Source organism: Gracilinanus agilis, chromosome 3 (genome assembly GCF_016433145.1).
Source record: "Gracilinanus agilis isolate LMUSP501 chromosome 3, AgileGrace, whole genome shotgun sequence".
In the NCBI taxonomy this organism is placed as follows: Eukaryota; Metazoa; Chordata; class Mammalia; order Didelphimorphia; family Didelphidae; genus Gracilinanus; species Gracilinanus agilis.
In genome coordinates this window covers 369,742,310-369,814,398 of record NC_058132.1, presented here as the reverse complement: position 1 = coordinate 369,814,398, position 72,089 = coordinate 369,742,310, and the positions used below count along the sequence as shown (strand labels likewise).

Below are 72,089 nucleotides of genomic sequence, written 5' to 3'. Positions count from 1 at the left end.
TCTTTTGTTGATTCAATTTAAAAGGTAGACAAAGATAGTTAATCCTGTCTTCAGTTTAGTGAGGTATGAAATAGGGGTACTTAAGTTAATGTTAACCAAAGTATCAACTCCAACTAGGCAAAGAGAATAAAGGATTTCCTTTTCACAAGTGTAAACTCAGAATAGTCAAAGAATTCCCTTTTACATATCTTAGAATTAATACTATATATAAAAAAATTAAAAAGCTTTTGTACAAACAAAACCAATCTAAACCAAGATTAGAAGGGAACCCATAAACTGGGGGAAATTTTTTTTATAAGAAATTACTCTGGTAAAGGTTTCATTTCTCAAATTTATAAAAAACTAAGTCAAACTTATAAGAATTTAAGTCATTCCCCCATTGACAAATGGTCAAAGGATAAGAACAAGCAATTTACAAAAGAAGAAATCAAATTTATATTTTATTAATAATCACATAAAAATGTTCCAAATCACTTTTGATTAGCAAAATGCAAATTAAAACAACTGTGAGGTACCACCTCATACCTATCAAATTGGCCAATATGACAGTAAAGGAAAATAATAAATGTTGGAGGGGATACAGGCAAAATTGGAACACTTAATGTATTGTTGGCAGAGTTGTGAACTGATCCAAACCATTTTGGAGGGCAATTTCAAATTATGCCCAAAGGGCTATAAAACAATGCATACTCTTTGATCCTATAATATTATTACTGGGTCTTTATCCCAAAGAGTTCATAAAAAAGGTTTAAGGACCTTCTTGTACAAAAATATTTAGAGCTGCTCTTTTTGTGGTGGTAAAGAATTGGAAATTGAGGGGATGTCCATCAGTTGAGAGATGGCTGAACAAATTGTGGTATATCATGATGATTGTGCTGTAAAAAATGATAAGATGTCTAAAGAAAAAGCTGGAATTTCACAGGAAGGGACTTGTTTTGAAGTTACACCTTCCTTCAAGATGGATACCCTGGCTTCCCTTCAAGCCCAGAGTATGTTGGTTCTTTCCCTCTTCTTCCCTCTCTTACTAATTAACTGACAAAGTAACTAACAGGTTTGTTTAAACACAAAAGGGTTTATTGTCTTTAAGGATGATTTGTCAAGAAAAGTGGATTGAGGAAGCCCTAACAGTTGTTTAAAGAAACCTCAGGTGGGGGAAGGGAGGCAGAGATGGGGTCTGAGCAAGGTCCTGCCTTAGCTCAGCTCTCAAGGTGCTCTTGAAATATAAAGGGAATAAAATGATGACTAACTTCTCTAGATAAAATACTGCCAATTTATAGTTAAACCCCTCACAGATTTGAACTACTCTCTAATTTACTCTCCTTATTCACTCCACAGACATTTAAGGTAAGGGAAGGAAGGTAGGAAATGAGGTAGGGTATGGAGATACAACGGGTTTGTCTAAATTAACAATTCTTAAATAAATATTCCAAAACTAGGCTAAATTTCAATTCTACAGATAGGCAAGGAAGCAGCTCAACTGGTCCGACTCTATCCACGAGATTCCCAAACCAACTGCCCTCTCTCCCTCAAGATTCTAAACTCCCTACCCTTTGACCCAGCCATACCATTGCTGGGTTTGTGCCCCAAAGAGATCATAGATAAACAGACCTGTACAAAAATATTTATAGCTGCGCTTTTTGTGGTGGCAAAAAATTGGAAAAGGAGGGTATGTCCTTCAATTGGGGAATGGCTGAACAAACTATGGTATATGCGAGTGATGGAATACTATTGTGCTAAAAGGAATAATAAACTGGAGGAGTTCCAGGCGAACTGGAGAGACCTCCGGGAACTGATGCAGAGCGAAAGGAGCAGAGCCAAAAGAACATTGTACACAGAGACTGACATACTGTGGTAAAATTGAATGTAATGGGCTTCTGTACCAGCAGCAATGCAATGACCCAGGACAATTCTGAGGGATTTATGGTAAAGAATGCTACCCACATTCAGAGAAGGACTGCAGGAGAGGAAACATATAAGAAAAGCAACTGCTTGAACGCATGGGTCGGGGTGGACATGATTAGGGATGTGGACTCAAAACTACCACACCAATGCAACCACCAACAATCTGGAAATTGGTCTTGATCAAGGACACATGACAAAACCAGTGGAAATGTGCGTCGGCCATGGGTGGGGGGAGTGCGGGGGGTGAAGGGGAAAGTAGGAGCATGAAACGTAACCATGTTAAAAAATGATTATTAATAAATGTTTAAAAAAAAAAGATTCTAAACTCCTAACTGATTTCAGAACTCAGCCAAAGCTTGAAAAAAACTGTCATGACCCCCTCTCTCTGTACTACAATTCCCCCCCACCATGCCAGTGCAGCTCTACCAATAATGTATTAGTGGGCTTTCCTTTTCAAAGCTTCTCCAACAACTGTTTTTTTTTTTTTTACTGTCTTTACCAATCTGCTGAATGTGAACTAGAACCTTAGAGTTGTCTTAATTTGCATTTCTCTTATTAGTGATTTGAAGGCTTTTTTTTTTCATGTAGTTTTTAATAATTTGCATTACTTTTGAAAACTGTCAGTTGATAGCTTTTAACCTTTTATCCGTCAAGATGGTCCTTATTCTTACATATGTTGATCAGTCAATAAACATGTATTAAGTGTCAACTGTGTGCCAGGCACTGTGCTAAGTATTGGAGATATAAAAAAAAGTAAACAATCCTCTCCCTGAAGGAGCTCCCAATCTAATAGAGACTACAAATAAATAAATATGTACAAATACGCTATATAATAGGTAAATAGGAAGTAATTAATAGAGGAAAGGCACTATAATTAGGAATGATTGGGGCAAGTTTCCTGTATATGAGATTTTAGTTGACACTTGAAGGAAGCCAGGATGCAGAGAGGAGGGCTAGCATTCTAGCCAAAGAAGATGCCTGAGTTGAGATGGAGTACTTTGTTCATTGAACAACCAGAAGGCCAATGTCATTTGAATGAAGAATTATGTGGCAGGGGTGTGGGGCGTAGCAAGTGGAAGTGAGGTAAAGTGCAAGAAGACTACAAAGGCAAGGATGTCCAGGATATGAAGGGATTTGAATGCCAAACCAAGAGTTTTGTGTTTGATCCAGGATGTGACAGGGAGCCAATGGAGTTTATTGAATAAACTAGTTGGATCTACTTTAAGAAAATCACTTTGGTGGTTAAATGGAGAATGGACTGGAATTGGGAGAGATTTGTGGCAAGCAGACCAAACAACATGTTATTATTTTTTTGGTAAAGATATTTTATTTTACTAATTACATATAATAATAATTTTCCATATACATTTTCTGAAGTTATATGATCCAAATTCTATCCCTCCCTCCCACCCCTTCCCCCTTCCTGAAGATCATAAGCAATTTGATATGAATTATTTAATGTTAAGATTAAAAATGATAAAGACTGATATAATAATAGAAATTAGTAGTTTAATTAAAGCCATGGCCATGTTGGTAAAATATATATATGACCTTGCCTATCTTTTAATTTTACCGCTGGAGCCCATCTTGTCCCTCTGGTACGCCAGCCAGCCACTCTGCAAAACCCAGAAAGAGACTTTCTCTAGGCCCTCCTCCGAATTTAAATTGCCCCATACGTGGGGATGCTGGATGTCCCCATGCCTTAAACTGGAAACCGGAAACCCATAGGGATCACGGGAAATGTAGTCTCAAAGTCCCCATGTGTCCATAGGGAGTCTGCTAGACACTTCCCTGAATTTAAAACAAACATTTCCCCCTGAGATCTGGCAAAAAAAAAGGTTGGCCCTTTTTCTTCCCTGGATCTGTAAACATAGACAACTTCTAAATTTTAGGAATTTGAGGGATAAAAGAAATGGATAAACAAGTGGATAAAACTAGCCGCACTGACAAAAAACCAATTTGGGGGCAGTCCCCTATTGGTATAACAGTGTACAATTAGAACAAATTGCAGTCAGCTGTTTAACTCCCCATAGTTAAATCAATTGCACCCCAAAGTTCAATTTTGATCTTCATGGTCCAGTGAAGGGTCTTTAGGCATCTTTTTTTGGTGCCTTCACCAAACAGGACCGTTGTCTGGATTCTGGGGAGATGGCAAAATCCTTATCCTGAAATTATTCTCAAAAAAATTTAAACTTAATATTATAGATTATAAAACATACATTTTCTTCTAAGAATCATACATTTCCCCCTGAAATTACTCCTAAAAGAGTTAAATATACAAATATTTTTACATTTTTGAATTTTTTTAAAAAACTTAACACACATCCCCCTGAGGAAAATTCTAAACACACCTTTTTTCCTGAAAAGGGTTCCTCAGGTCAGCTAAGGATGAGTGGCTGAGTCAGGGGGGTTGTATGAAGTCAATTGGCAAAATAAAAAGAAGAAAATTCAAGAAAAAAGAAGAAAAAATTAAGAGTAAAAGTTAAAAGATCTCTTGTAAAATTACAATTTAAATCTCAAGGCATGGAAACTTCCAAAGTTCTATACAATTACCAAGAAGAATAAAACTTAAAAGACATGTGCTCTTATAAATGTTCATAGATGGTATATATAACCGCATTGTTTTTGATACAGTAAGCTTTAAGTAAATTAGGAAATATAATAAAATCATAAGCAGAAACTTCATTAGCTTAAAATGATTCAGTGCAACAGAAAAATCAATGAAATAAGCAAGATTAATTCACAAAACTAATTAGCAAAATACAGTAAGATACAGTCTCTTTAAAACTCTGAGTTCTGAGGTTTTAAAAGTTAAGGGGTTTTTTAAGTTCAAAGTTCTAAGCAGGTATGGGGTGAATTTCTTCCCCTGATGTTCAGTTCTTAATCACAAGAAAGTTTAAATAGGCCATGCGCCCAATGAAGAGTAATCACTAGTTCAAGGTTCAGATGCTAGCGTCCACATGGGGTGGGGTCGTGGGCTCGGGGCTAGAGAAAAGCTTAGGTCAGTTTTGTAGAAAATACCCATGTGGAGAGCTTGTGGGCAGGGGTTTCCCCATGGAGGGCAAGAATGGTCTTTCAGGTTAAACGTCCTCTATATAAGAGAGTAGGGAGAAAGGGGGATACTTCCCAAATTTTTAGCAGCAGAGCTGAAGCTGAAATGGGGCGGCGTTCGTCAAGTCAGGGCTGGGGTCGCTCCTCAGAAATCTCAGGATTCAGTGAGGCAGGATCAAGAGAAGAGGTCTGCTCCAGTGAGCTGGGAATTCAACAGAGATCAGAGCAGACAGGAACATGAGGCAGTGGTCTGTACTGGCGGGCTCGAGATTCAGGATTAGGCAGAGAACAGAAGCGGAGGAAGGGAAGCCAGGTCAGGACCCAGGACGATCAGCGTCAGAGGCAGCAGGAAACCCAGCAGTTCATCAATGTCCGTAAGGGCCACCAGGCCCGGGGCATTGAGCAAAATAATTCGTAGCCCAGTGGCAATTAAAACCATTGTCCCTCTTCCCTAAAAGGCAGCCTAGAGGCTGGGGAAAATAGGGAGAGGACTGGGCGAGGAAAAGATTGTTTCTGAGACTCTCGGTCACTTCCCTGAATTTAAAACAAACAATATGTAATATCATGCAAACATATTTCCATATTGTTCATTTTTTGTAAGAGAATAATCACATAAAACCAAGACCTCAAAATAAAAATCCAAATAAACTAAAGTGAAAAATAGAATGCTTTGATCTGCATTCTGACTCCAACAATTCTTTCTCTAGAGATGGATGACATTCTTTGTCATAAGACCTTCAGATTTTTCCCAGATCATTGTATTACTGAGAGTAGCTAAGTCTTTCACAGTTGATCATTCCACAGTATTGCTGTTACTGTGTACAATATTTTCCTGGTTCTGCTTATTTCATTCTGAATCAGTTCATGTAGGTCTTTCTGGCTCTCTCTGAAATCATCCTGTTCATCATTTCTTATAACACAACAGTATTCCATCACCAACATGTACCACAATTTGTTCAGCCATTCTCCAATTGATGGTCATCCCATCAATTCCCAATTCTTTGCCATCACAAAAAGAGCTGCTATGAATATTTTTGTACAAATAGGCCCTTTCCCCTTTTTTATGATTTCTTTGGGATACGGACCTAGTGGTGGTATTAACAGATCAAAGGGTATGCACTGTTTTATGATTGTTTGGGTATAGTTTCAAAGTGCTTTCCAGAAATAAGATCAGCTCACAACTCCACCAACAGTGTATCACTGGGGGCAGCTAGGTAGCACAGTGACTTGAAAGCCAGGCCTGGAGACTAGAGGTCCTAGGTTCAGATCTGGCCTCAGACATTTCCTAGCTGTGTGATCCAGGGCAAGTCACTTAACCCTCATTATCTAGCCCTTACCACTCTTCTGCCTTGGAATCAATACTATGTACAAGACAAGGATTTAAAGAAAAAAAAAACTGCATCACTGTCTCAATTTTGCCACATCACCTCCAATATTTATCACATTCCTTTACTGTCATATTAGCCAATCTGAGTTATTTTAATTTGTATTCATCTAACAAGAGAAATTTAGAATATTTTTATATGATTATTGATAGCTTTGAATTCTTCTTCTGAAAACTGCTTGTTCATATCCTTTGATCATTTGTCAACTGGGGAATGGCTTGTATTCTTATAAATTTCACTTAGTTCTCTGTCTTAAATGTGAGAAATTAGACCTTTATCAAAGAAATTTGTTGTAAAATTTAACCCGTCTGTTGTTTTCTTTCTAATCTTGGTTATATTGGTTTTGTTTGTAAAAAAACTTAATATAGTCAAAATTATTTATTTTACATCTTGCAATGTTCTCTATCTCTTATTTGGTCATAAATTCTTCCCTTTTCCATAGATCTGATAGGTAACCTATTCTATGTTCCTCTAATGTACTTACAGCATCATCCTTTATATATAAATTAACCTATGTTGAACTTATCTTGGTGTAGGACAGTGATGGAGAACCTTTTAGAGATAGCATGCTGTGCTCCCTGCCTCCCAGAGACTACATGCCTTGCCCTGCCTCTCCCAGACCAAGTGCTGCATGCTCCCCTCCCCTCTTTACCCCACAGAGGGGAGGAAGAAAGAGCCCACATTGGGCTGCTGGGCAGAGGGATGAAGTGAGGGATTTCCTCAGCACATGCAGAGAGTGGGAGGGGAGTGGCCAGATTGCTCTGCTCCCCTCCAACTCTGGCCTGGGAGCTGCCTACAGAAGGGAAGGTGATATGAAAAAATATACTCAGGTGTGGTGGAGAGGGGGAAGAGAACTGCTCTGCCCAAGTCCCTCTGCCTTTCTAGTAACAAACTCTGTGCCCACAGAGAACATTCTATATGTCCTCTGGCATACATGCCATAGGCTCACTATCACAGGTGTAGGGGGTCAGATATTGGTCTATACATAGTTTCTGCCATACTGTTTTTCAGTTTTCCCAGAAGTTTTTGTCAAATAGTGAGCTTTTATTCCAAAAGCTTGGATCTTTGGGTTTATCAAACAGTAGATTGCCTTTATACCCCTAATTATTCCATTGAGCCATTATATTTCTTAGCTAGTATCAGACTGTTTTGATGATTATTGTTTTATAGTACAGTCTGAAATCTGGTATTGCTAGGCACTATCCTTTACATTTTTAAAAAATTCCCTTGATATTCTTAATCTTTTCTTATTCCAGATGTTATTTCTTCTAGTTCTATAGATTTTTGGTAGTTTGATTGGTATACTACTGAATAATTAGATTAATTTAGGTAGAATTGTCATTTTAATTATATTAGCTTTGCTTACCCATGAGCAATTGGTTTTTTCCTATCATTTATTTTTTTTTTGTTTTGTTTTGTTTTGAACCCTTAACTTCTGTGTATTGGCTCCTTGGTGGAAGAGTGGTAAGGGTGGGCAATGGGGGTCAAGTGACTTGCCCAGGGTCACACAGCTGGGAAGTGTCTTGAGGCTGGATTTGAAACTAGGACCTCCCGTCTCTAGGCCTGACTCTCAATCCACTGAGCTACCCAGCTGCCCCCTTTCCTATTATTTAGATCTGAATTTATTTGTGTGAAAAAACACATTTGTAACTGTGTTCATTTAATTCCTGTGTTTGTCTTGGCAAGTTGATTCCCAAGTATTTGATATTGTGTAATTATTTTAAATGTAATTTCTCTTTTTATGTCATGTTGCTGGACTATTGGTAATACATAGAAATGATGATGTGGGCTTTTTTTGCATCCTGCAACCAACTAGAGTATTATTACAGTAGTACAGATATGAGAAGATAAGGATCTGCACTAGGGTGGTACAAATATCAAAAGAGACAAAGTGGACATATTTGAGAGATGTTGCAAAGATAAAAAGAGACCTTGGCAATAGATTGGCCTTTGAGTGAGAAGTAATAAGACTAATATTAATATTATGAACCTAGAGGGATATTGATGCCTTTGACAATAGAGAAGTTGGGAAGGGGGTAGGTTTAGGGAAAAGATAATGAGTTTAGTTTTGGACATGTTGAATTAAGATGTCTATAGGTTGTTCATCCTTCATTTCAAAGCAGACTAATGACATCTTGGTGTGATGTCTTGACAAACCAGTGAACTGGATTGGATTTAAATGAGGCAGTGTTCATGGTACAAAATTATCAGCCTCATTCTCTCTTCCAGAATCATTGAAATACAGTGGCAAGACAAAAGTCAGGATGAATCACCTTGGTTTCTTTGATATCTGGCAAAGAGGTAGGCACTCCATAGTTCAGGCTTCCTTCATGGCCATTGGAACAAATTGTTCTGATCCACCCATTCTGTCAGAAGGATAGTCTTCTCTTCACTATGCTTGGAGTAGACATCCTTCTAACACATCAATGGCTTGCCAGTCACTCTTAATATGGTTTAGCCCATCTGCCTAGAAGGGTTTACTAGTGTTTGTCTTTGGCCATGCTATAGCTTCTTGGAGCCACAAGTGAGATTGGTGAAATGCTGCAGAGAGTCAGGTGGAATGAGGCCTGAGAAAAAATGTCTTTATATTTGGTAATTAAGAAATCATTTTTGATAACCAGAGAGAAATTTCAGTGATACTGAGGTCAGACTCTGGATTTCAATGGGCTAATTAGAGAGAAAAAGGATAGAACATGGAGAGTCCTATTTTAGATGGTCTTAAGATATTTAGCCACTAGAGATAAAAGAGGGTATGTGCTGATAGAAGTGGGATTCAGGTGAGAGTTTTTTGAGGATAGAGGAAACAAGGGCATTTTTTAGGTAGAAGGAATGGAGCCAGTAGATGGGGGAAGATCAAAGATAAATGTGAGGATGACAAAGAAGGCAGTCTGTTGGAGGAGATGGGATAGAGATGAATCAGTTATGCCCATAAAGAGTAGGGACATCTCTTCTTGTGAGACATTGGTGAGGGAAAAGAGTGGCAGAAGGCATCTGTTGGACTGTGGACATCTTGCTACCAAGATACTAAGTGGAAGATGTGAGTTGCATGTACCTAGAAGGAGGAGAGGTTATTGAGTGATGGAGGTAGAGAGAATTTGGAAGCAGTTGTGGAGTGCAAGGAGCATTGTAATTCCTTCACCTCAATGAGTGAGTCAAAGGGAATGAGTGAAAATGAAGTCAGTATAAGGGTGTGAAGGGAGGCTATGTTATCAGGGGGACGTAGACCTCTATGACTGATAGAAGATGGAAGAGGGAGGTAGAAGAAAAAATTTAATTAGAAGACAAGTTTGTCACCTGAGGTATAAGCAGTCCAGAGAATATGGTGGAAAGGTTGGTAGCCTCTGGTTGGTTCTTTGGAGTAGAAGGTTGAGGGGATGTGGATAAAGTGGGGAATGGGAAATGGGGTTTGGATAATGACCTACAGAGATTTAGAATCACTGGGCTATTAGGGTATGATCAGATATGTTAATCATTAATATCACTAAGTCCTCTTCTCCAAGTATGCTAGAGATCAGGAGGGAGCATGAGATGGAAGGCACTTAGATTGAAGGTCCTTGCTTCTCCTCTCTCCTCTGAAGGCTGGTGATCCGGCAGGAATCAATAGAGTTTAAGATTGAGATTCTGCTCCTAGCTGACTTTCCTTTTCCTGCCCCATCTCCCATCAGATCTACCCATCAAAATTTCATTATCTCTTTTATTGGCTATATCACACTACTATTAATTTATAATTCACAAAAACCTACAAAAAACTTTAAGTCAACTAGCATTTATTAAGCCCCCTACTAATCTAATGTTAGGGATACAAATAAAGGCCAAAAATAGTCTTTGCTTTCAAGGTGCTCACAGTCTCATGTGGGGAAATAAGATGAAAACAGATATATACAAACAAGATATTGGAAGACAAATTGGAGATACTTTCACAGAGAAGACATGGAAGTTAAAGAGGACTGAAAAATTGTTCTTACAGAAGACAGGATTTTACCTGAGACTTGAAGTAAATCAAAGAAACCAGGAGGGAGAGATGAGGAGAAAGAGTTCCAGGAAAAGGGGTCAGCCAGTGAAAAAGGCTGGAGCCTTTGGACATATAGGGTTTATGATGTCTTTGAGACATTCATCAAGAAGAAATGTGAGGGGCAGCTGGGTAGCTCAGTGGATTGAGAGCCAGGCCTAGAGACGGGAGGTCCTAGGTTAAAATCTGGCCTCAGACACTTCCCAGCTGTGTGACCCTGGGCAAGTCACTTGACCCCCATTGCCTACCCTTACCACTCTTCTGCCTTGGAGCCAATACACAGTATTGACTCCAAGATGGAAGTTAAGGGTTTTTAAATTAAAAAAGAAGAAGAAGAAGAAGAAGAAGAAACGTGAGAGTCTGGAGGTCACCAGAGGTTAGAGCTGGGAAAAGCTGAGAATCACTTGCATTGGTGAATGAATTATCATTTCATCACATGAATCTATGGGAATTGAGATTACCAAGCAAAATAATATGAAGGAGAAGAATCAGTCAACAAATATAAAAAGCTGAAAAGCAGTGGGGAGGGGAGACAAAGCATGATGAAGTCCAGGTAAGCAGTCAAGTAGGAAATGATGAGGTATCCACCTGGCCCTGCTCCTTAAGGAGAGGATCTGATAAGAACTCACCACCCTCTCCAATCAGAGGGAGGAAGGGGCTCCATGAGGCATTAGGGATACTAAGGACATCTACCAAGGACAGAGTGTTGAAGGACACCCAGTCATCCAATGAGATTCAGATGAAAATTCTATCACACAGCTCAGCCCGCAAAGTTCACAAAAGACAAACCCCTTTCCTTAGAGTAATGGGTAGACACAAGTAGCAAGAATAGGGAGAATGGGATGAATAGTTCTAGGTGGGACTAGGAATCTCAGCTCTTTCCTCCCCTCCCTGCACCATAGAAGGTATCACTCAACAGATATGTATTTTGTGTCTTTTTTGTGTTTGTATTTTTCAGTTCATTTTCTGGAAGTAAAACATTCACAAGTTATTTTTTAAATATTAATTCTATAGTTATATATGTTCTCTTAGTTCGACTTGTTTCACTTTACTTCACGTAGATATTTCCAAGTTTAAAAAAATTAACCTCATCGTTTCTTATGATTGTAAGAGGGGAATTTAGATATTTATTTAAGGTATGGTGGTTGCCAGGAATTAGTTTGATTCCATATTTAAAATAGACCCAAGTCAGAATGCCTTTTATAGAAGTTTATTTACAATTAGGAAGGTTGAAGGTAGAGAAATAGAGATAGAGAAACTCTAGTCCGGACTGGGTGAGAGTTTAGAGGTTAATTAAATGAGGCTACTAGCCACAAGGCCTTTGACAATTAGAGAGGCAAAGAAGCCTCCTTGAGAGTAGACTCTAGAAACGCCAAGGGAGGAGAAAGGAAGTCAGCCTAACTTAACCACATGACAATTCAGAGGGAAGCCATCTGAGGTCTCAGCAGAGATCCTTCCACACCAAGTTCAAAATGCCAACCCCCTCCACAGGAAGTTACCCGTCACTTCCTGCGTCCGCCTCTAATTTCAAGTGGACAAATGGCAGCCTCAACACTGTTTTGGACTGCCCAAAGGGCAGTACCTTTTTCTTGATTTGTTACTTATTGTCACGTGTGGATAACTAATCTCTTCCCCACTAAGTTGGGTGGGATGACATTATTTCTGGTGGCCAGAGTCTTAACAATGAATGAGGATGAGCTAATTCTATTTACACATGATGCAGTAATATTCTATCATAATCACATACCACAATTTGTTTAGCCATTCCCCAATTGATGGACATCCCTCACTTTCTAATTCCTTGACACCATAAAGAGAGCTGCTAAAAATAATTTAAAACATACAGATTCTTTCCTTTATCCCCAGAACTCCTTGAGAAACAGACCCAGCTGGGCCTCAGGGTATACAGAGTTTATAACTCTGGGTTTAATTCCAAATTGCTCTCCAAAATGGCTGTATCAGTTCGCAGTTCCACTAACCATATATGTGTCACCATTTTTCTACATCCCCTCCAATATTTGTCATTTTGCCCTTTTATCATTTTGGCTAATCTGATAGATGGTGAGATAGCTCAGAATTGTTTTGGTTTGCATTTCCCTAATCAGTAGTGACTTAGGGCATTTTTTCATATACTTATATATGGCTTTGATTTCTTCATCCAAAAACTGTTCCTATCTTTTGCCCATTTGTCAACTGGGGGATGGCTCTTGTTCTTATAAATTTGACAAAGTTCTCTATATTTATTAGATATGAGAACTCTAAGATGCTGTCTCAAATTCATCCCTTCCCCAATTTTCTGCTTTCCTTTTAATCTTGGCTACATTAGTTTTATTTGTACAGAAACTTTTTAATCAAAATTATCCATTTTACATCTCCCAATAGTCTCATCTCTTATTTACTCATAAATTCTTCTTCTAATCATAATTCCTGATAGGTAGTATTCTACCTGTTCTTCTAATTTGCTAATGATATCTCCTTTTATATCTATGTGTGGCTCTATTTTTTTTTAAATCCTTACCTTTTATCTTAGAACCAATACTATTGGTTCTAAGGGAGAAGAATAGTAAGGGCTAGGTAATGGGGGTTAAGTGACTTGCCCAGGGTCACACAGCTAGGAAGTATCTGAGGCCAGATTTGAACCTAGGGCCTCCAATCTCTAGGCCTGACTCTCAATTCACTGAGCTACCCAGCTGCCTCCTATGGCTGTATTTTCAAAGATGCTGTGTCAATTGGCTCTGAATGCCTGCATATCCTGGACTATTTAGTCAGTCAGTAAACATTTATTCAGTATTAACCATGTGCCAGGCACTGTGCTAAGCACTGAGGATGCAAAGAAAAACAAGATAGTCCTTGTATTCAAAGAACTCGCAATCTAAAGGGGAAAGATAACACTTAAACAGTTGTCAGTACCCAGAAGTGGGGTGTGTATAATTTAAGTCTTGAAGCCAGGTGGGAAAGGATAAAGTAGTTGAAGGGAGACTTGGGGAGAGGCTAGGGGCTCCTTAAGTAGAGCATCTGGCAGGAGCTCTCTGATGTCCAACTTCTCCAATCAGAAGGAAGGACAAGCCCAAAGGTAGGGGGTGGTACACCAAGGAGGTATGGGGTTTCAGTGTTAATATATGATGATATTCCTTCTTGCAAGAAGATGAGACCATGGGGGAAGTCCAAGGGAGCTGTCAGGTAGGAAGGGATTACTCTGTGCTTCCTTACAGCCTACTAACCTGGACTTTCCTTGGCTTTCATGTTTGTCTTCCCAATTTCCAAGAGTAGTTCTGACTCCTAGAGTCTTGGCCACATGTGCATCTAGTGACCTGTTTGCCTTTCTTATGTAGCAAATCAGTCCTAAGAACTTGTCATAAATAACTTGGGAATGAACCTTCACACTTATGGCAAAGTTAATTTTAATTTAAATACATCATCCACTCAAAAGATTGAAACCTCTTTGAAAGCGCTGAAGGAATGAAAAAAAAAAATTATTAAGCTCTTACTATGAGCCATACACCATACTCAGTGCTAAGGATATAAATGAGGTGGATAGGTCCTGATCTTGGAGTCCTGAGATTTGAGTTTGAGTTCCCACACATCTCTTTCTAGCCATGACACCTTGGACAAAACACTCTTGGCCCCAGTTTTCATATCTCTAAAGACAGAATATAATACTCATACAATCTGCTTCTTAGAATTGTTGTACAGAACATGCAGTTTAAATTTTAAGGCACTATATTAATGCGAGCTCTTATTTCATCTTTATAAATATGGTATGCAGCTAATGTTCACTGCACTGGATGACATAGCACAATTTTTTAAAGTGTCCTAGAAGACATTTTTGTCTCAGAAGATTGGTCTGGATGAGTTATAGATTTAAGAATGTATCAGTGACCTAGAGATGGGAGGTCCTAGGTTCAAATCCGGCCTTAAGACACTTCTCAGCTGTGTGACCCTGGGCAAATCACTTGACCCCCATTGCCCACCCTTACCACTTTTCCACCAAGGAGCCAATACACAGAAGTTAAGGGTTAAAAAAAAATATATCAGTGACCTAGCATCCATTACAAATTAAATTATTGTGTCTGAACCTTAACCTCCTTGCCTGAGAGCATTGGTTCTCCTTTCTTCATTTTTTGCTTCACAAGGCATTTGTATACATATGCAACAAAAATTTTTAGGCATAAGGACCAAATTCTAGCCTCTCCTTTATGAACTGGGGTGGATGGAAATACAAGAGGTCAATCTCTACAAAAGTTGAAGGTGGCTTAGGTAAGACTTATAAGCAATTATCTTTCTGAGACACCTCAGTTATGTCATATCAACTGTGTAAATGAAATTAATTCTAGCCCATTCATAGTCAAAAATCTACTTACCCTACGCATTTAGATTATATCATCCCCACCTCCCTCTTACATTTATTGGCAACCACGTTGCGGTCTCGACCTTCCTCAATCTTTTGAAATTTTCTTGAATTCTTCTTTACTTTATAACTATCCCCTAAGTCAGCCTTCTCACAGTTCGTTTTGGAACTACGAGATATAAAGCTGCCAGACTGGTGAGATCAAATCGGGCCCTAAAAAAATTCAGCTGGGAGGTTGTTTCCTTGCCTTAGGGAATAAATAACCCAATTAGCTGATCTTTAGTTTCACCTGAAATAAAAATCCCATTTTTTTTTTTTAGTTGCCTTACTAGGCCTAGCAGACTGCTTTGTCTCTTAGTTAGGCCGCTAGGCCAGGGACACACCTGAATAAGGTTTAAAAAAGCCCCGTTCCTCACAAAAGCAGAAGGTACTAAACTCAGCATATTAGTAGGGTTTTTTTTAGGGAGAATAAATTTTTAGGCTACAATTAGGCCTTAGCCTTGTTTTCTATTTTATTTCAAAACTACACGTGGTGGCTCTAGTCTTAAAGTCTTAGGCAGAAACTAAGCCTGGTGGGGACAGATAGAATTAAGCCACCCTTTTTGCAAAAAAAAGCAGAAGGCACATAGTTTTAGCAGTTTTAGCCTCAAGGGAAAGGAGGAGAAAAGTTCCTTTAGATTTTGAAAGACACTCCCGATTGCCCCAGGCTAGAAACTCTGACTACCCCCAGAACCTAATCTTTAGAATTTAGACTCAGGCTATAGTCTTTGTAAGTCTTAAATCCAAAAACAATAGAACTTTAACCCAACCCTTAGGAAGGAAGTACCTACTCATTAGTGGCATCTACTGATAAGAGTAAGTTATAAGCAGATTTATCAATTTTTCTGGAACAAAATGTGGTGGTTCCAAACCATTAATGATTTAGTGAACACCGGAGTTCAGTATTTCAATAACATGCTCAAACCTATGGAAGCGACTTTTTTAGCCAGTCAGTAACCCCACAGAATACATTACAAGGGACATTTCTCACACTGTATTTAAGTGTGATGGCAATGCCTGTAGGGGTAGTGATTTATCTTTACTTCTCAATAAGGAAGACAAGCAAGTTGGAGAGGAATGTAGAGCAACTGATGGCTTATATAAAAAACCATGCTAAGCATTTAAAAAAGAGGAAACAGTTGAGAAAGAAATTCCAACAAAAGAGAGAATTATTCCTCCATACTTCCTCACTTGAGGATTCCTATGAAAGCGCTCCTGACAGGCCCCCCCCTCAACCAGTACCGCCCCATCCTCAGCCCATCCCGCCCCCTCCGCAACCAATCCAACCCACCCCTCAGCCCCTTCTACAGACAGTCCCAGCTGCTGCTGCAGCCCCCACCCTCTCTGCTGCTACTCAGAGAGAGACAGGAACTCAAGATAATGCAGTGCTATTTCCTTTACGAGAAGTACCCACTTTTAATACTGAAAGAGACTTGGTGTCTGTAAGACACTTTACTCCTTTCAGCCCTGAGGATTTAGCTGGATTTAAAAAAAATATGCCCACTTTTGAAAAAGAACCATTTATAGTTTTAAGAAAATTAAGCAATATATTCCAAACTTATGAACCTAGCTGGCAGGACTTTGAAAATGTTTTAGATGAACTTCTGACAGTTGGTGAGAAAGAGAGGATCATTGCTTGGGCCAATCATAATAAAGGTAAAGATGTACCTAACAGGCCTCTCAAGGATCCAAAATGGAATTACAATTCTGCAGCAGATATTAAAAAATTGCATGATGGCAGGGCAGCATTATTGATAACCATAAAAACCTGTGTTGACACACAAGACACCTGGGCAAAATTCGAGGGAACTAAACAGCATACCGATGAAACTCCCTCCCATTATATGGACAGGCTAATTGAGGTTGCAGAAATATATCTGGGCCTTGATTTAGCCATGGAACAGGATATTAAACATATACGTAGACAATTTGTAAAAAATTCCTGTAAAGTAGTCAAAGACTATTTTAAAACTAACTGCCCAACCTCGGAAACTATGAACCTTGGGGAATTGAGGAAAGTAGCATCCTATGTTGTTAGAGGCCAAGCACAAGAACATGGGGATGATACTGACTCAATGGATACTTTAAAAGCAGAAATCAAAATGCTAAAAGAAAAACTAAAAAATAAAGGAGAGATTGTAGCCCCTCTCCAAGAATCTAACTATCAGTCTGTAATCTGTCATTTCTGTACAAGGAAGGGCCATAAGATGATGGACTGTAGAAATCTCTCAAGATTAATCAGAAATAATACCCAACTGAAAGATAACTATAGGAATAACAGGAATAGGAATAACAATAATAATAATGATAATTCCAGGAATAGTAATTTTAGGCATGATAGAAATGCTAGAAATAAATCCCGAAATGATAACTCATTCCAAATGACCCCACAATGGTATATCTTAAGTGGAGCTTGCCCCTGAATTAATTAGGGTGCTAATGCCCCTCAAGGGGGGGCCCATGGAGCCCAAGCATCTTTATGAAGGTGCGTGGGGTGGGGGGAAGGCTTTGGAATCAAAAAGGGAAACCTTTGACTTTCCAGACCCTGATGTTTTAATGCCTACTATCCCCATACAGTGCCCCCAAATAATAAAGAACCTCACGTAACCCTAAAAGTGGGAAATTCATATTACGATTGTTTGCTGGGCACTGGAGCTTCAAGATCAGTACCAGTGAGCAAGCCAGACGTAAACTGTAATTCTATTGGCTCTCTAAATGTAGTAGGGGGTATCAGGAACACCTCAAAAGGTCCCAAAACTTTCTCCTCGTATGGTAAATCTCAGACCTTTATCAATCGAACACTCCTTTCTTTTAATGCCTGGATCCCCCCCAAATTTACTGGGAAGGGATCTATTATGTAAACTTAAAGCCACAATAATTTACAATCCAGATGGTTCTGTCACTGGAATTGCCGGAGGACTCTTTAAACTTGCTCCCTGTACTTCTTTCAGAACAGCAGGAAGTAAAGGAGCCTCCCACTTTTGAAATCCCAGATGATATCTCAGAGTCTCTATGGGCCACATCTTCTACTGGTGTAGGCCTACTTAAATCAGCTGTTCCTGTTCAGATTAGAACAAGAGGAGGACCAGCTCCCTCCATTCCTCAGTACCGCTTATGAAAAAGAAGCCATTGAGGGAATCACCCCAGTGATAAATTCACTAATTGAGCAAGAAATAATAATCCGATGCAAGTCAGAATATAATACACCTATTCTACCTGTTAAGAAGCCAAAATTAGGCCCAGATGGAAAACCCCAATATCAATTTGTTCAAGATTTAAGAGCTATAAACAATCATGTTATAAAGAGACCCTGTGGTTTCAAATCCAAACACAATTATTTCTTCTATTCCCAGTTCAGCCACTTACTTTACGGTCATGGACCTGTGCTCAGCCTTTTTCTCAATTCCTATTCATGAGAATTCCAGACATATATTTGCCTTTACCTGGAATAATTCTCAGTGGTACTTGGCGTGTCTTCCCCAGGGATATTGTGAAAGTTCATCCATTTTTGCACAGATTTTGAGCCAAGATACAGATAATATAACATTTAAGAATAGTAAATTAATTAAATATGCGGATGACTTGCTCCTAGCTTCACCAGATGCTAAAACATGCCAAGAGGATAGTAAACATCTTCTTTTAGAATTACATAAAAGAGGACATAAGATACCAAAAGGAAAAGTTCAGTGGCGTCTCCCCAGAGTAGAATATTTGGGGTTCATCTTGACAGTGGGTGCACGATATATATCCCCTAAGCGCATTGAAAATATTAAAAAATTGAGCGATCCTACCACTAAAAAACACTTAAGAGCAATCTTAGGAGCAACAGGTTTTTGCAGACAGTGGATCCCTTGCTATGGGGAAATTACTAAACCCCTTATAGCACTAACAAAAGATTCGGTCCCTGAACCACTTAAATTAGAGCCAGAGCACAAGTTAGCTCTATCGAATTTAAAACAAGCTATCCTATCTGCTCCTGCTCTAGGCATCCCAGATTATAACAAGCCATTTACCTTATATGTACATGAGCATAGAGGAGTAGCTTCAGGCGTTTTAACCCAAACTTTGGGACCTTACCAACATCCAATTGCTTATTATTCAACTCAGCTGGACCCAATAGCTGCTCTCCAACTACCCAAAGCCCTAGCTGTAGTTCATTGCTCTGCCCATACAGGTGGCACTGATCCTGTCTCTAGGGGAAATGACCGGACAGATACTGCTGCAAAGCTAGCAGCTATAGAAGGCCTGAATTAATTTTAACATTAACAACCAATGATGATTTAAATTTATCACTTTCCTATGACGAGAAGGAAGTAACAAAATGGAAGCAGAAATTTAAAGCTAAACAGATAAATGGAGTACGGATGTCCTCTGAAGGAAAACCCCTGCTCCCTAGAAACTTTTATTGCCAAATTTGCCAATCTATTCATAAAAATGGTCATTTTGGTACCCAGGGCATCGTGGACTCTATTAAGAGAGTATGGATAGCTCCTGGCATAACCACTATAGCCTCTAAAATGTGTGCAGCTTGCCCTACCTGCCAAGCATATAACCAACAAGCTTTTCATGGCAAGGCTTTTGGTGGGCGTCCATTGGCATACATACCTTTTAAGCACCTACAAATTGATTTTATAACAATGCCAAAGGCTGGACAATATAAATTCTGTCTAGTCATAGTGGATCAACTGACCAGATGGCCGGAAGCATTTCCTACTGCCCGAGCCACATCGGCCTTTGTTGCCAAGGTGCTTTTAAAAGAAATCATTCCTCATTTTGGTCTGCCTGCACATATTGACTCAGACAGGGGGAGTCACTTTACTGATTCAATTTTATCTGAAATATATTCCTGTTTGGGGATAACTCCCAAATTCCATGTACCATATCACCCCCAGAGATCAGGCCAAGTTGAAAGGATGAACAGAGAACTTAAAACCATGATAGGCAAATTATATACTGAGACACACCTAAAATGGTCTGAAATTCTCCCTCCAGCTCTATTTTATCTTAGAAGCAGGCCCAGGGGAGATCTACATATTTCACCATATGAGACGCTTTTTGGACATCTCCCTATACAGGTTAAGCCTTTTTCTCCTGCATATACATCACTATTAGGAGGAGGTACTTCTATTGCTTCCTATATACAGGAATTGCAACACAAACTGCGTGAACTCCATGAATCTGGAACTGCAGTACAAGCATGACCAATAGACTTTTCACTTCATGACCTGAACCCAGGAGACAAAGTGTATATAAAGAACTTCCAGCACACTGGGGCAACCCAGCCTTCATGGGATGGCCCATTTGAAATTTTATTAACTACCCCAACAGCTATAAAAATTGGAGAAAAGGACTCTTGGATTCATTGCTCACATGTGAAGAAAGCATCTTCTATTGAACCTGATTGACTGTTTCCTGTTACCTGCATCAGAGATAACAGTTCATAGACTAATGGATGCTAATTTTGGAATCACATTGGTTTATCTTGATTCTTTCCCTCAATTTATTTTAATTTTCTTATTTTCCTATTATCTTTTAATAGAATAATTAATTTTTTTTCTTTTTCTCATTTCAAGTACATATAGTCACTTAATTTTTTATTATTTTGCAATGCTATAATTTTAATATATATGTATTTGCTATAATATTACTGCTTATTCACAAGGCCTTAGACTTTGGGAACTTGCCATATATTACTATGGGACTGTGATTAATGATTCTGTCTGATTCCAGGAGAAGGGAACACAAGAGCCGTTCATAGTGCTAAGAAAGCACAAGGTCATGGAGACTGACCAACCAATCCCAATGGGATTGATGAGAATATTTGCATAGTGCCAAGGAGCACTAGGTCAAAGAGATCATATAAATACAGGTGGGATTAAGGTAGTCCCACGCTAACACTAAGGACTTGAACTCAGTGTAAGAATCGAAGTTGTGATGCTTAACATATGTTAAGACGTAGGACTCTTCAAACTACACTGCCAGTCAGGTACTGCAGGTTGGCTATCATCTGGCTCACCCATATATTCCTGAGAATGAAGAGAATGACAGACACTTCCCTTGCATATGAATCTGGTCTTTTTTTCTCTCTTATAGAATGGCAACTTCCTGTAGTCTTGGCTGCAAATGGATAAGTGCAGTATTAATACATTATGTCCTACAGACTAGTAGGATGGAAATTATATTAATTGGACCCTAATACAAGGGCCTGTTATGAATTTATTTTCATTTAAAAATTTCATATACATAGCTTTTGATATTTGATTCTTATTTTAATATTTTCCTTTTCCAAAGTTTCAATTTTCTTCTATTTGATTTTTTTATACTTTTGTTTTTTCTTTTGAATTTACTCATACAACCCCATAACTCAACCATATACCCACGTCAGGGGGGATTGTATTTTTATAAAATCCAAGATTTAATTGTATTTTTATTATATCCAAGATTTAATTTTTTGATTTTTGTTCGAGAAAATTTCTCAGAGAAAGAAACTTGCTAATTCTTTAATCCAGGGAATGAACTGTTTGCAGAGACATGCCTGAAGAATCTACATTTAATCAAGAGATCCAGAATGAACTTTGGGTTGCAATTGATTGAACTGATGAGTTTGTTGCATCAAGCGATCCAGAATACTTTGGGTACAACTGATTGGACTGATGGATCTTGAACAGCTACTTTAAATGTACATGTTATACCAATAGGGGACTGCCCCCAATTGGTTTCTTGTCAATGTGCTTAGCAAAACATTGGTTTTGCCTTCTTTCTTTTCCATTTCCCCTCTTACCTCTAATTATTGTAGTTAGAAGACCTTCGTGGGTATAAGATGATTATGTAAAATGATCACTTGGGGTGACTAGGCACCCAATATGATCATCAGGGGGGATTGTGTAAATGAAATTAACTCTAGCCCATTCATAGTCAAAAATCTACTTACCCTAGGCATCTAGATTATATTATCCCCACCTCCCCTCAGGGGAAGTGGGGATAATTTAATCACAAGTGACAATCTAGATTATATCATCCCCACCTCCCTCAAAAAGGGAGTGGAGATAAGTTAACCACACTGACAATAAGTATCAAATCAAGAACAAGGGACTGCCCTTTGGGCAGTCCTAATCAGTGTAGAGGCTGCCATTGGTCTACTTGAATTAGAGGTGGCCCACAGGAAATGACAAGAGACGCTATCTCTTTAAATACGTGGGTTACAACCTGGTAAAGTTAGTTCAGGAGTGGAAGGAGTTCAGGAGTTCAGGACTTCAGGAGTTCTGGCTTGGACTTGGGGCTGAAGGTGCTCGGCTGAGACCTCAGAATGCTTCTACTCCAAATTGTCACGTGGGTAAGTTAGGATGACTTCCTTGGCCAACCTTGGCGTTTCCAAACTCTGCCTTAAGTAGGCTTATAGCCTCTCTGATTTCTAAAGTCTTGTGGCTTGTAACCTAGTTTAATTAGGCTTTTAAGCCTCTCTCTCTGTCCAGGTCTCTCCAGGCCTGGACTGGCCTCTCCCTCTCTCTATTTACCTACCTTTTACCTTCCGAATTGTAAATAAACTACCTTAAACTGGATGCTGACTTGGGTCTATTTTAATTATGGAATCAATCTGAATGGTTGATTCCTGGCGGCCACATTTTAAATACATATTTATGAAATACCTAAAATCTCCCTCTTATACAACTTTAATCCTATTAACCTACACAAATAAGGCTTTTCTTTCTTTCTAGGAAGGGGAAAGTAAACCATGAAAATTATCCACTCATTTTCAAATGCAGAAATACAATGGCCAAATAGGATTTTATATGTGCATGTTACTGATTCTGCTCTAATAAATTCATAATCTTTTTTCTTTCAAACAGATTTCTTACAAAAAGATTCAAGATAAGGCTGCTTATTAACATTATTTTATACAAGAAACATTTTCATTAAACTTTTGCTGATGTTTTAAAGAAAATAGGGTTTATTTAAAGAGGATATTTTAAGATTTAAAGACAAATAAGGGTTGTTTAAAATAGGTTTTCTAGATTCTACTTAGTTCACTAACAGAAGGAAAAGTCTACAAGGGTTACTTTTTCTGGAGAATTTTTTTAAAAACTTCTATTCTGTGGCATTTTGTTCTATATTTAACTCCACATTTAACAGTCTTTATCTAAGAAACATCATTTTAAGTTTATTCAAGCCCTCATTTAAGAAAGACATGAAAATGATACTATTTGGGGGGAGAAAAAATTACTTTTCTTGTTTCCCTCATGTGACTAGCTATTTCTTATCACATTAATTGTTTAATAATTATGGGTTCAAGATGAAATAATTTGTCCCATAGCAACATGAAAATATCTTAAACATTCAAATGTCTTTAAACATTTGCTTCTATGCTTAATAACCAACTTGTGTTCATTTAAATGCATTTCTCAAGCTAAAAATTATTTACACATTACATTTGATTTGGAAGTAATATTAAATTTAATTCGATTTAGTTAGGGTTGTAGCCAGAATTTATGGCCATATGGTCCCAGTATTCCCTAAAGGACTAATAAAAGATTTATCAAGAAACAAAACTATTTTTTTTTGCCCCAGTAAAAAAACTATCAACTTAATTATAGATAAAATGTTATCTAGAAAAAGAAAAAATATTTGCCTTATAGAAAGCACCGTTAGCTTTAAAATATAATGACAAGCCTCTGTGCGACTTCAAAGCTTTTAAACAAGATTCAACGGCTGGTTTTATTTACATATTTATGACATACATTAATGGTCTATTTGTCTTACAACTCAGTAAATCCAATACTATAAACAAGAGTATGTGTGAACAAAAATGACAGTTCCAAATTTTAGTCAAGTTGAAACAAATTTTCATAAGACCTAAAAAAAAGCCCTAATCACCCCTCCCAACCCCCCCCAAACAAGCAGCCTTTTAAAAATGGACTATTTTTAAATTTTTTCCCTAAAATTGAATTTGTCAGCCATATAGCTATTACAAGATTGGAAAATTTGCAAAAGCAAACATCATATATGCAAATCTGACGCATGCATGGCTAACAGATTTTACTCCTTGCCCTTAAAGTCATGTTAAAGGCAATCTGAAATAAATATCTTGGTAATGTGTATACATCAAGGCACATCCTTTTCTTGTGCTTTAGGAACAATTCACCTGTAATTTCTTTAAAAAAAAAAAAACTTTCTTTGTGCATTTTACAATTGTTCCAAACACTTAAAAGTTGAATTTTAATACTTATATCTTAAATAGTAGTTTCTTAGGTGGAGTTACCAAGGGCCTCCCCATGGTGATTTTGGAAAGATGGGAGGCTGGTCAACACGACTACAGATGTGGACATTTAAAAAAATATACACATTTGGATAAATGTAATTTTTAGCTTCCATGTAATCTATTTTTTATTGAATTCATTTTCAACAATCAGGTGAGTTACAAATGACTTTTTATTAAGATTAGTATACTGTAGTGAGGGCTGCAAAGAATTTTCGTTATTACTGAACTTGACTATTATGCAGTATTCTTGTAACTTGTTGCATGTGTTGGTAGCTATTCTATTTCCAAATTGATCCAGTTTTTAAACTAATTAAGCAATTAAACATGATACAATGGCTGAAAACACCAAACCTAGTTTTGACTTGTTCATGCAAAAGAACAAGATTTTCCATTTATTGTGCCTAAAGTTAACATGGAAGGATTTTCCTCATCAACAATGTTCAATTTCAACAATAACAAAGCTCTCCACCCTCAGGGTCAACTTCCTTGCCTTGAAGAGATGATAGAATAAGGCATTATTTTACTGGACATACAAAGCAATTTCATGGCATTAAAAAAAACTGAACTAACTAGTCAGTCATAGATTGCCTACATAGTCAAGTGCAAACTTGATTTATAACCATGTGGCTCAATAAGTGCTTTAAAATGAAAGAGTCCTTGACTTGGAAGAGATTGAATTTCAACAGTAAGTCACAAATCACAGATTTTAAAGACATTAAAAGCCAATATTGTTAGTATCTGAATTTTCTTTTCAATCTGTAAATAGGGCAAGTCAAATCACAAAATTTTGCCTCTATATTTTTGATGATAAAAGGACAGACAGCTTAGTGGAGAAATATCCTTTTAAGCTCCAAATATACATCAAAATAAAGTGAAAACAGGACTGCAACTGTACAGTTCTAAGTACAGTCTTTTATAAAAATTAATCCATTAAAATTATACCATGATAAACAATTAATAGAAAGATTTGTTTCAAATTTCTCTATACTAGATGACTAAAAACTGGATATTTTTACTGGGACAAAGAGAGAAAGAGAAAGAAAGAAAAAAGGAAGAGAGAGAGAGAGAGAGAGAGAGAGAGAGAGAGACAGAGACAGAGACAGAGAGACAGAGAGAAGTTTCTGACAGAACCTGTGTAAGCTGGACAGATGGTTTAGCAATGCAGATAGTGTGTCATCAAGCAGCAAAACCTTGAAATAGGGACTCTGTGAGCTATAAGTCATATATTGTAAATATGTGCAAGTTTATGGCACAGGAAGGGTCATCATCACCAAAGTTTCTTTTAGCTCCATTACTGCACTCACTCTGGTTCTGAAACATGCGCCACTTCAACTTCCACTGTTTCAATAGCTTCTGTTACTTCAGATATCTTCTGTCCTTGCTGTTGTGCCAATACATAATTAACTACTTGCATAATACTTTGGTCAGAAAGAGTTGACACCGATGCACACTCCTCGGTAGCTGCAACAGCTTCAATAGCTTCAATGGTTTCTCCGGTCACTACAACAGTCTCAATTTCTTGAGGACCACTGCTTTCTTGTTCTTGCATGCCTGAGGTTAAAATGCTGAAGGCATGCTCCACTTGAGTTCCCTGGTTATGGAACTGAAGGGTATCTTTCTCCAGCATAATCTTACAAGGCACATAATCCCTGTGGAATTTGGTCATGTGTTTCCGGAGTGTCCGAGCATCGATATAAGCTTCATTGCATACAGGACAGACATAGGGCCGTTCACCTGTGTGTGTTCTTACATGGCGTTTCAAGGAACGTGCATCAGCCCAAGCAACCCCACACGTTAAGCATTCAAATGGCTTAACTCCTATAGGAAGAAAAAAAATAATATGATAGCAGGAAATTATTTTAATTTTAATGTTTACTTAACACGCCAATATTTTAAGATTTTGGAACATAACTTGCTTTACAGTAGCTGATAGACTGAAAATATTAGAACAATAAAGATTATATTCCATGTTTTGGGGAGAAAACATGTGTGATTTCTCTCTTCAATCTATATCTTACACATAACATAATTTTAAAAAGGCATGCGAGTATATGGAGATGGATCATTTTTAATATTAATAGTGTTCTATGCCTGAGGAAGAAAGTCCCCACAAGAGTTTCTTCAAGATTAAGAGAATAATTGTGGTGTCGGAGGCAAATTGGGAAGCTGTTAACGTTAGGGGATAGCTCTGTAGTGGAGACAAACACCAAAACTGTGCAGGACCCTGAACTGTGGTCCCGATACTTCTCTAGCAGGGCAAATTTCAGACCAAGTAAACCTACATAATTAACCCAACTGATGACACAAGCAGTTCCATCAAGGATCTGGAGAAAAATATTGCTGAATAGCAAAGAATTGCTGAACCCAATTAGGAGTGGAAGAAATAGAAAGGGAAAATAGAATACTTCTTACATGTAAGAGTTAAAGGTTTTTAATCATTTAGTCAATTCTGGAATATGTTTTTTTATAAACCAAATGGTTGAATAAACAGTTTTTCTCAACTACTGTGTGTAAACATTTTAAAATTATAATACTTGTAATCCTAGAATATGCAATTTAGTTAGATTTTAAGGTGATCTTTTTTTGTATTTTTTGCATATGGTAACTTTGACTATACAACATAAAATGTGCAGGTATTAATAGTAACACTTTTATTCTGATTACTTTTGTTTACAATTTTCAATTTCTCTTAGTACATTTTTTGTCAAGTCATTAGTTTTGTTATTTCTCTCTGTAAAGATGACTCCTAGATTAGCACTAACTAGATAGCTCATCAGCACCTCAGACTCAGAATGACCAAAACAAGTCATCGATTACCTCTTTATATCCTTTTCCTTTGGCTTTTTCAGTTGATGGCACCATCATTCTTTTCCAGGTTTGCAATTCTGGAGTTTTTACTTCGATCCTACCTCCTGCTCCTCCCTCACTGCCCCTGATCCAATCAGTTACCAACCCTTATTGATTCTACCTCCACGTACTGCTTCAAATATGTTACATTCTTTCCATTCATTTATTACTCTTTTTTAGCCCCTCATAGCCTGCCATTTCCTGCTCAAAAATCATCAATGGCTCCCTACTCTTTTTAGGATAAAACACAAACACCTCAGCCGGTGTCATTTAAAGCTCTATACAATGTGGGTACAACTTACTTTTTCAGATTTATTTCATGTTGCTCCTCCACCCCACTTTAATGAACTGTTTTAGCCAAAGTGGTAAACTAGTTAGTTGATCCTACAAGTCAGCATTCTATCTCCCATCTCCATGCCTTTGCACATGCTGTTTCCTGCTTTTAAGATTCATTTTCCATTCACCTTCACCTCTTAGAACCCTCAGGGTCCTGCAAGGCCCAGCCTATGTGCCCCTTCCTGCTCAAACGAAATCTGAGGCTTCCTGATAAGCACTTCCCCAGTGCTGAGTTCTCTTTCCTCCTTTAATCTGCTCTGAATTTACTCTGTGTACGAACTGTCTATTCCTAATAGAGTATAAACTCCTATATATTTTGTCTTTTTAACTCCCACCCCACTCCCGTCCCCGTCCCCCATCACAGTGGTACTTGTTATAAACAAGTATAGTAAAAGTCTTTTATGCCTGAAGACTGAGGAAAATGCTGTGTATAGTAGTAAAACTATAAACTGAGGGAAATTACCTAGATTTTTGCTTATATTTTATATCAATATTTTAAAAGATATCAAACACTGCACAGTGACCATGATATTCTTTTTTTTTTTTAACCCTTACCTTCCATCTTGGATCAATATTGTGTATTGGTTCCAAAGCAGAAGAGCAGTAAGGGCTAGGCAATGGGGGGTTAAGTGACTTGCCCAGGGTCACACAGCTGGGAAGTGTCTGAGGCCAGATTTGAACCTAGGACCTCCCATCTCTAGGCCTGGCTCTCAATCCACTGAGCTACCCAGCTGTCCCCTCATGTTATTCTCACTGTAAGAAACCACAACCTTCTTAATGCCTTGGTTCCTCTATTGACTCTGTGAAGGTTGGTTCAAGAAAAAGATGAAAAGTAGTAGCTAGGTGACTCAGAGGACAGAAGATCAGACCTGAAGATATGTATGGGGGAAGAAGGGGGTAGGAAAAGGAGGGCAGGGTTCAAATCTAGCCTCAGACACTTCCTAGCTACGTGACCCTGGGCAAGTCATTTGACCTGAATTGCCTAGCTGTTACCTTCTTCTACCTTGGAACCAATACTTAGGATTGATTCTTTTATTTTTTTAATGATCCTTACCTTTTGTCTTAAAATGGTATCAGTTCATACAAGTATTCCCAGGTTTTTTCTGAAACCATCTCCTTCATCATTTCTTATAACATTTGATCACAACCATACACCACAATTTGTTTAGCCATTCCCCAATTGATGGGCAATTTCTAATTTTTTTGCTACTACAAAAAGTCCTGCTTTTAATATTTTTTGTACATGTAGGTCCTTTTCTTTTTCCTTTGATTTCTCTGGGAAACAGATCTAATAGTGGTATTGCTATTATAAGCACAGTTTTATAGCCCTTTGGGCATAGTTCTAAATTGTTCTCTACAATGGCTGGAACAGTTTAGAACAGCACCAACCTATCAATGTACCTATTTTTCCTAATCTCTCATGGGATCCATAATTTTCTTTTTTTGTCACATCAGATTAATTTGCTAAGTATAAGGTGGCACCTCAGAATTTTAATTTAAGTACTTTTTATTACTTTCTAAGCCAACAACAGAGCTCTTGATAAGTAAGAACAAATTATATAAACTCGGTGAATAATCAACAGAGGAAACTTCACAAATAGGTAGTTAGGCCAAGAAGAACAGTTACCTCTCAAATATTTCATATATAGGGACCAAAGGATGGGAGGCAACATAGAGAAAAATATAAGCTAGACTTTTCCATAACCTGCTTACTAGGAGGCTCTGAAATTTCCAGATGTGAAACCTTTCCCTAGACCTGTAGGTAAAGGAATTCTAGGGTTAGTCAAACTGCCTAAGCCTCTAAGATGTACCTGAATTTATCAATGGAACTTTCCTGTGGTATAGGAAGATTTAGGTAGTTAATGGCTTTTTAGATCTCAAAAGTCTTCTCTACTCACCCTTTCCCCTATCCATCTATCTGAAGAAAATAAAAGTATCATCTTCCAATCAAATCTCCAAACCATACAACAGCATTTGAAATATCACATTTTGGAAGTTACTGTGCTTTGAACTTAATTCTGTTCCCTAAACTTCTATGGATACTGCATTCACTTATGAAAGAAGCTACAGATACAAGGAGGAAGTGAATTCCCCTTGGGATACCACTGTTCTTGATATGGAATTACATCTTTCATGGATAAGTTCTCTCCTTACAATTTATTATTACCTGGAGATACTGAGGGCACATTGAATTACCATTTTCTGAAGTCACATTATCACATGTGTACTTTCTTCCTCTGTTTAGTGGGGAATATTGTCTTCCATTTTAACAAAATTTAGCTAAATGAGTTTCATTATATACTGAGATGCTTATGCTTTTATCAAATTTATTTGAATAGGATTCTATTTGTAACAAAGATGTTCAAATTGTACAGTGAGAAACCCTGCTCTCTCCCCTCTTAAGCTAGATAGAGGGAGAGATTAGAGATGCTAGAGGCAAAAAGCCCCTTCCCTCAGAGGTTGCTTCCTTTATCTCCTCACTGACCAACTCCTGTTTTACCAGCTTCCTGCCAGAAAGCAGTTCCTACTTCCTCCCCTCAGTGTCCTGGTCTCTTTGGTAACAAAATCTTCAGCTCTGGCTCACTGCTCACTGAACCTGTCAGTTCTCTGATCCACTGAGAAACCCTACTCTCCCCTTTTAAGCTAGGCAAAGAAGAAACTAAGAAAATCCCTTTAACCAACAGGTAAGTTCTAGGGTCATGGCATTAGTCATTTCCAATAGGAAAGGGATGGAGCCAGTGGGTACATAAGTAATAATAATAGAAAGGTAGAAAATGAGGAGAAAATCAGTTCCAAAATGGCATCCCCTCCACCTTAACACATTTAGGCATATACAACCCACCTTCATGGTTGTTCATGTGTCTTCTATATTCCCGCAGCTGAGTGAATTTTCTTCCACACTGCTCACACACACGTTCCAGATTTTGTTTTGCTCTTCCTTTCTTCCCATGAGTAGCTTTCTTTACATGTCTTCTATATAAGGCCTTTTCATAGAACTCCTTTCCACATACATTGCACCTAAAATATGATACATTATTTTACCCAATAGATAAGAAAAGCCCTAAGAATCAAACCTGGAAGTACTATTTCATATCTTAATTTGGATCAGGACTTTCCCAAGCTCACTCACCTATAAGGCTCTGTAACAGAATGAGACTTTACATGGGAATACCAATCTTTCTTCCAACTATAGCACTTTTCACAAAACTGGCACTGGAATGGCTTCACACCAAGATGTTTGTTCATGTGCTGGCGGAGATCTCGAGCTTCAAAGAAACTTTTTTCACATCTGTAATAAGGACATTTGATCACCAAACTGAATCATATTCTTATTTAAAACAAGTTTTTATTTTTTATTGATGTCTTTTGTTTTTATATCACATTTGGTTTTTGATAGGTCTGCCTTCCTTACCCTACATGCCATCCTTTGTAACAAAGATTTACAAAGAAAAGGAAAAAAGCAGTTCAGCAAAATCAACTAACATATTAATCATGTCTAACAGTACATGTGACACTTTATAGCGATAGTTCCCATACTCTGCAATTAAATGATTGATGGAAGTGTATTATCTCATTTTTCCTCTGGGTCCAAACTCATTATACTGTAACTATACAGTGCAAGACAAGTTTTTATAAACTTAATAAAAAGCTTATGGAAACACCATCAAAAGGTGATAAATTCAAACAAAGGAATTTTACGTTTAAATTTTGATCAAATAACCCAACAGAACATACTGTGTTGAAACTAATTGAATGTTTTATATTCTAAACACTTACTGAGTACACCGATAACCTCGAACCTCAGGCTTTGGCTGATGTTTCTTTAGGTGTTTGCTGAGTCCAGAGCCCCTATGAAAAGACTTTCCACAGATTGAGCAAAGGTATTTTGACTCTCCTGTTAAAATATAAAACCTGTCAAGTTTGAAATTCAGGTTCTTTACCAATAGTATTTTTTCTAGAAGTCTTATATATTCTGAATTTAGGAACCAAAAAAAAAAAAAAAGTTACCTAAAACCCTAAACTTCACTATTTAAAAGTGTTTTAAAACTATATGTCAATTTTAATAACACTAACAAATCTTTATTTTTAGTAGCTACTTTATGAATGTGATAAAGTTGTTAAAATTTAAATAGTCACTTTTTACCAGTAAAAGTTAGTATCTAAGGAATTGGGTCTGTATTGTTTATAGGAGGACAACTATAAATTGAGTTTTAAAACAAGTTACAAATTATAGTTTTTAAAAAGAAAGACATTCCTATAAAACTTTTCACTAATGCTGCCGCCACCCTTTTATTTCAAAGTGCATTGTTTAAAATGGTATGTGTGGATAACAAAAAAATACTGTATAGTTAATGTAAAAATGTATTATCAATAGGGGTATCTAGGTAGTTCAGTGGATTGAAAGTCAGGACTAGGAGGTCCTGGGTTCAAACCTGGCTTCAAACACTTCCTAGCTGTGTGACCCTGGGCAAGTCACTTAACTCTCATTGCCTAGCCCATACCACTCTTCTGTGTTGGAACCAATACACAGTATTGATTGTAAGACATAAGGTTAAGGGTTAAAAAAAAAAGTATTATCAATGCTTTACCTCCAACTTGCAGACTATGAAGTTATAGTAAGGAATTCCCATTAGTATATCACATAATAAAGAAGCAAATATGTGTGTGTGTGTGTATTTTGTTGACAAAATGACAGATTTTGCAATTATATATTATTTAAATTTCTGTAATCTGATTAATAAAATAATTTTAAGTACTACTGAATTCATAGCAACTTTTTGTCAGTATATATTTTCTTTTTTTTAAAACTGTTACCTTCCATCTTGGAATCAATACTCTAAAGCAGAAGAGTGGTAAGGGTGGGCAATTGGGGTTAAGTGACTTGCCCAGTGTCACACAGCTAGGAAGTGTCTGAGGCCAGATTTGAACCTAGGACCTCCTGTCTCTAGGCCTGGTTCTCAATCCACTGAGATATATATAAAAATATAAAATTTTCTCAATTAATAGTTGTCCCTTGCTACAGCCCAGTTCACTTATCATGGCTTCACTGTATTGTAGGTTTTTAAAAAATATATCTAATTCTGTATCACAGAGTTTTGCAGATGAATACCATACTGTACACAATGGAAATGCAGTATTCCACTACCACTTGCGCAAGTTTGCAGATGGGAATGAAAGGTGACCAACCACAGCACTGTGGTCTGTATCCTGGGCTCTGATTGGCTCAGTGTTTATAAGAATGTGGGAAAGGTAATAAGAGTGTAGAAAAGGATTATAGGGGAGTGGGAAGGGTTTATAAACCCTTAAAAATAGATATAAATGATAAAATATAACTCCGCTACTTTGTGGATTTTCACCTATCACAGGGGTATCTGGAACATAACTCCTGTGATAGGTGAGGGATCGCTACAAACCATTATCATGCTAGGGCTTACAAAACTTCTTTTACGTTAAAAAGTTCATACTCAGAAACATTAGGTTAGTTATTGAATCCATATCTGCTTACAGCCTGATTTCTTTTAAACACAGCCTAATTTCCTTAAGGTACTAAAGTTATAACCGAATATCAAGTTGTATTATTCAAGTAATATATTGTTAGCAGTTCTTTTTTAATAATGGAAATAATATGGATGTTCCCTAAACCAAACAAACCAATCCATTTTTACTGTCCCAATATAAAAGAACTTACAATGTTTCAGAAAACTTTTTCAGAATCAATTCCTTTTCCAGAACAAAAAATATATAGCCACATACATGCATGTGTATATATCAGTATAGTTGATCTCAGTACCTGTATGAATGCTCATGTGTTCCTGAAGACTACGCTTGGTGACAAAAGACTTAACGCAGAGTTCACACTGGAACTGTTTCTGTGCTTCATGGAGAGCCAGGTGTAATTTTAAGCCATGCTTGTAAATGAAAGCTTTTCCACAGACCTATGAAAAATTTTTTGTTAAAAGTTATTAATAAAAAAAGGCAAAAGGAGAACAAGCACTGTCAAGAGACTATTCATAAGCCACTAAGAGGACTTGACTACTTTAAGGCCAGTCTGTAAGAACTGACTGTTCCATCTGCAGAACTATATATACTTTACCCAAAACACACTGCTCATGAAGAGACTATAGAGGTATCCTTACAGTATTTACTAACTGTTGTGACAATAGCTCATGCTGTGAAACAGATAATTTATGTATTGGCCCCATTTTACATGAAGAAACTGACTCTGAAGGCAGTGAAGCAATTTGTCTATGGTTAGTATCCTGTGGTATAGACCAGAAATGTCCCATCAGCCCATCTAACTCAAAATCAAGTAAAAGGCATTTCAATGACTAGAAATCAGTTACGTTGTTAAATGTTCCTGTCAGTCTAGCTTCCCAGGTGAAAGGTGAACATAAAAGTACACTAGGAATATATAAGGTCCTACTTTAACCAGAGATACCCCAAGAAATACTCTTTGGATTTTAGAGAATCCAAATGTTTTAAAAGACCCGTAAGAATGACAGCCTGGGAACCCATGAATGTATATGGCAGAGAAAAACAATCTGTTCAGGGAGGCTTTGATAAAAATCTATATCTTTAAAAATTTTGATACATTTTGTTTAAACATAACCACTCTTTTCCTACTCATGCCCAAATAAATCCACTTACAAAGTACATCCTCAGGGTTTATTATTCATTGTTAATAGAATATGTCCTTTAATTTAGCTGTGATGGTATTCACATTGATGGTTATATTCGATTAGTTTTATCGCAATTCCAAATAGCAAAAATGGCAGACCTCTCTACAACATTTCACATGAAAGAGATTCACAGTTATTCTGCCCCAATAACGAGTTGAGATTTTTCCTTCTGAGTTTAATGCATACCTATTCACACACAACACATACAGTACACATAACACATACATGCACACACAACACATACATGTACACACTTACCTGGCACGCGTGTGGCTTGACACCTGTGTGCTTCAACATGTGTATTCTGAGAGAATATAATTTGGGCAATGTCCTTCCACATATAGAACATATAAACTCTCTCTTGGTTCTACCCTTTTCAGTTGATGTTCCTGATTCTTCTTCAGTAGTAGAGGAAGTAGGCACATCACTTTTTCGGGTATGTCGAATGAGGTGTGCTCGTAAAGAAGCACTATACTGAAATTCTTTTTTACACAACTGAAAAGAAAAACAACAACTTGGTAATTTATAAATACTTAACTTTAACCCAAACAAATAGAAGAAAATTTCATCAAATTCTCCCTCATTGAACATTGAGCCTCTTCTTGCTACAGAACTCTGGAAGACTCCTAGACATAAGACAAAGACTTGGTTCTAGACCCTGAAAGTGTTATAAACTAACTGGGAACAAGATAGTTCATACACACATAAAAAAAGAAGTCACTTGTTCTAAATGATCTCTGACATAGATTATATTTTTCACATAGAGATGCATTAATTAAAAAAAACCCACAAAACTTCTTCAGAAACCAAAAAAGATGACTAAAAAAATACTTAATATAAATTTTAAGAACTCTCCCCTCAAAAGTTACATTTGGAATTTATGATAAAAGGAAAAGCAAAACTGTATGAAATAAGAGATTCTCAATTTCATTTACAATCTTCTTTTTCTATTCTACTTTGTATGTTGAAATGTTAATTTTATTTGGTATTAAGTTCATAACAAAAAAAGAAACAATGAAAAGAGCCAATATATTTTTCTATTTGACTTTGGGATTTTTTTTTTTTTGGTCATTTTCCTATCACTCAGATGCCTTCTGCCATTCTCTCCTTCAAACCATCTCAAGAGGAAGCCTTATTCTTTACCAAGGCTAACCCCTCTACCTGCATGAGTGATTTAGTTTCATCTCTTCTCCTCTGACAGACTGCCTCCTCTCTCTTCTCGACTTTATTATTTATTTTCAATCTCTCTATGTCTACTGGCTCCTTTCCTACTGCCTACAAACATGCCTATGTCTCCTTCATTTTCAAAAAACTCTCATGTGATTCTTTCATCCCTGCTACTATCATCCTATATTTCTTTTGCCCTTTGGGACTAAAATCCTTGAAAAGACTTGGAAAAGGTCTCCCGAGGCCTTCCAGTTTCTTCTCAGTCTCTTAACCCCTTATAATCCAGCTTTCAATTTCAGAACTTTACCCAAACTACTCTCTCCAAAGTCACTAATGACCTCTGAGTTGCCAAACCCAATGGCCTTTTCTTAATCCACATTTTCCTTGACCTTTCTGTAACCATTGATACTGAAGAACTACCTTTTTGATAAAAAACCAAAATAAACAAATCAATCCATCAGATTCAAGCCATCATATATTTAGAGGCATTATTTAATAACAGAACTTACCGGGCATTTGTAATCTTTAGTTCTTTCATGTTTCAATGTGTGCATGATAAGTGCATAGCGCCGCTGAAAATCCATTCCGCATTCACTACATCTATGTACTGTTTCTTCTTCTGTGTTCTCATTGGTCTCTCTTTTGGGCTGCTTCATTTTTTTCCCCCTTTGAACTAATTTTAAGGCAACCTAATTGCAAGATAGGAAACATACTTTAATGAAAGAATGTTAATTCTGATGTCCTAGTTTAATAAAGACCATTTTGTTAATATTATTTGGAACTCCTAGAATAACTATTAGAAGTTCATTCCTACCCCACCCACCCCCAAGTCAGTTATATCTTTTCTATAAGCATAATTTTTCTGAACAAATTAATTTCATCATTAGGTCAAAATGAGAAGTGTATGCACACATCAATCATCATACCTGCTGAACTGCAGACTTAGGATTGGCTTTCCTATTCTGAAGCTTTTTCTCTATTCCTTTGTGTAGTCGTATATATCCACCTTCACTGACCGAGCGCTGACGGAGCCTGCTTTTGTAAGTGTCATCAGGGCTAAGGGCTGCCTTTTCTGGTTGTATAACAGGGCTTCCCTGAACTTGAGTTTGTCGGCTACGTTTTTGCTTATGCTCTTCTGTGATGTCTTCAGCACAGGTTTCTTCAAATGATTTGTTGTCCTCATCATTTTCCATCTCTTTGTCCGCTGGAGTACTCGTGTTCCCATCTTCTACTACAGAAGGCGTGGAAAGGGCACTGGAAACTTTGTCATCTTTTTTGGTTTCTGAAGTTTCTATTTCAAGAATTATCATGTCGCTGTTTGTCACTGTTTCATTCTTAACTGTAGATTGGGAGTGAGTTGTATTTTTTGTTTGTACTAAAACAGACTGAGACTCTGAACAAACCTGAGGTTCTACTTGTGGTGTAGTCTCACCTTCCTGTCCATTACCTGGAAATTCTCCATTTACTGGGGCCACAAATGCACTGGTTTCAAGTTCTGGGGGTACAACTTCTTCAATGTTGTCCACAGTTTGTGCTGTACCTTCATTCTGCTCTGGTAGATTTTGAGTAGATTCAACTGTTTGTACTTCAACTTTTTTGTATACAGTAATCTGCTTTTCTTCCATTAGTTTATGTACACTTTCACAGATTTCTAAGACTTCAGACATGAAAAGATGGCGGGCCAAGATGGCAACATCTGCCATGCTACAAAAATCAAAACTTAGCACCGAGGTATAAGCAAACTCCAGCAAGGGAAGGAAACTTGACTTACAAAATCCTGTACAAAACAAAGAGGAAAAGTAGTAGATTATAAAAGGAAAAATCACACACAAAAAAACAAAGATCTATGCATTTTGAGCTGGTATAAATATTGATATAATGCTCTCCCATCATCATCACTAAAAAATAAATTCGTGGACCAGAATCTATAAAAAGTCAAACATAATAATTTCTTCTATCCTTAAACAATCCTGTCAGTGCTCTAATCATGAACACTGAGGAAATGGAATACAAAATAACTGCCCATTTTCTTCTACTATATTCTCTTAAAAATAATTTTATTGATAGCTTTCCTTTTGAAAACCACCTTTATTTCCAAATATATTTCTCACTGTTTCTCATGAAGAGAGCTATCCCTGGGATCAAAGAATTTAAAAAGTCAAAAGCATCTGACAATATTAATACTTCTGCACTCTTCCAATTACTTCTTTGAGAACAAATTATGTGGACAAGAATTGTTCTTAATTCAGAAATGTTAATATCATTGACTGCTTTCACCATGAAAAGTTATACTCAGATTATTAAATGAATGTGTTTTGCTGGTTCATTAGAGTGCTATTTTATAGTATTTCATGGATATTTATAGCAAATATTTTCACTGCTCACTGATCTTTCACTTTCTTTAAGCTTTTGTACACGCTTCTCTTCTTTCCTGAAGGTGTAAAAAAGGCAGGAAAATTAACTCAAAGGGTTGTGTATTTAAAAACACACTACCTTCTGATGGTGGGTTCTGTCTAGTCTATCTAGTTTAAGATTCTCCTCCTCTAGAGGCAGCTGGGTGGCTCAGTGGATAGAGAGCCAGGCCTAGAAATGGGAGGTCCTAGGTTCAAATCTGGCCTCAGATACTTCCTAGCAGTGTGACCCTGGGCAAGTCATTTAACCTCCATTGCTTAGCCCTTACCACTCTTCTGCCTTAAACCAATACACAGTATTGATTCTAAGGCAGAAGGTGAGGGTTTAAAAAATTTTCCTCCTCTATTCAGTCAAAAAGTCAGGGGAAAAAGAATGTCACAGTATAGAATATTAAGAGAATAAAAATATGCACCAACTGTGATAATGAGATTAAATCTACCCTGCCCATTTTTTTATCTAATCACCAACTTAATTCTCAAGTAGGGAAGTCTGTAACCCATGTATGCAAGAGTGGGTAATGAGGGGTAAATGACATCAGCAAGACAGTGTATGATAAACCCAAAGAGACCAACTTTTGGGACATGAATCCACTATTTGACAAAAACTGCTGGGAAATTTGGAAAACAATATGGGAGAGATTAGGTTTTGATCAACATCTCACACCCTACACCAAGATAAATTCAGAATGGGTGAATGACTTGAATATAAAGAGGGAAACTATAAATAAGTTAAGTGAACACAGAATAGTACACTTGTCAGATCTCTGGGAAAGGAAAGACTTTAAAACCAAGCAAGAGTTAGAGAAAATTACAAAATGTAAATTAAATGGTTTTGATTATATTAAACTAAAAAGCTTTTGTACAAACAAAAACAACGTAGTCAAAATCAGAAGGGAAACAACAAATTGGGAAAAAATCTTTATAACGAAAAACTCTGACAGGGGTCTAATTACTCAAATATACAAGGAGTTAAATCAATTGTATAAAAAATCAAGCCATTCCCCAATTGAAAAATGGGCAAGAGACATGAATAGGCAATTTTCAGGTAAAGAAATCAAATGCAAATCAAAACAACTCTGAGGTATCACCTCACACCTAGCAGATTGGCTAAAATGAAAGAAAGGGAGAATAATGAATGTTGGAGGGGATGTGGCAAAACTGGGACATTGATGCATTGTTGGTGGAGTTGTGAACTGATCCAACCATTCTGGCTGGCAATTTGGAATCATGCTCAAAGGGCTATAAAAAAATGCCTGCCCTTTGATCCAGCCATACTATTGTTGGGTTTGTACCCCAAAGAGATCATAGATAAACAGACTTGTACAAAAATATTTATAGCTGTGCTTTTTGTGGTGGCAAAAGACTGGAAAAGCAGGGTATGCCCTTCAATTGGGGAATGGCTAAACAAATTATGGTATATGCTGGTGATGGAATACTACTGTGCTAAAAGGAATAATAAACTGGAGGAGTTCCAAGTGAACTGGAAAGACCTCCAGGAACTGATGCAGAGTGAAAGGAGCAGAGCCAGAAGAACATTGTATACAGAGACTGATAAACTATGGTAAAATCGAATGCAATGGACTTCTGTACCAGCAGCAATGCAATGACACAGGACAGTTCTGAGAGATTTATGGTAAAGAACACTACCCACATTCAGAGGAAGAACTACAGGAGTGGAAACACAGAAGAAAAACAACTGCTTGAACACATGGGTCGGGGTGGACATGATTGGGGATGTAGACTCGAAACTACCACACCAATGCAACTATCAACAATTTGGAAATAGGTCTTGATCAAGGACACATGACAAAACCAGTGGAAATGTGCGTTGGCCATGGGTGGGGGGAGTGAGGGGAGCAAAGGGGAAAGTAGGAGCATGAATCATGTAACCATGTTAAAAATGAATATTAATAAATGTTTAAATTAAAAAAAAAAAAAGAGTGGGTGGTGAATCAGAATTGACTATCTGCCCCCTGGGCAGTCCTAAGCAAAGCATCTGTTGTGATTGGACACATAAACTAGAAGGAAGGCACAGGAAGTGATACAAAAGAAGCGTCTTTAAAAGGGAGTGACAACTTCCTATGAAGCACTTCTTGTTCATTTCCTGGAGCTGGAGGTTGAGTTGGAGATGTTGTTTGTTGGAACTGCGACCTTGGTGAGACGGTTCTTAAATCTCTCCCTTACAACTACAAGTGGTGAGTGTAAAGACTAAATCTTTCTGGATTTCTCTGAAGCTTTTGCTTCATTAATCCCCAGCCCTCGGCACTTGGCCTTTTCCAATTGAGGACTAATTGAACCTGCCTGGGTTGAACCAGGGGCTGGAGCAAATTACTCAGTCTGTTAGATTAATTATCCTACCCTATCCTCTCTCTGATTTTCTTACTTTCTCTTCCTCTTCTCATTTGTAAATAAACTACTATAAAAGTCATTTTGACTTGAGGTTTCTTCTTTAGGAATTGATATTTATTCAATTCCTTGGAGACCAAAACTTTTCATATTTACCCAACAAAACTCCCCTTTTCCCCACCTTACACAACATTTGTGCTACCTTGTCTCTTTCTGCTCCTCTAGAAGTATAGGAACAACCAGTTAGCAATGAATGTACAATTATACACACACATACACACATACACAATGTTATAAAATATCACTTATTGTCACAAGTCCTTTAGTGGTCAATTAAAAATATTACAATTTTATGCATATCTTTTATTACTCTATCTAAAATGCTTCACTTCCCCAAGATTCACTTGAAAAGTCAAAGACACTAAATCCTAGTCAAGGCAGAGCAAAATTTCCAATGATCCATTTAAGGCAATGGACATAGAACCAAGATTATATTTGATTGAAAGTTTACTGAATTTGATCATTAACATGACTCTATATTTTCTAAATTAAGGTTTCAAAAACAAAATACACAGATACTTCTCTAAACGGTTGTGCTACAACATAACGATGCATACAAACACATCAAGGATAGTTACACTTTACTCCATGGTATGTAAAGTCCTATGACAAATATCAGAGACTTATCAGTCATCATCCCCATGGATACCTTACCTCAAGTGGTAGGAAGGGGGAAAAAAAGATACTTTTTTCCAAGCTCTGTCCTGTATATCATACTTAAAATAAGGCCTAAACCAGTGATGGGCAAACTTTTTAAAGAGGGGGCTAAAGGAAAGGAAATGCTCATCTGTCAGTCTGTTCTAAGGCAACTCTTTCCAAGTTTCATTGTATTGTATCCTACTCATTGTATTTGTCAGATTAGGAATAATGCTGCAGGCTGGATAGAACATTTCATAGTTTGCTCATCACTGGTCTAAACAAATGCAGTTCAGTTTGCTCCCTGACCCTGCTTAACTATAGCAGAAGCTCTCAGTGACTCCATATACTTCTCCCAAAGTTTATACTAGAAAAAAAAAACAACAAAAAAAGATTAAACATTTTACCTGACAGATCCACCACAGCTTCATGACTGGAAACAGCTCCCTTTTCTATAAAAAGGTCTCGGAAATACTCGCTATTAGCTGACAAAACAGATTTATGAGCTCTGTATTCTTCTCCCTCAATTAACAAAGTAACATCACAGAACTGATTGTTAAGTCTCTGCTGATTCAGCTGTTTTAAGACTGCTCGACAATGTTTGGGTGAAGACTGTTTCACAACACCTTTAGTGTCAACCTATCAAAAAGAGATTTAAGACCAAAAGTTGTATTATGCTGCTGTCTGTACTTTAAATATAAAACAAATCACTATTCATTTCTGAAGGAACTGTCATCAACAAGCTGGTATGAACATCTTTTAAAATGTTTTTCAGTTTTTATTTTTAAATGTTTTTTTCAATTATCAAACATTTATTTGTTCTTGCTCCCACCTTTCCTTGCCTGTACCAGCCTCCCACCCCCCAAAACTAGAAAAAAGAAGAAAAAAACCCACAAAAAGCTTATAACAATTAAGTAGAGTCAAATAACTAATACTGCCTAAAGCCAAAACTATCTCATCCTTTGTATCAAATTCCTGAACATCTTTAAATAGACACAAAAAACATTGTTAAATAGCTACTTTTTTCTTTTCTCTTTCCTCCCCTGTCCCCCACTACAAACAAAAGGCACAAGGCCATTGATTTACTACCTATATTCTGAAGGTAAGAATTGGAATATTTAGGAAAGCCTAAGGAACATTACAGAACACCTTTAACTTACAAATCCAATGTGCAACTATTTAGTAATAGTAAATGGACAAATGTACTTTGGGGCCCCAAATCTGCTTAATCATGTAATTATTAATGCCATTAGCCAAAGCTTCTTAGTGGTTTTTGAAAAATAAAATTCACTAAGACCAAATTCTTTATTACATCATTATAGTCACACATTTTAAAGTAGTAGTAAAATGTCACTTACGAATACAAGTTCATGTTTGGATATTGGCTTCTTTTTCACAGTTTTGGGCACTGCATTTGGAACAGATGCAGGATTGCTTTGGTCATCATCTGTTTCATTACTCTCTTCAGTAGATTCTAGTTCTAATCCCAATTCTTCTAACATTTCAGAAGTATCTGATATTGGACGGGCTCGATCCAGTTTTTCCTGACATTTGCTACACTCTTTAATATAATCTTTTACTTGCTTTAAAATACCTAAAGAGAAATGAGAATGAAAATGTTAAATGCATATCTACTGTTAATTTAAAATTACAAGTGAGAGAGAACAATTTGTGACTCCCATTATTCAAGTCAAGTCAATGAGGATTCATTAAGCACTCACTATGTGCCAGGCACTGTGCTAAAAGCTAGGTTACAAAGAAAGACAAAAGACAGTCCCTGCTCTCAAGGAGCTAAATCTATTAGGGGAAATTACATAAAAACAACTAAATACGAATAAGATATACATACAGAATAAACTGGAGAAATCAACAGAGAGAAGACACTAGTATTAAGAGGGAATGGGAAGAGCTTGTAGAAGGTGGGTCTCTAGCTGGGCCTTAACATATGCCAGTGATGCCAGGAGGTAGAGATAGGGGAGAGAATTCTAGGCATGGACAACAGCCAGAGAAAAAGCTCAGAATAAGGAGACAGCCCAGCAAGAAGGCTAGTATTCTTGCATCATAGGGTCCATGGAGAAAGTGTAATGTCTAAGACTAGAAAGGTAGGGGATGGGGAGGCAGGTTATGAAGGTCTTTGAACATGAAGCAAAGGATTTTATATTTGATACTGGAAGTGATAGGGAGTAGGGGCTGACATGGTAAGATTTATACTTTAGGTAGATCCCTTTTGAGAACTGAATGGAGAATGGACTGGAGAGGGGAGAGAACTGATGCAAAGCGTCCAAACAAAAGGCTATAGCAATAATCTAGGTGTAAAGTGAAGAGAACCTGCACCAAAGTGTAGCACTATGAAGAGAGGGATGAGGGCATATGTGAGAGATGTTATGAAGGTTAAATCAACAAGCTTTGGCAACAGATTGGATAAGGAAGTGGAAAATGAGAGGGTGAGTTATGGAGATACTTAGGTTGTGAGCCTTGGTGCCTGGAGGATATGCTGTCACTCTTGACGGTAGGGAAGTATGGAAGGGGAGAGAGTTTGGAGGAAAAGATAAGAGTTTAGTTTAAATAATGGGTTCAGTTTATCATCACCATTAAGTTGATTACAACATTGTGCATCAATTGTTAAGAAGTCAGTGTGCACTTTCCAACAAAAAACATAATAATCCTAAATGTCACTGAATAATTAACCTATTTATTAAACTGTTTCAATGGGAGAATACAATCCCAAATTTTAAGTGAGGATAGTAATGCATGTCCTCTTGCCCTAGGAAGAAGGGCTGCTCTCTTTTTGCTTCTTTGTAAAATCTTGGCAGTAGGACCAAAGGGCACTCAGCAATATTTTTCATAGTAACTATTGGACTGAGGGGTTCATTACATGGTTATTCTAGTATCGGGAGTCTGAGATTTCATCTGTCAGGTCAAAGGCGCGGATAATATATGTATGGAATAAGAGCTATAGAGGCTGGGGAAGCAATGGTTCTGGTGGGGATATAGGTCCATATCCTGCTGTCCCAGGCACTTCAGTCAGAGCAGTAGATCTAAAGATAACCCCAAGAAAAGCCCCTGGAAAGGCAGATTTTTTTTTTTAAACACACATGCCATTTCTGTGCTGAGGATCTGCCACTCAGGAACTGCCTATATATAGTCAATACTGGGAAAATTTTAAATATGAAAAACTAGTTAAAAGCAAATTACACTGGAAATAAGGACAAACAAAAACATATGATCATTTCCCCAAAATACAAATCCGCTATCACAATGTGTTAGCTCTTATCACCAGTATTCAGCTTTCTTACTAGATTACCCATGCAACAGCTGTGAAAGTTTAGTTTCAGTTTAGTTCAGTGTCTGGGTCTCCCTAACTTACAAAAGTATAGTGGCCACTGATGGCTCCATTGTACCACAGAAGCTTTGACCCCACTCCATTTGTGACCTAGGCTGGTTTGTCCCTTCTTAGGCAATCTGATACCATCCCACAGTGACACCCCCATATTGGTGTCAGACTTAGTGTGGACACCCAATTATTTTAGTCTGCTGCACCCCAGAACTCTATTTCCAGTGATCCCCCAGGAGGCAGGGATTATAGGCATGCAGCATTGCTATGGAAATGTAGAGGCATACCTGTCAGGTGGCTCTGCTGATGAATAAGGAGAAAGAGAGGAATGCCTCAAATCTAATTGGTATCAGGTACCATAAGAACCAGTGGATGGATTTCTTTCTTGTTGGTTTTTGTTTCAACAATTCTGGCTACCTCCATTTGTTGAAGTTTTTCAAGAAGTTCTGAGATCAATCAGTCAACAAGCATTTATTAAGTTCTAAGTGTCAGGCACTATGTTATTCTGGGAATAAAAAGGCAAAAGTGAAAGAGTTCCTGGCTTCAGGAACTTACTAGATTCCCATGATATTATAGCATCTGTTAAACCATTAAATGGCTTAAGTAAAAAAAGCAAACAAAAACCCATCTATTTGTTAAAATGAAAAAACGACTGAAAAAACATTTCATATCAGATGATAAAAGTTATTTCTATCTTATCAATGTGACCTGGGCCTTTAAATCAATTTCTGTAAGCTATTTTTGTTCATTGAGCAGAGAATCTTGTCTCCTATTTTACTGAGAAAATTGAGAACTATGTTAACATGGCTTATATCTTCTGTCTCAAAACTAGAAATCACCCTGCAAGCATGGTCTCAAACAATGAGGTAGTCCTCTTTGCCAAGGTTAAATCCTTCTCATTGGTCTTTGATCTCAATCTCTCCCTACTTCTTCTGAAGACTGCACCCCTCCCCTACTATTACCTCCACCCATGATCAACTTTCTTTCTTTACTAGTTATTTCCCTTATTGCCTTCAAAAACATGCTCAAGTTTCCCCCAACCTTAAAAAAAACCTTCTCTAGATCCTATCATCCCCCTGAAGATGGAAGGATGTTTCTTTTCCCTTTCTCAGTCAAACCCAGAAAAAGCATCTACCCTAGTTATCTCTACTTCTTTCATTAACTCTAACTCTTTGCAATCTGGCTTCTCACCTCACTGAACTGAAACTCTTCTCTTCCAAGTTACCAATGATGTCTTAATTGTGAAAGCTGAAATTCTTTCTTAGTTCTTATCCTTCTTAACCTATCTACTACATTTGACATTGCTAACCACCCCACCCTGTCCTTCTGAATACCTTCTCATCTCTAGATTTTTGAGAAATTACTATGTCCAGGTTCTCCTTTATCTCTGACCACTTCTCCTAAAAAATGTCCACTATTGGCTCATCAAATATATCTTGCCTCCTAACTTCAGGAGTTCCCTGAGGCTCTATCCTGGACCCCTGTCTCTTTTCTATTACCCTTTTTTGGTGACCTCATCAATTCTCATGAGTTCAATTACTCATGTTTAGGTAGATCATTCCCAGGTCTATTTATCCAATCTTTTTTGGAACTTGAGTCTCCCATCACCAACAACATTTTAGATATCTTGAACCAGATGTTGCAGAGATATCTCAAATGCAACATGCCCAAAATGTAACTTATTATCTTCTCCACAATCACATTTCTCTATTTCTTTCACCACCATTTTTCTGGGTATCCCACGTTCACAACCTCAGTTGTGAATTCTTTGATTCCTCATTCTCTTTCACCCCACATATCCAATCTGTTGCCAAATCTAACCATTTCTTACTTTACAACATCCTTCATATCTGACACCATTCACATAGCCACTACTTTCATTCACATCCTCAGTGCTTCTCACCTCAACTATTACAATATTTTACTGGTTGTTTTCACCACCTCAAGTCTCTACCTATATTCGTCCTCCATATTGCTGTCGAAGTGATTTTCCTTAAGCACAGATCATGACCATGTAAAGTCCTTCCTCAAAATCCAGTGGCTCCCTGTTGCCTCTAGGTTCAAATACAAACTCCTATGTTTGGCTTTGAAAGCCCTTAATAACCAGGCTCCAATGTATCTTTTCATTATACATTACTCCTTTGCCACACTCTGTGGGTTAGATAAACTGGCCATCTCTTTGTTTCTCACATATAGTCCTCCATTTCTCATCTTTATTTATTATGCTGGCCACCCCCCTTCTTCCTAGAACTCACTACCTCACATCTCTTCCTCACTGAATCCTTCTCTTCCAGATACATCTCAAGCATCAGCTTATATGAAGCCTTTCCTGATCCTTTCTACTGCTAGTGTCCTTCCTTGCTAATTGGCTAGCATTTATTTTGTATTTGTTCCACCTATATTTACTCTGCATATAGTTTTGTATGCCCACTAACCATATATGTTCCAAGGCTTAGCCTCAGCCACCTTTTCTTTACATACTCTCTTGCTTGGTGATCTCATTGGCTCCCATGGATTCAATTATCATCTCTATGCAGATGGTTCCCAGACCTGTATAACTAGTCTACGTCTCTCTCTTGAGCTCCTATCTAGTATTACCAACCGCCTTTTGGACATCTTGAACTGAATGTTCTGTAGACATCTCACATTCAACATGTCTAGAACATTATATTTTCCATAAACTCTACTCTATTCTCAATTTTCTAATTACTATTGAGAGTATCGGCATCCTCCTACATTTATCAAAGCTAATGACCCAAGAAATCCTGGCCTCATTTGTATTGCCTTCAGACCATCTTTCAAAATTTTTCTGGCCACTGACTCTGCTATCACCACGGTTCAGGTCTTCATCAGCTGGACTATTATAATAGTTGGAAATTGGTCAGTTGAACTAGTTTCATGGGTTGCAGACCCTCTCCTCCTTTTTAACTCTTCTTGATTTCACTCCCAGGGAAATGTCCAAAAACTTTAACTTAGCTATTGATATTGTGAGATTGTCCATTCATTTAAGAACTTACTCACAGCAATCCTGATGTTATAAACATATGTAATACCAGAAGAAGAAAAGGAATCTGTAGTTAACTGGAAGGATGGATCACAGTTATTCCTTGAGAGACAAAAAAAAGAGCTGGCAATACAAGTTTATCATATACCCAAAGTAAGAAACATATGCAGTGAGAAACACATTTCATAGGACATCTGGTTATCTCTGATTAGAGTGTTCCTGGCAAGTATTTTCAAGAAGACCACCATGAGACAGTGTATTTTAACAACACTGGTATCAGAGGACAATGAGTTAGAGAATTTTATAAGAATTTGATAAGACTCCATAAATGAAAACATACACCTTGACACTCAATGAACTTCAATGCAAATGTGGGATTAGGTAGGAAGGGTGAAAAATATGTCAGAAAGCATGGTTCAAGAAGAATAAGAGAGGACACAGACTGAGATCATTATCTATTGACTAGCCCAGGAATATACAACTAGAAACTGTCTAAGTCTGGATTTGAACTTGGGTCTCTGTGACTCGAGGCTGGGTGCTCTGTTGTTGACTACATAGAAGCCTCACTCATTGCTTAATGAATACTTTAATCAAAAAAGTTTTAGATGTGGAGAATACCAAATAACATCTGAAAAAATTATTTATATTTTAAGAAAGGAAAAGACTCATTATTGATGTGGGAAATCATCCCTGAATTAGCTGTCTGCATATTCAGACTATTGACCTGTTAAAGTAAATATCAGAATATATATCTAGAAAAAATAAAAATGAGAAAATATGATCATCAATTGAAAATCAGTCCTGAACTACTTAAACAAGTTATTATTTGTGGGGAAAAAAAAGGGAAACGTGGTAGAAATTAAATCTCTATGGTTATATAATTACCATAAACAGAAATTTAACTGATTTAAACCAACTGCTCTAATGAAAATAGGAAAAGAGCCTTAAAAAGGCACCTTAGTCAGCAAACATTTTGCTTATTTCTCAAGTGAACAGAGATGGAAGTTACTAAGTAAAGTCACTTATTCCAAGAATAAGGATAAAAATGGAAGGATAATGAAGATTTTCATAAGAAGTATTTTCACCATCAAAGACAGGAAACAAAACCCTTAAGATTAGCACCACAATCCTGGGGTGTGTTTGCAGAGGCAGAACTGGCACTAAAGAGGGGGTGGGGGGGGAAGTCAGGAAAGGATTAGACCATGCGCATATAGGACAGATCTATGCTGGAGGAGATATAATTCTGAGGGTACTGAAGAACCTATTCACAAGGCATCCAAAGGAAGAGAAGCTATAAAAAGTATTGGAACAATCTTGAACTTACACTCAAAAAAGGTGACTGAAAACATCTGGAACTATTAAACCAGTGATGGGCAAACTACAGCCAGTGGGCCAGATGCAGCCCCCTGAAATGTTCTCTCTGGCCTCATTACATTATTCCTAATCTGGTGAATACAATGAGTAGGATACAATACAATGAAACTTCAAAAGAGTTGCCTTAGAAACAGACTGACCTCTTTAAAAAGTTTGCCCATCACTGTATTAAACCATATGCCCATTTTCCCATGTACATAAATGTTTATAAAAATCATCTACATAGATAAGGATTTTGGTAAGGATCAAGACTTTTGGAAACCATTTCCCCAATGAGAGCCAGGCCTACAGACAGGTCTGAGGTTCAAATTTGGCATTAGACACTTCCTAGCTGTGTGACCCTGGGCAAGTCACTTAACTCCCATTATCTAGCCCTTACTGCTCTTTTGCCTTAGAATACACAGTATTGATTCTAAGCCAGAAGGTAAGGGTTTTATTTTATTTTTTATTTCCCACATTAGATTGAAAATTTTTTAAAATCACAAATGTAGTTAACTGGATGATACAGACAATGTAAGATGCCACTATGTTGCCACTGACCATGCATGTGACTTTGGGCATGTCACTTAATCTCCTTACGTGTCAATGTCCTCATCTAGATGGTTTCTGTAATCCTATGATTACTGGGGCAGCTGGTGGTGCAGTGGTTAAAGCACCCAGCCTGGAACAAGAACACTTGAATTCAAATCCAACTTCAGGCACAAACTAGTTGTGTGGCTGTGAGCAAGTCACTTAACTTCTGTTTGCCTCAGATTCCTGATCTATAAAATAGCACCTACCTGCCAGGATTGTTGAGAGTCAAATGAGATCATTTAAAAGCACTTGCACAGTACCTGCCACATAATAAGCACTATATAAATGTTAGCTCTTATGATTGTTAATTCTTTAAAAAAGTTTATTATAAAATGCAAAACATTGCCTTAAAGGTATTCTTCCAATCTTAGGTGTTTGCCATTCATATATTAAAGTCATTCAAGATTCCCTGAAGTATGTAACAGCAGAGATTCACATGTTCAATTACCCACGGATTATAAACAAGATTATCACAAAGGGCAATGGCCATGTGCATGGTGGGGGTGAGAGCTGAATGCAACATATAATGAGGAACTTCGAAGAACAGCAGTAAAATAGTATGCTCATATGGAGAGCCATGAGCGGTGGAGTCCCAGTACCCCAGTGGCATCTTAAGAGTGTTAGGAGAAAATAAAGAAGGCCTCTAGCACCTTGGATGGACATCCTATAGTGAACTCAAGAGAGGACAAGGACAAGTTGGGCAGGCATGAATAGGTTGCAATCTGCATTGTTAGAGGAGCTATTCATTACAATGAGAACACTGACCTATTTGAATTGTTTAATTGGCTTACAAACATGTATAATCTCTAGATAAAGCTTAATTTTAATGTCATTGATTAAATTCTTATTAAAAATTGTTTTATGTACACACAAAATCACAGCTGGACCTTATAGATCATCTACTCCATCTCCCTTACCATGGTGTCAATTTAGAGAATCTTTCGTTTCTTTACAAAAATATACAATATAAAACAAAATACACTAACAAGCATATATGTATAGAATGGTTAGAAACATAATAGAAACTAATGTGAAAATACAATGTTGTATTTTAAAATTAAGCAACTATCAAAGGTAAATTGCACTTTAGAAATTAAGGAAACAGTTTAAATATATAATCAGTAAGAAGAATTATGAGAATTCAAAATTCAAAATTAGTTGAGTATGAAGAATAGAAATTTTTCTCCAGTTGATTTGGGGGATGCTCTCTATATAATGGACACTAATGTCATTTGAATACAAATAACACTATATTTAATCAAGGATTAATAAAATATAAGAAAGGAAATGCAATGAAGAAACCTATAGAGCAGTGATTCCCAAAGTGGGTGCTATCACCCCCTGGTGGGTGCTGCAACGATGCAGGGGTGTGGTGATGGCCACAGGTGCATTTATCTTTCCTATTAATTGCTATTAAAACTTAAAAAAAAATTAATTTCCAGGGGGCTAAGTAATATTTTTTCTGGAAAGGGTGCGGTAGGCCAAAAAAGTTTGGGAACCACTGCTATAGAGTAAAAAATAACAGTGTTGCAGGGGAAGTGACAGGAAAGAAGGAAGAAATAAAGGAAGAAAAGGAATAAGCATTTATTAAGTGCCTACTGTATTCCAGGTACTTTACAAATATGTCATTTAATCATCACAATTCTAGGAGATGGGTGCTATTATTATCAATGTTTCACAGATGAGGAAACTGAGGCAAATAGGTTAACCAGGCTTACACAGTTGTATAAAGTATCTAAGGCTGGATTTGAACTATGCCATCCTGATTTCAGGCCCAATGCTTTATCCACTGTGCTACTGCCTCTAAGAATACATAATCACCCCCTAACTACCCCTAACTTCAAAAAACAGAACTTGATAAAGTAATACAAGGACTCTCAATGGTAAGAATGCTTTCCTTTGGATTCACACAGCATTTTCCTCTCTCTCTACTTGTGTAATGCTATGTGTTATCATTATCTAGGCTTAAATCTTATCTTCCCTAAAAGACAATAATAATCACTATGAGGGCATTGACTGGGTTTCAACAAAATTTTCTAAATGTTTACTGAATGAATTCCATCTTTTCCCCTGGCTAATAAAGGATACTGAACATTCAAATTATTTTGTAAGTCAATCAGTCAACAATTATATATTAAGTGCTTTCTATCTGCCAGGCACCAGGAGAAGCTCTGGGGATCCAAAGAAAGGTAGAAGACAGTTCCTGCTCTCAAGGAGTTCACAGTCTAATGAATAGTAAGTAAATGCTAACAATTATGTACCATCTATAAATATACAGCATAAACTGGAGAGAATCAACAGAGCCCTAAAATTAAAGGAGATCAGGAAAGGTTTCCTATGGAAGTTGATATATTAGCTGGGACTAGAAGGAAGACCAAGAAGCCAGAAGATGGAGATGAGAGAAAAATCTAGGCAGGGGCAACAGCTAGAGAAAATGCTGGAGCCGGTGTGATATCTAAGAAAACTAGAAAAGCAGGGCTGGGGAAAGCAGATGATGAAAGGTTTTGAACTCAAAACAAAGGATTTTTAGATTTGATCCTAGTGGTGATAGGGAGTCTCGGAGGTTTACGGAGTAGGGGAGTCAGACCAATTGAGCAATGTAAACTGCTTGTTAGGAGTACTCTAGGGGTAAAGTGTGCTGCATTTGGAGTCAGGGGATTTGAGCTGGAATTTTAGCTTTTCATTGCTCTGAGGACAACTTGAATAAGTCATTTAATCAGTATCTTTGGACCTAACTTTCCATACTTGTAAAATGTGAGGATTGGCCCAAATTACCTCTAAAGGAAACAGTAATGAATCTGGAGTCAGAAATTCTTGGATCAAATTCCAACTCTGCTCCTTTTCACCTCTATAATCTCAGGAAAGTAATTTAATCTTTCTGAACCTCAGTTAACCAAATTGAGCAATTTACCTTTGGTAGCTCCCAGATCTTAGTCTATTCTTTGTAAAATCACTAATATATTAGTCAGATCTAAATAAGGTCTTTTGTTATACAAGTACTAAGGATTATTCACTCCTCTGCCCCACCTCCTCTGGAGGAGCCAATCTGAAAGTGAAGAAATTCTTAGTACTTGTATAACAAAAGACCTTATTTATTTAATTCCTGAATAAGTCATTTCTAATTTGATTTACTTGTATTTTTTTTTTTTTAATTTTTTTTTTAAACCCGTGTACTTCGGTGTATTGTCTCATAGGTGGAAGATTGGTAAGGGTGGGCAATGGGGGTCAAGTGACTTGCCCAGGGTCACACAGCTGGGAAGTGGCTGAGGCCGGGTTTGAACCCAGGACCTCCTGTCTCTAGGCCTGACTCTCACTCCACTGAGCTACCCAGCTGCCCCCTCTAATTTGATTTAAAGTATATGTTTTCCAACAACCAAATTAAACAGTGCTTCATAACTCATTAATGGTAACATGTTATGATCTGATTAAATCTGTTTTTAAAGAGAATTCTCTCAAATTTGGATCTTAAGACCACAGACTAAGATCTGGGAGCAACCTTAAAGGTAAATTGCTCAATTTGGTTAACTGAGGTTCAGAAAGAAATGATGAGAAAATTAATTAAAAAAAAATCGAAAAGAACTATACAAGATAATGAAGACTGAAATTAGTAAAACCAAGAGAACATTATATACAGCTACAAATGTGATATTCTAAGAATAACTTCTGAATGTTCATCTCTAAAGAATGAATTGAGAAAAGGAAACATGAAAGACAATCTATGTTTTTTGCCAGATGATGCCTTTTTTGGTGTATGGAGGGAGGAAGGAGCTGAATAAATAAAAATAAATTGGTAAATCAGTGTCACTAGAATTTCATGCTAAATTATAAATAGGATGATAAAATACAAGCTTTAGTAATTCTGACAGTTTTATTTTAACCTTTTCTATTTCATGAATCAGAATTAACCCAAAAGAAGTTTTAAAATGTCATCATTAATAAATATCCACCCACAAAAATTGTAGTTTTACATGATGTCTTGTTATTCTGAGCCTAAAACAGTGCTTTGCACATAGAAAGTGCTTAATAAATGCTTGTCGAATTGAGTTGTTTCACTTTCACTCTAAAAATAAACAAAATGACAGTTACATGTAACATATTATCTTGTATCATTCTATAAACCAATGAGCTCTGGTTTTAGAACATCATTGTGCACTGAAACCCTCACTGATAGCTTCTCCAGCAAGCTCCTTGAGCTTGGTTTTTGTCTTTGTCTGCATAAGTACTTGTTGAATACTATATTCTACTACACTAAATAGTGGTCAGTAAAAATTTTTTAAAAGTCCTTAAAATTCAATTGATATTAGAATTCTGCATCTAGAACCCTATGGGGCAGCTAGATGGGCACAGTGGATAGAAGGCTGAGCCTGGAGTCAGGAAGATGAGAGTTCAAAAAATGGTCTCAGAGACTTAATATCTGTGTGACCCTTGGCAAGTCACCTTAATCCTGTTTGCCTCAGTTTCTTTATCTGTAAAATGATCCAGAGAAGGAAATGGCAAACCATTCCAGTATCTCTGCCAAGAAAATTCCAACTCAAAATCCTACACTGAACCATAAAAAATTAAAATCTTGTTTTCAAATTGATCTTTGTTTACATTTATGTGAAATTTTGGTACTGAATTTTAAACCAATAATAATTATTATTATAGCACTTACTCTGTGCCAGCACTGTGCTAGACACTAAAAAATATCTCATTTGAACCTCACAACAACCCTTCCAGGTAGATACTATTATTATCTAAGATTTTACCCCTGAGGAAAGTAAGACAAAGAATAAGTGATTTGTCCAGAGCTAGCTAGTGTCCAGAGCTAGTGTCTGCCTTTGAACTCAGGTCTTCCTGACACTAGACCTAGCAGTCTATCTACTGCAAACCTAGCTAGCTGTCTGTATATGAAAAATTTAGGTCACAATTCCTCCCCACTCTCCCCATACTGGTTCTTTGGTAAATCAAATCTGAGATACTTATTTTCATGAAAAAACCGAATAAGAAAAAATATCAAAGAGAAATTATAAATGCAATCTGTACTTTATACTAACCATATAAAAAAGGTAGAAAAATAGCACCCAGCAGTCAGGGCCTGACTTACCCTGGAGCCAAAAGAAAAACAAGTTCTGAAGCCCTCTTTGATTTCAAACCTAAATTGTTAATTCCAAGCATTTAAGGGCCTACTGGGACAAAGTACCATTTTAATACTTATTGAACAATTCACTGTTCAGCATATTTTTAAGATTCATGGAGAGTCCTGTTCTGAGGCAAATAATTGGTCAGCTCTTTCTAGCAGTAATTCTTTTTTCTTTTAAACCCTTACCTTCTCTCTTAAGATCAGATCCAAGGCAGAGGAGCAGTAAAGTCCAGGCATTTGGAGTTAAATTACTTGCCCAGGATTACACAGCTAAGAATCGTTGGAAATCACATTTGAACCCAGGTCATACCAATGACTCCAGGCCTGGCACCCTATCCACTGAGACACCAAGCTGCTTCTCTAGCAGAGTAATAAAAAAGTTTTAAAAAACAATTACAAAAACTCACCTCTCTGTACTATAAATACAATATGTATACCAATGTGCTCAAGCAATTTCCTACTCTACAAGAACTATTAGCTTGTAAAAGGGCTAGAGATTAAAAAAAAAGTTTTGTGGGAACCCGGAAGATACATTCTGAAAGTTTGTATCTAAAAATAAAAACTTTTTAAAAAGGCAGCTAAGTAGCAATGTGGAGAAAGAGCTTTGAACATGTTGTGAAGACATGAGTTCCAATACAGTATCTGACACTGGCTCTTTGACTCAATGCAAGGCCATTCTTTATGCCTTAGTTTCCTCATTTGTAAAATAGGGATAATAATAGCATCTAAATGACAGGATTGTTATAAGAATGAAACAAAGAAATAATTGTGAAGCGCTTAGCACAGTGCCTGACACATAGTAAGCGCTACATAACGATGTTTATTAGCTTTTTACTGTTGTTATTATTGCTGGGAGGGCAGGATTCGAACTGAGGCCAGCCAGACTCCAAGTGCAGCACACTAGCTACTTTCACGATTTTGTCAACAGCCACCTAGAGGGTAAGATCCCAAATTGAGACCACCCCCCCACACCACCCCCACGCCCGGTTTGCGCCTGCTCCGTCGGCTCCACCTCAACCTTGGCTCCTCCCTCCCTCCCATCCGGAGGGGGGGCGGGGCGGAGGAGTGAATAAGCCTCCACTGGTCCCTCCCTCCGCCGCCCTGGCCCAGCATCTCGGGGGAAGCCCCTTGGCCCCACCCCGGGCCAGAGCCCGCCCTCCTCCTTCCTTCCTGTGGGATGTGCCCGCTTGCTTCGTGTCCCCCACCCGCCGGCTGGCTGATCGGCCGGGCTCTGTCAGGCCGGGATGCCCTCGGGGACCCCGAGGCTCCGGGAGTCGCGGGCGCGGGGGAGGGACCTATCTCCCTTCCCCTTCTCCCCTTTCTCTCTACTTCCCCTTCCCCCCTCCCCCTGTTCTCACCTCGCCACCAGTAGTTCTTGGACAGGTCGTGCCACGTCTGGTGCCGGGTGTGGTGGGTGCCGTCTGGCCCCAGGTGCGCCGCCTCGATGAGTCCCCGACGCCTCTCGGGCTGCAGCACCACCTCGAGCTCGGCAAAGCGCTGGCGATGGCGCTGCCGCCGCTGGTAGTAGAGGGTCCCGCCGCGCACCACATAGCAGGCGGCCGCCTTGCGGATCTTGCGTTTGGCGTTGCCTTCGGTGCCCGGCGCGTACGGCTCTCGCTCGTTCGTCAGGTAGCGAAGGATGGCCCGGTAGCTCTCCTCGCTCGACATCCCGGACAACTCGGGTCACCTGGCCGCAGCGCCTCGGGCCCTGGCCTGTGACAGCTGGAGGATACACGGGCCCTAGGGAAGGCTACTCTTCCTGCCCAGTCGCCCCTCCGACGGCGCCCGCGGGAGGTGGATGGGGGTGGGGGGGGCGGTGACCGGAGGGTTTGTAACCAGGGGGAACTGCACTTCCCCAGCGCGCGGGATCCGCTTGTGGCCGACAAAATGGCTGCTGCACCACCGGAAGTGACGTAGACTAAGAGGACGGCGTTATCTCTCGGGTGGTGCGTACTCTACCTGAAGAGGCACAAATAAGACTTCAAGGCGCATGGGCGCCATGTTGGAAGTGGGCAGTCCAGGACTGGTAGTGCTTTCAATTGGCCATCTTAAGTCCTGGCACGTCCCCTTGATTTTCAGTTCTTTAGCTGTGAGTGAGGGCTCTCTAGTACCGGGAGTAGCTAGAAACGCTCGGTTTTTAAGGAACCGTGAGGTAAAAAACAGATAAGTAGATTGTTTTTTATCCATCACCTTTTTGCCCACTTATAAAAGAATTAAGGAGGAACCTTATGTCCCTCCTCCCTCTCCCTCCCCCTACTTTTCTGAGGTGGAAGGGTTCTCGGTGAACAATGATAGATCTTTTCAGTGTATTGATTGGTTTTGCTCATTAGTCTTGACACTTTTTAAAAGTATTTTTTTTAACTCACCTTCTGTCTTAGTATCACTTCTAAAACCGAAGAAAGGTAAGGGCTAGGCAGTCGGGGTTGAGTGACATGCCTAGGGTTACACAGTTAGGTAAGCATTTGTTTTTTTTTAATTGTTTGGAAATGATTCATACCAGTCTTCCCGCTGCCCCCCTATCCGCCATTCCGGTGAGGGAAGTCAACGCACTGGCTAGTTTGTGGCCAGGGAAGGGCACTCTAATGGGGACAGCTCTCAAGAGTAGAGTAGAGTAAGGGAAAACTAAAGATGAGAATACAACTCTATTTTTAAAGAAAGAAGACTTTAGATCTTGAATTCAAAATCATTTTTTCCCAATCATATCAGATAATGTATGCTTTTTAGTCCGTCTTTTAACTAACTTCTTGCCCAGAGTTACACTATTGGTAAATATCTGAAGCAGAATTCAAAGTCAGTTCCTAAGGACCTCAGTATTCATGACACCTTCTCCCTTTCTGCCTCTTCTCCATTCTCAGGCCCTCTAAGAAACTAAACACAAAGGACTCATTGGTCTGTGATTGTGTCTGATTTTTTTTATTTGTGCCCTTCTCTCCCTGATTATGCCTCCCACCTCTTCCCTGTTAACAATAAGATGCATGTCTTTTAAATGTATATTTATATCTATAATTGGTTTCCTTTATAATCCTACATATTTTATGCATTTAAAACATTCTGAAAGGGAGTTCACTAGTGAGAGGCCTCCATGACACAAAAAAAGTTAAGGACCTCTACACAAAGTGCCAGCACTCACACATGCAGTGTTTTACAATTATCCTTATTCTCAAGATTCCTCCCTCACTCCATCAGCTGTTTGGGGTGAAGACCGGTAATTTCCTTGGTGGGGAGAACCATTAATAAGGAAAGTCTGCAGAATGGTTCTCTTAGGCTGTCCCACCCACCCAAAGGAAGAAAGGTTCTGAAACTTGTCTTACCGAGTTATCTGGGCACTGAGAAATTAGGTGATGTTCTCAAGGTCAACTAATATGAAGCCAGGTCTTTGTAAGACTAGCTCACCCTCTACTCTGAGCTACTTTCCTACCAATAATTTCCAATCTAGAAAACACTGCATGTGCATAAAATGAGTTCATATTTATAAAGTGTTTAACAGAGTTATACATAGGGACACATAGGTCCTATGTAAATATTATCTTAATCACTTTAATTCAGTTTCACATCATTACCAGTCTTTAATCAACTTCTGCCTAATCTAATCTTAAAAAAATCCTATCCTAGTTTCTTTTGTCCTAGGAAAGAAGTATAAATAACCCCCTCTCTTTTCATTACAATTTAATCTGGTCTTAATCTGAATGGCACTTTCTAGGTACCAAAAGCTGAAATACCCATTAAAAAAATCTGGACAGTATCAGCTGTTAGGGCAACTAGGTAGCTAATGGATAGATCTCTGCATCTGGACTAAGGAAAACCCAAGTTCAAATGCAACCTCAGACAGGCCTTAACTGTGCAACCCTGGACAAGTCATTAACCTTGTTGGCCTCAGCTTCCTCATCTGTAAAATGAGCTAGAGAAGGAAATGACAAACCACTCATTTTTGCCAAGAAAAGCCCAAATGGGGTCACAAAGAGTAGGGCACAACTAAAATGACAACCAGCTGTTGAGTTTACATTATAATGGGAGAAGACTACCCACTGGCTAATTTGTGGCCAGGGAGGAGCACTTCGGTATTAAAAGTTATAGAGGGGGCAGATGGGTGGTGCAGTAGATTGAGAGCCAGGGAATCCTAGGTTCAAATCTGGCCTCAGATACTTCCTTGCTATGTGACCCTGGGCAAGTTACTTAACCCCCATTGCCTAGCCCTTTTTGCTCTTCTGCCTTGGAACCAATACATAGTGTTGATTCTAAGATGGAAGGTTTAAAAAAAAAGTTCTAGAGATGAAGGGTAGGACCATAGGGTGTAAATTGACACTATTTAGGAAAAATTAGTTGATTTGATCATGGTTTCCAACGTTGAAAGGAGAGGGCAGGTTATTATGAGTCTAGAAGAGGTAGATACATGGAAAGCAGTCAAATGAAGGAAGATGGCTGGGGGCACTCTTGAAATAATGCTTTGTGAGTCACCAATCAGGAGAGGCTTCAAGTTTACCAAGTTCCTATATCTTTGAAGACCCTTTTGGCCCTAAATCTGATCCCTATGATTGGATATTCACCCTCTCCTTCAGCTTTCCATTACAAAACCCAAGTCTTCATCCAAACCTTCCCTCTAGTCCCTTGACCCTTTTCAATTCTTTCCCAGGTTATCTTCCCTATAGTAGCCACTCTCCTCTTCCTGATCTTGACCCTTTGGTAAAATTCAACACTACACTGTCTCTTCATATCCCTATGCCTTTTTTCACCAGTTGAGTCCTGCCAAACCTCCACCTTAGATCACTCAATTTGCCATCTTTGCTCTTAAAACATCCTGCTTAATGAAGGTTGAGGAAATCACAGTCTTTCTGACTAGGTCCACTACAAATCTATGTTACTTAACCTCAGCTGGGCCCTCACTGCTGCTAGGTGATACTACTAGACCTCCCTTATGAACTTACTATCCCCACCCTCCACAATGGTTCTTCCAAACCTTTTCATCCCTCCTCAAAAATGTCATAGCTCCTTCTCCCTTGTATTTTTAGCTGAGGTCCTTGCTTCATATTTTATAGAAAAAGTTGAGGCTATTTGCCTATAAATCCTCTTTTTTCCTGGATCTTCAGGAGTTTGATAGCCCTCAGGGTCCTGCTGCTTATAATGACAGCTCCAGTGAAGAAAGTAACTATAATGGACCTGGAGTACAGTATGCTCACCAGTAAATATTACTTAAAAAAAAAGAAAAAGTCACCCAAGAGGAAATACTTTCCAGTTTTCCCCGATTTGTTTTCAGTGATCCAGATGGATTGTCTAAGCAATCCAAAAGAATTAATGGACATCTATTGCTGTCTGTGTAACTTTTAAATTGGTTATAGTATCTACAGAGTATATAATTTAAACTAACCACAAAGTTTTACAATCTCCATTTTGACTGTTCTGTAGCAGAATAAAGCACTTGAAAAAAAAAACTATCACTCAAAAGCCTTCTACCACTTTCTCCTTTCAACCCTATTTTACACATAAAGTCACCTTACCAAGGTAATCTCATTCCATACTATCCCCTCAGATAGATTGCCCCCTCCATCATCTCCATTCTATTACTTTTAATTGCTCCCTATTAGCTCATTTCCCACCATCATCCCCATGTTCATCACTTATCCCCCTCATCCCCCATATCTAACATCCTATTTCTCTTCTGCCCCATGTAGCTAAACCCTTTGAAAAATAGGTGCCTCAACTTTATCCTCTTACTCTCTTTAACTCTTTATAGTCCAGTTTTCAACCTTATAATTTCCTTCCAAAGTTCTAATTGCCAAATCCAATGGCCTTTTCTCGATCCTCATTCTCCTTGACTTCTCTGTAGCCTTTGACAAAGATAACCTCTTTACACTTTCTTCTCAAGGTTTTGGGGAGTTAACTCTCCTGATTCTTCCTCCTATCTGGCTTTATTAGATCCTCCTCCAAGGTGTCCCTCGGGGTTGTTTTGGATATTCCCCCTCTATACTATTTTATTTGGCAATCTCATCAACTCCCATAAATTTAATCAACATTTGATTATTTTCAAGTCTACTTTTCCTGCCCCAGTATCTCTGCTGAACTTGAATCCCTAACTGTATCCAGTAGATATCTTAAAACTTAATGTGTCCAAAATAGATCTCTCCCTCTCCATCTTACCTATTACTATAAAAGGCAACACCATCATCCCAGTCCCTCAGGCTCACAACCTAGAAGTCTGTCTTGGATTCCCCACTCACCCCCGTAGCTAATGTTGCCAAAACCTTTAAGGCTACCACTCTAGTGCAGGCCCTCATCACCTCACCTAATCATTCCTGTATTATTGCAGTAGCCTACTGGTGGGTCTGCCGGCTTCTTGTCTCTCCTTTTCTAATCCACCCTCCTGATTCAGCCACCAAAATGATCTTCCCAAAGCAAATGTCTACAGTCACACCCCTATATCTGCCCTACCTCAATAAACCCCTAATGACTCCTGATCATTTCCAGTCCCCTCCAGCTTTTACAGTCTTAAATTGCTCCGGATACATATTCTTCCAATCCAGTAACTCCTGCTGACCAAACTGGACATTATCTTTATCTCTGACCCTAAGGTGTGGAACATTCTCAACTTTACCTGCTGGCTTTCTTTAAATTCCAACTAAAATCCTATCTTTTACAGGAACTTAATGCCTCTTTAATTCTAGTGCCTTCTTTTAGCCTGTGCATAAATTGCTTGTCTCTTATTAGAGGTGGTAAACTCCTTATGGGGAGGGACTCTTTTGCCTTTTTGTATCCCAGTGGCTTAATGTAGTGCTTGGCACATAGTAGGCCTTCAATTAAAATGTTTGATTGATCCAAATAGAATAAATAGGTTGACTACAATTCATATATATTCTCTACCCCCCCAATCAGGACACAGACCTAGGTCTGGAAATTAATCTGCTTAAGACTGAAAAAGAGGTGATGCTTGGTGTGACCTAGGACTAAGTCCTAGAAACTCTGGACTAGTTCACATTTTAAAAGAAGCCAAATTGGTCTCTGCTGTCCAGTTTTCACATAGCCCACTGCATGGCCTTTCTCTATGTTTATGTATAAAGCCTACAGTGCATGACTGCCTTAAAACAGTCAAGTTTTCCTAAAGCAAAAACTGCTATTTCTTTCATGGGGCCTTTTCATACACTCCCAGATGTTGATGGCATGTTTATTATGTGAACAGGAAGACAAGACTGTTCATTTCCTTTGTATGCCCCAGGGCCTCAGTGAAAGTGAGTAGTTTAAAAGTTAAGTTGATTGATGTTGATCTAAACAAACAGAAAGTTTCTTTGACAGAATCACAAACAATACTTTATCCCATTGTGTTATAGCCATGTAATGCCATAAAAATCCTAAAATTAAAAATTAAGATCTATAAATGCAGAACTTCTACAAAACAATAAAAACTGAACATATAAAGAATAAACTTGACTCCAGAGTACCTTCCTTTACTCCCCACCCCCCCCCTCCAAGTCTTAAAAAAAAAAAGGAATGGCTCAATGGGAGGAGGGGAAGTGTTCATGGTGAAATGTAGACAATGTAAAAAAGATAGTAAACATTTTAAACATTGACAAATGTGTCAAACATAATAGCAATTTGTATGAAATCTGAGCAAAATGACCTAATTATATGTCATCACAGCCTTTAATATATGTGAAAATCATTCTGGAAATCCCAAGTTGATAAGAGTAAGCAAGTAATAAACCTTCTCAAAAACATTCTCGATATAAGGGCAATTTCATCCTTTAACCAATGTAGATAAGAGATTGAAATAGGAAGAGAAGCATGACTTCAGCAAAAATAAAACCAAAAGCATGCTTCTTAAGCAATCATTAATATCAAATCAAATTTTAATTCTTAAGAAGTAAAATTCACAAAGCACTCAAAAGTCAAGAGTTACTTTAAATTTTATTTTAATTAATCCAATTTAGAAGACAATTAACGTTTTCCACCAACTCTGGGTGCAGAAACTTTCACAGGCTTCACAATCTTTTGTTTAGGCGCTGCCTTCGTAGGAGCCTATAAAGAGACAAATTAATGATATGATTCCAATTTTCCTATACATCGTTAATAATTTATCATCTCAAATCAGGCACAAAAATATAATTGAGCAAAACTCTATTTCTATCTCTTTAACCCCTTTCTAGCTATTATTAGTGTATACTTGGCTTAGGATTCTTTATAGTCTTCCTGACTCTAGGGCAATGGTCGGCAACCTTTTGGGCGTGAGAGCCATAAAGGCCTGTGGAAGGAGGATGGAGGCAGAGGATGCTGGGATATGGGGCAGGGTGGGGGGCTGAAGGGCCCCCTGGGGCACATCCTGGGGCTCTGCCAGGGAATTGCAAACCCCTGCTCTAGGCTATTGGCAAAGTCATGGCACAGGTGCTCAGGTGTTCTAGTAGGAATGGTGCACTCCCTCTCCACAGGACCTGAGGACAATTTTTCACATGCCCAGCCTGGGGGCCAAATGTCAGCACAAGTACTTCCTCTGCTCTGTAATTGAGGTGGTGGTGGTGGTGGTGGTGGTGGTGGTGGGATGGTTGGATAGGCAATTTCAAAAACATTTGCCAGCACTGCTCTAGGCCAACTGCTTTATCTAATGCAGATTGGCATCTCTCTAACTTAAACTTGGGGAAAAAAAGAAGCTGCTTATGTGTGACTGACTTAGCTAGAGATGATCTTATATATGTACCCCTAATGTGCAAATGTCACAATGGGAAGCAACTCCATTTACCTGAAACCACCACCATCTTCAATAGTCCTAACTACAGAAGCCAACTAGCTTCTGCCTGAACTTTTCTCCATATTGTAGTGACTTAGTATTTGAAGTAAATTTACTTCAGGAACCAGAGTATGATAATGATTTACCTTAGCAGCAGATGCAGCTGTCTTCTTGGTTGCTTGCTTAGCCTTTTTTGCTTCCTTGGCAGCCCTGGAAAGTAAAAAAATGTATCTTAAGCAGAAATACAAAGTTGATTGCCATTGAACCTTGCAAGTGTCAGGAAAAAAAACAGAAAATTCCATTCATAACCACCCACCCACCCACTCAAGAATATTACATTTCCAACATGAATTTGAGAACATTCCTGTGTTCTCAGAGCACAGAAAGAATTGTTAGTAAAACTCCCAATCAACAGAGTATCCAAACCCTAAAGTGACATTAACCATCAATTTTATACAAGCTCAGTTTCAATGCCACTTATCACTAATCAAGGTTAAGAGAAGCAAAATATTTTCCAAACTGCTTAGTTATTATTCATCATACCATACATAACAAGTTTGTGATACTAGGAAAATAATATTTCCAATATGTATTCTATTTTAGACAGTATATATTCATAGACCATATTATGGCCATAATGCTTGTAAATCAACTTTTTTTTTTTAAACCTTTATCTTCCAACTTGGAATCAATACTACGTGTAGGTTCTAAGGCAGAATAGTGGTAAGGGCTAGGCAATGGGGGTTAAGTGACTTGCCCAGGGTCACACAGCTAGGAAGTGTCTGAGGCCAGATTTGAACCTAGGATTTGCCTGGCTCTCAATCCACTGAGCCAACTGCCATCCAGCTACCCCCTTGTAAATCAACTTTTTAGGTATAAGCTTCTGACATTCTATACATGTAAACAGGAAAAACTGAGGATGTGTGACTATTAACACAAACTACAAACCTAAAAACTAATAAATTATTTCTTACCTGATAGCTTGTTCGCGTTGAGCCTTTCGAACTTCAGGTTTCTGGTTCCTCTTGGCCATTATATCGGCTAAAGAAGCCCCAGTGATGGCCCTCTGGAATTTAACAGCTCTTCGAGTTCTTTTCTTTTGAATCTCTTCCTGAAGAAAATTAACAGGATTTAATTAACTGGGGAGTGTAAACAGTTTAACCATAGAAGAATTAGCAACATTGACTTAGTAATAAATACTTGGAAAATGTGCCCATTTTATTGTTTCAAAGGCAAGGAGCCAAAATAATTCTTGTATTCATAACAATTCCATTTCAAACATTCTTTGTTAATTGTCCTTTCATTTCCCTACTCTGGTCATTTTTACTTAAGTTAGAAAACCTAAAAATCCAGTTTTAATTTTACCTAGTACCTGCCTTTCACAGGAACAAGCAACAGGAAATGTGGATCTATCCAATACCAAAAAACCAAAGTGGAAAAAAGTGAAATATATACAAGATACCTGACAATGCTCCTAGTCAAAGGCACCACCAATCTTCCTATTCAACAAGGGTCAAAGCCTCTTCTTCACTTGGCAAAGTACTCTACATTCCACCCAATTGGTCTATTTCCTATTCTTTATACATGATGAACCTCCATGTCTAGCACACATGCCTTCCCGAATTCAGCATATCAGAAGGCCTGGCTTACTTCAAATCTCAGTTCCTTCCACTTCTTAAATAAGGCCTCAATGGCTAGGCCTTTTCTTGCCCCAAATCCTTGTATTTATACTAGAACATGTTTTCCTAATGCTAGAAATAAATTCCTTCAGAGCAGAGGTATTTTAATCTTTGTCCATCGTGACAGTTTAGTACAGTGACTGGCTCTAATAAATACTTGCTGCCTTAAATCTGCATAGAACTGATGTATTTGATCTGTCTGAAATCAGATAATGGGGGGAAAAGGAGGGAATAAGCATTAAGTGCCCACTATGTGCTAAGCCCTATGCTAGTTACTTCACAAATATCATCTCATTTGTTTTCACAACTGTCAAGTAAGAGCTATTATCCTCATTTTACAGGTAAGGAAACTGTCTGCTGTGACTTGCAGGATTACACAGCTATGAAGGATCTGACACAGAAGAATTAGCTCAATCCGCTGTGTCACCTACTTGGATTAGTTAATAAATTTGAAGTATATCAAAAACATCGGAACCAGAAAGCCTGGATTATGTCTAGCTTTTCCCCTAAGCTGCCAACTGTGAACTTGGGTAAGTCACAGTACTCCTAGGCCTCAGTTGTTTCATCTGTAAAATAAGACAGTGACCTATGTTCTATGGTCCAATATTTTACTTAGCTATACAGAAAGTGGCATGTAAATGTAAAACCATTAGACTACTAAAGTTTTATTTCAAATAGGACAGCTATAAAAAGGCTTGATTCTTTACCTCTGTCCTGTCTTTGCATCTTGTTTCCTAATTTTAGCCTCAAACTTTCAAAGTACCTACTCATTTCATTTTTATATCTAAAAACAAGCAAAAAGACTTATGTTTCATTCTTATATAATTTAATTACCTTCGGTTCCTGTGAGATTCTAACTATAGTTCTCAAAACTATCCCTTGAAGTATTTTAGAATTAAATCAATGCATTAATAACCTCCAATTACAATATTCAATGGACCCCATACTAAATAAAATCCAGTTATCACCTGAAAATTTTTCTTAAACTTTGTTAAAAATCATTACTCGATTGCAAAGGAAAATAAAACATGACACAAATTAAGTTCTTTAAAGCTCACTTTTTTAAAAAAAATGCTCTAGCAATTTATTGATCTGTTCTAGTTCCACCATAAAAACCATTTTACATTTTAATGTGTCTGGCTACATGACCCTTCACTTGGAAGTTTGGGCAAGGTGTTTTCCTGGCTGCCATGAAAGGCAAGTTATGGTCCACTGGATGACCCTAGAATCAAGTCCTGCTTATGATGCACATTCTAACCATGCCAGAGTAAAGTTGCTTAACCTTTAAGCATCCTCTACAAGTTAGCTAAAACTTGTCCATCTAACGTTAAATACTTTGGTGGACAAAGTGTTTCCCACTACAGGTTAAGGATGAAAAAATGCCCACCAAAACCCTTCAGGACACCAAATACATTTTACTAACCGACTGTCCCTTCTTGTGCTTTCTTCTATAAAGGACAGTCCAATTGATCTGCCGAGGGTTCCTCTTTGAAAGGAACGCAGACTCACATTTTGCATTCAAGAACTGGAAAACCTACGGTAGAAAATTTTAACAGGTTATCTAAACACAAGAAATCTCAAAAGATCCAGCTATTTGTTGTCCTGCTAGGTAAATGACCAGTAAGAGGGATAACAACTTCAACTTATGGAAAGCTAGAAGGCCATCATAAACTACCAGAAGCAAGGCTAAAGGATGAAAGTTTCTTAACCATGACTGGAACACATATGCACAAAAAAGTTTACAATAATTCTTTTTGTAATGGAAAAGGATTTAAAACTTAAGCGTAAATGCCAACTTATCTATTGGGAAAATAACTAAATTATGGTACATGAAGGTAAAGAAATATTACATTGTGTCATAAGGGGATGAGAGATGGGATTCAGAGAAACCTAGGAAAACCTGTATGAACCAATTTTGAATGAAGTAGGCAAAACCAGAACTTGGGCCCTCCAATCAATGTCTCGACCAGCCATTATTCCAGTGGACTACACCATCCAGGCTGATATTGGAGTCAGGCAATGTGGGAAATTTGTTTTACGAAGGTTTTGCTTTAACCTTTAAATTGAGGTCAGGGAAAAAATAAGTAGTTAATTGAGAAGCAAAACGGACTATAAGGTGACCCGGTTTGCGGTCGCTACGAGTAAACGGGAGATGGTGGCAGCTTCTCTGCAAGACAGGCCTGGAGCTCGCGGTCTGCCCCGGCCACCTCCTCCTCTACAGGCTCCTTCACGTTCCCAGGGCCCAGGCGCGGCGAGAAGGCGTCTTACCTTCCCGTCAGTGCGGGCGTAGCGTCTCCCGTGACCCGGGTAGATTTTGTACCCGCTGAAGCTGCACAGTTCGACCCTGAAACGAAAACCGGCAAAGTCAGTCATGGAGGGCGTCCATGGCAAGGAGGCACCATAACGGCGAGAACGGCGGCCTCCGGGCGGAGGATGGACGTGGATTGGGAAGCAAGAATCTTTACTTACTTCATGGCTGCTAGGGGCAGGAAGATGGCGAAGAGGAAGAGAGGATTGTGGGAAGGATTCTTATAAACTCGGGCGGCCTTCTCCGCCCTCTTCCGCCCTGTGCTCTCGTCAGAATCCCCGGGACTACAGCACTTCCGGTGAGAGGCCAAACCCTTATGCTGCTGGTTGTAGGACTTGTTTACTTCCCGGGGTAGGGGAAGGAAAGGGAAGAGACGGCAAGAAACAGAACAGAAGAATAGAACCAGGTGGGAAACCCAAAAAGTACGGTCTTGCTTCCGGACTCCAATTTTTTTTTATTGAATTACACCTCACAACTTAGCTCACGTTTATACTTTGGAGGCAATTATTGTCCTCGTTTTATAGATGAAAAAGCGATTTGCACATTGTTACTAAGTGGCCACTACAAACCGATGAGGACAAAGCACTTAGCCGCTGTGCCCGAGTGGGCACGAAATCAAGGTATGATCATGAGCTTAACAAAGTTCCGCACCCGAACCACAAGCTCCGAGAATGCTCTTTGTCGCCCTTTCTGCAAGTTCTCGTCGCGGCTACCCACGACCATCCAACCTGTCCCTCCTGAGCCAGAGTCCATTGGGGTTAGCCTACCGGGTTCTGGGGACTGAGAATAGAACTGGTGCCCCGGGGTGAGAGAACCAGGGGGCGGGCTCTAGCCCTAGGTGACTCCTGAATGGATGGCGGGGAAGTGAGGGCGGAGATAGGCGGGGTCAGCATCCCTCCACCCCCCCACCCCCACCCCCGATTGCTGGTGCTGGGCGGGCCGGAGCGTAGCCTTGACAATTGTGGAGATGCCAGAACGTGGACCCGGCTCAGAGGACTTAATTCGCTGCTCTTCTCGGCTTTTTTTCGGGGTGCGGGGTTGTCTTTGATTCATCCTTGGGGTGGAATGACGTTGTTTTGAGAGGCAAGGTCCCTGGAGCCAGTCGGGAAAACCCAGGTTCTTAGCCAATTTGCTTTGTATGTTTTGGGCGAGTCACTTTCCCTAAGCCTCTGCTTTTTAAAACTTTTGTTATTTAAAATAAGTATTTATTTACTCCCACTTCCTCCTTCGGGAAGAGAAAAGCAAAACTCTTTAAAACAAATGTGCTTAATCAATGGAAACTAAATCCCACCCGGGCCACACCCAAAAGTGTGTGCCTCATTCTGCATAAGGAAGCAAAGAGGTAAATCTGCCTCAGCCTCGTCTTCTGAAAAAAGAGGTTGGACTCTGTTGTTTACGGTCCTCTTCCCCCCAAGTCTCTTTTTATCTACTGCCACTTTCCTCTTCTCCCTTTCACAACCAAATTATTAGAACCCTGACTCTGTTACTCCACCCCCTTCATTCTTGCCTTTTCTTTCCCACCTTCCACCCCTCAATTGCTTGCAATCTGGCTTCTTCCCTAGACTGAAACTACTCCCTTCCACGTTCCCTAAGACCTTTTAATTAATAAATCCAATGACCTTTTCTCAACCTTTATCCTCTATCTAGAAGCAGGGGATGCTGCAGAGGATTAGGATACTGTTGGATTTGGAATCAAGAAGACCTGAATTCAAAGGGCCTCGGATAGCGGGTGGCAAATCACTTAACTGCTGTCTGTTTCAATTTCAAATCTCCACTGTAAAATGGAGATAATAGCGCCTTCGTCTTAGGACTGAAGTAAGAATGTAATGATATTTATAAAATGCTTGGTACATGATAGGTACTTGATAAATGTTTTTTTTTCTTTCCCCCTTTTGTCCAATTTGTAGTATTTTACACTGCTCTCCATTCCCCTTCCTTGTCCTTGATGCTTTTTCCTCACATTTGATGCTGCTAACCCCTTCTGGCTTTTAGGTTTTAGTGAAATTGCTCTCTTTGATCTATCTGATCCTTTGAAATGTCACTATCCATGATCTGCTCTGTCTTACCTCTTTTTTACATTTTCTTGTTAATTTCATCAGCTCTCTGGAATTCAACCTCTATCTTGATAAATGTTTGTTAATTGATGTAAATGAATTCCTTACCTGCATGTCTTGGTTCTCATTTCTTTCCTGAAATCTAGTCTTATGTCTCTGTGTCTACTGACTATCTCTACTTTTATGTATTTCTGAACCGGGCATGAGTCAAGCCAGTCTGGTAGTTCCTGCAGAACTGAAATTCCAATCAGAATGAAATGAAACACTCATAAACCAGCTAACATTCAACAACCATCTCCACAAAGGATTACATAGTAGCATGGAAAGGAATTCAGCTGAGATACATCTTTAGTTCATGTGGATACAGTTTCTCAGCCTCCATATTTGCCACAGTGGCAAGTCCTAACTCCTGAGCTGGTCTTTCATTCGTAGTCCCCCAAGACACTATATCCAGTAAAAATCCTAGTATCCTGAACCAATTAGGTCTTGAGAATTGTTTTTTAAGGAGAAAAATATAGCTTAGCCTACATAGAATAGATATTGTTCTTACCACAATATCACAGATATTTAAAACTTACTGTGTCTAAAATGTAACTTGCTTTTTCCTATAAAATAACACTAATTAAATTCCACATTTCTGTCAAAACCACTTCTATCCTTCTAGTCATCCAGGTTCACAACTTTGGAATTATCCTCAATTCTTTACTCTCTTTTACTTCCCATATTCAATTAGTTTTCAAGTACTACTGATCTTACCTATACAACATTTTTTGTATCTTCTCTCTTTCTGCTCACACTGCCACCTGGTACACATAGCTAGCAATGGCTACATGGTACAGTTCCTAGTCTTCTGGATTCTAAGTGAGGGAGATCTGAATCTGAATCCTGCCTAGCGTACTGGGCCAGTCATATAACCTCTCAGCCTGAGTTTCCTCATCTCTTAAAAGGCAAAAATAATAGCATTTACCTCTCAAGATTGTTGTGAGGATCAAATGATATGACACATGTAAAACATTTTGCAAGCCTTAAAATAACATTTAATTGCCCACAATTATTAAAGCTACCACACTGGTTAAAGTTCTCATCGCCTCTTGCTTGAACTATTATAATAATCTTCTACTTGGTCTCCCTGCTTCCAGTATCTTTTCTTTCCTATCCATCCTCCACATAACTGCTAAACTGATACTGCTACAGTGTAAATTTGACTTTTTTTTTTTTTTTTTGAGATAGGATTTCTTCATCTCAACCATTTTGAAAGTGCAGGGGCCTGTGAGCTGATCTCATTGCTGACCTGGGTCCTCCTTAAGCAATCTAGGGACATTCTTTTACCCCTATTCCCTTCCCAATATTCACTATATTGATGCCAAACTAATCAGCATAGCCCATTACAGCCTCCCAACTACTGACTTCAGAAGATCCTCATTTTCAATCTCCCTCATGGCTGAGGTTAGTGTGTACCACCATTTCTGGCTCAGGCATGACCATTTTACTTTATAGGTTGGAGCTAGGAGCTAGATCTCATAAAATGAAATCAAGTGGGGCCTTATACTAAAATAAAGTCCTGTATACTTAGGTTAACTGCATTGGGGAATATATGACTAGATAGATACCTGAGAGTTTTTAGTGTGCTTGGTATGGAAAACAAAACTAAATTATAGTAATTAGAATGAGGTAAAAGTACTAATGGACCTTATCATGGTAAGACAATATCTAGAGTATGTCTACCTCCTAATGATATATCTTAGGATAGATTTTCATAAGTTGAAAATATCCAGAAGAAATTAGCCAGGATTAATCAGCCTTACTCCTACTACATGCCAGGCATTGTGGTTGGTGCTGGGGATATAAATGCAATGAGTGAAGCATTCCTTATTCTTCAGGATCCAGAACTAAATACATATTCTAAATTTGATCAGATGAGAGCAGAGTACAGTGTGACTAATCCCTCTTTAATCTTAGAACCTATGCCTCTCATGATACAGACTGTGGCTCAAAGTCTACTAAAAATCTTTACTTCTTTTTAGATGAATTACTCTCTAGCCACCTATCTCCCAGACCTTATACCTGTGAAATTATCTTAGTAAACCCAGTTTTAAGACTTGACATTTATCCCTGTTGAATTTCAAACTACAAGGTTCAGTTCAATGCTCAAGTATCACTAGATCTTTTAGAAGCCTGAGTCTGTCATCTAGGTCGTTAGCTAATCTTATTTTATGCCATTTATAAATTTTATGAGCCTCCCATCTATGTCTTTATCCACATTTTTGATGATAATATTAAACACCATTGAGCTAAGCACAGATCCTTGGAAATACAATATATGATTCCAAGTCAGCATAGAATATAATCAATGACTACTCTAGGTTGGGCCAATTGTCCAATCAATAAATAAACATTTATTAAGTGCCTACTATGTGTCAGAGACTGTACTTAGCTCTACAGATGGAAGAAGAAGCAAAAGACGTCCCTGCTCTCATGAAGCTTACAATTTGAATCTGTTATCTAGCCTAGTAGACTCTCTTTCTTGTCCTGAAAAATGGAGTTTGTCCATTTTTTTTCCTAAAATAGAGATCCAGTTTTTTGACAACAGCAAGAAAGAGATTCCAGACTTCTGTGGGTGCAGCAAAAGTGATAAATCCTGTCCACTAGGAAAAAGAAGAAAAATTATTTTATTCCCTTCCAAAAATGGCCAATCAGTTCTGTAATAGTCAGGCTAATTCTATTCCTATTATCTTTCTCTTCCTTCTATGCTTATGTCATGACAGAAGCTGAAAGCAGCAGCAATGGCATGGTATGGACACATATATATTGTGAATATAGACTGTATGCATGCACACTCAAGAACCATAAAGCCAATTGAAACAGTGGGACTTTGGGGGCCTTAGAATAAAAGATTACAATTGCTTAATCATATAAGTTTTGATTGTCACTTCAATGGGACACTTTTACAGGAGAAAAATCTAGTTCATGAAACTTTTTCTCTGTTGATATTAACTTTTGTTTTTGTTATTCTATATTAAACAAACACAATTATGTATGAGCATTTTTATATACAATGAACAGAAAGAAAAAAGGGATTTGTTCATGAAACCATGAATCTTGGTTATGTATAGTTTAGATTAAAAAAAAAACTATTTTCTTTCAAAACTATCTTGCTTGTCTGTCTTTTTCTAATCAATAGAACTTTATATAATGTTCTAGATAAGTCTTAGTCAATGAAAGGCATGAATTTGTAATGGCATCATAAATCAGTGAATTTCAGGGTAATTCTGCATCCGTTGAACAATAAGAAATCAACAATCCAGACACTTATTTTTAAAAGGTCAAAGTAGAATGTAAAGTAAATATATCCAGAGCAACTTTAAAGAGATTTTTTTTTTAATACTCTCAGAACTATAGAGTTCATACTAGAATGTGGCATTTGGGCTAAAAAGAAATGAAACTTCTGAAACAGTCACCCA

General features: G+C 38.2%; 2 protein-coding genes across 2 annotated transcripts; both read right to left on the bottom strand.

The window, feature by feature from the left end:
• Window positions 1–25,141: 25,141 nt before the first annotated feature.
• ZBTB11 (zinc finger and BTB domain containing 11) lies at window positions 25,142–55,548 on the bottom strand. The gene is made up of 11 exons (XM_044666803.1): window positions 55,239–55,548; window positions 41,832–42,067; window positions 40,881–41,112; window positions 35,947–36,797; window positions 35,530–35,709; window positions 34,112–34,348; window positions 32,965–33,109; window positions 30,951–31,068; window positions 30,304–30,462; window positions 30,016–30,191; window positions 25,142–25,808 (listed from the first exon to the last, which is right to left on the bottom strand). Exons 1-11 carry the CDS (start codon window positions 55,546–55,548, stop codon window positions 25,291–25,293), a joined length of 3,162 nt encoding a protein of 1,053 aa, XP_044522738.1. The 3' UTR covers window positions 25,142–25,290.
• A 6,206-nt stretch (window positions 55,549–61,754) lies between these two features.
• Window positions 61,755–67,015, bottom strand: RPL24 (ribosomal protein L24). Its single transcript, XM_044666802.1, has 6 exons — window positions 66,736–67,015; window positions 66,535–66,610; window positions 65,690–65,800; window positions 63,562–63,698; window positions 62,734–62,797; window positions 61,755–61,884 (listed from the first exon to the last, which is right to left on the bottom strand). Exons 1-6 carry the CDS (start codon window positions 66,738–66,740, stop codon window positions 61,804–61,806), a joined length of 474 nt encoding a protein of 157 aa, XP_044522737.1. The 5' UTR covers window positions 66,741–67,015; the 3' UTR covers window positions 61,755–61,803.
• Between the last annotated feature and the right edge of the window lie 5,074 nt (window positions 67,016–72,089).

Excerpts from the sequence above, each read along its gene's own strand:
- ZBTB11 (XM_044666803.1), bottom strand. The coding sequence starts at position 55,548 with ATGTCGAGCGAGGAGAGCTACCGGGCCATCCTTCGCTACCTGACGAAC. Across the intron at positions 35,710-35,946 it reads CTAAGTCTGCAGTTCAGCAG|GTTGCCTTAAAATTAGTTCA; the intron begins GTATGATGATTG and ends TCTTGCAATTAG. Across the intron at positions 30,463-30,950 it reads CGAGGTTATCGGTGTACTCA|ATGTGAAAAAAGTTTCTTTG; the intron begins GTAAGTGTTTAG and ends TCCTTATTACAG.
- RPL24 (XM_044666802.1), bottom strand. Across the intron at positions 63,699-65,689 it reads AGCACAAGAAGGGACAGTCG|GAAGAGATTCAAAAGAAAAG; the intron begins GTTAGTAAAATG and ends AATTTTCTTCAG. Across the intron at positions 62,798-63,561 it reads CAACGCGAACAAGCTATCAG|GGCTGCCAAGGAAGCAAAAA; the intron begins GTAAGAAATAAT and ends TTTACTTTCCAG.